This window comes from Carassius carassius, chromosome 30 (genome assembly GCF_963082965.1).
Source record: "Carassius carassius chromosome 30, fCarCar2.1, whole genome shotgun sequence".
In the NCBI taxonomy this organism is placed as follows: domain Eukaryota; kingdom Metazoa; phylum Chordata; class Actinopteri; order Cypriniformes; family Cyprinidae; genus Carassius; species Carassius carassius.
In genome coordinates this window covers 2,744,017-2,795,496 of record NC_081784.1, presented here as the reverse complement: position 1 = coordinate 2,795,496, position 51,480 = coordinate 2,744,017, and the positions used below count along the sequence as shown (strand labels likewise).

The 51,480-nt window shown below is 34.5% G+C and overlaps 1 protein-coding gene across 1 annotated transcript; it reads left to right on the top strand.

Annotated features, from left to right (window-relative positions):
• Positions 1-1,187: 1,187 nt before the first annotated feature.
• On the top strand, positions 1,188-51,022 carry LOC132110280 (anaphase-promoting complex subunit 1-like). The gene is given in 43 exon segments (XM_059516851.1): positions 1,188-1,432; positions 1,582-1,737; positions 1,959-2,001; positions 2,814-2,914; positions 3,588-3,670; positions 3,780-3,832; positions 3,835-3,849; positions 5,125-5,267; positions 6,043-6,281; positions 7,011-7,071; positions 7,074-7,222; positions 7,301-7,344; positions 7,347-7,371; positions 7,500-7,590; positions 8,790-8,855; positions 10,413-10,550; positions 13,147-13,258; positions 20,217-20,340; positions 21,849-21,940; positions 23,118-23,188; positions 28,083-28,155; positions 28,653-28,831; positions 29,350-29,429; positions 30,213-30,331; positions 33,711-33,982; positions 36,954-37,188; positions 37,335-37,426; positions 38,430-38,564; positions 38,931-39,013; positions 39,458-39,536; positions 40,897-40,971; positions 42,076-42,146; positions 42,301-42,391; positions 42,473-42,526; positions 42,606-42,799; positions 44,484-44,570; positions 45,202-45,319; positions 46,779-46,856; positions 46,936-47,003; positions 48,521-48,659; positions 48,956-49,042; positions 49,806-49,901; positions 50,978-51,022. Coding segments are annotated over 43 exon segments (4,569 nt in total). The 5' UTR covers positions 1,188-1,219.
• Positions 51,023-51,480: the final 458 nt, after the last annotated feature.

Below are 51,480 nucleotides of genomic sequence, written 5' to 3'. Positions count from 1 at the left end.
CCCACTGATTGCAACCAGAGTCTTTGTTGCAACATAAAAACTTTAGTGTTTTTCCTCAAACAGTGTAAATATTGTAATTCGTTACAAGCTAGAACAAAATTTAAAAGGCTCTCTTTTGTCTGAAAGAGAATTGAATACGAGAGATATTATTTCGTAGGTGGAAAAAAGCTGTCTAATGTAATCATTAATGAAAGGGTGAAATCAATGAGAACACCCAAGATTTCGAACTGGAGGGCATTATCTGAATGTCATCAGCGTAATAGTGGAAATTAAACCCATAGAAAAGAAGAGGGTCCAAGACAGAACCTTGAGGTACATCAGAACTGATGGATTTGGTGGATGATTTGTGCTTCTGGTATATAACAAATTGGGTAATGTATGGATTGTCATATAGTTAATTATAAATAAATAAATAAAATTAATTACTTGAAATAAAGTAACATTAAAAAAAAAAACACAAACAAATAAAAAAAGAGAGTAAACTTATTATATTTCTGCTAGTTGCCAAAGTAACATTTCAATTTTTTTTTAGTTTAGTTTTAAGTAGTGAAAGAACCAAAACTACATACACTAAAGCTAATAAATAATAATGAATAAATGCCATATATATATACATATTTAAATGAAACAAAATCTAATCAAAATTTCTAAATTTCTAAATTTCAAATACAAATTCACCCAACAAAATTACTAAAACTTTTAACTAAAATTACAATGAAAACATATATATTAATATGTAATGTAATGTGAAATATAAACAAAAACTGTACTAGTATAACTATAATCTTAGGTGTATATCGTTTATCAAACTTTCTGAGGCATATTTTGTGATATAAAAAACAGTAAAGTCAAAACTATGCTGATAAAAAGCGACTTATTAAAAACGCAGCATAATTTGCTGCCATACTGAAGGTGTCATAGATATCAGTGCAAAACACAACATTTTGTCTGTAAACATGTCTGGGGGGATTGAATATATGTGTTTAGACATAGGTCGGATGTCCAGATATCTGATATGTATCTGATTTAAAAGCACATTTGGAAACGGTTCGGATTGGATGTGAAAAAATCAGATCTCTTGTGGATTTTTGTGTTTAGACACGTGCATCAAATTCCAACCTGTGTTAGATCTGGGAATAAAATCAGATTTTTTCTGCCAGTGTAAACGCAGGCTAATTGTCTTTGTGTTTCACAGAAATAATGCTGATATTGGGAACTCATGTCGCACGTCTATTTAGAGAAGGCCACAATGATAGCCGCAGGCGAATTGCATTCGTTTGTTCCGTTCGGTCGTGAGCAGTGCAAAAATCACCTGAAAGCCGCGAATCTCCAGCTGCGGCAGCTCCAGCCAGCCTCCGAGCTCTGGTCCTCTGACGGGGCGGCTGGACTCACAGGATCCCTTCAGGAGGTCACTCTACAGGAGCTTGAGAAGGTAGTTTGTTTTTTACTTTGTTTCTTCTGTGAAGCACAAAAGGAGATGTTTAGCAGTGTGTTTGCACTGCTCTTCTCCTTTAAGCGAAATCAAGCTGTTCTTAATTAAAATACTTCATGTTTTAACTATGATTATGATGTGATTGACAGGAGCACTGGCAGCTGAGGAAGGGAGCTGCTCCTGATGAGGTTGAATATGAGGAGGAGCTGTATGTGGCTGGAAACATGGTCATATGGAGTCGTGGCAGTAAGAATCAAGCCTCATATGTGTATAAGGCCTTCACGGTGGACACCCCAGTTCAGCAGGTGCTGTCTGCAAACAAAACAAACCTCACTTTTTTAGCCATTTTAGGTTATAATGGGAAATAAAGTAATTAACATTTAGTTTGGTAGTTTTATATGGAATACAATTGACATTTTTAAGTGCCTAAATACTTTTTGGGGCTACTGTATTAAGAACCAATTTTCATACTTACAATTATAGTGTAATACATCAGTATAACATCATTTCACTTATTATTGTATAGGCTCTATAGTGTACTTTCACTGTCCCTCAGTCTAAAAAGGATGGTAAGAATTTTATACAAATAAGTGTTGTTATATTCTTGTTTCCACATATTAAGTAATAAAGTACGGTAACACTTTAGATAGTGGAACACTTATTCACTATTAACTAAGAATTTTCCCTAAAAATAAAATAAAAACCTCTTAATTTGATTCATATTGAAAGTTAAATGTTGTAGTAGTAATTGTTTAGGTATTGAGGAGGGTTAAGGGATCTAGAATATGGTCATGCAGATTTAAGACTTAATGTTTTAATCATGAGTACTAATAAACGGCCAATATGCTAGAAATATGCATGTTAATAAGCAGGTAGTTAATAGTGAATAGTGTTACCTAGTCTAAAGTGTTAACCAAAGTACTTATATTTGCCATTAAAAAGGTCTCTCTCTCTCTCTCTCTCTCTCTCTCTCTCTCTCTATATATATATATATATATATATATATATATATATATAATTTTTTTTTTTTTTCTTGATTTTTATTTGTTTACTAATTGTTTATTTTAAGTTTTTACATTTATTTTTACATTATTAATTATTTTACATTTATTTCTTAAGTTTTTGTTGTTTTACTACTTTGTAATTTGTATTTATTTTTTATTTATTATTTCTTTTATTTGTATATAATTTATATATTTTAATTTATTATTTAATGTTTACTTATTTGTGTCTTTTCATTATATAATTGTTTTTATTTATTTATTTTTGTATTCTTTGCATTTTAATTGCTTCGTCTGTTTTCAGTAGCAAGTATAACGCTAAATGTTGTTCTTAGAATGTGTTTGACGCTGAGTGATTGTTTTTCCCCCATGATCTTCAGTTGAGGATGTTGTGGAGCAGACGGTGTGTATTGTTCAGAGCACCTGTGTGAATGTCCACAGCATGAGTGGGAAAGACTTCATATCTCACCTGCCATTTCAGGTCAGAACGCTGTTGAATTTCTCTACAGTACATCTCTGTTTTATAATGGACTTCTCTCTCTCAAATCCGCTTTAAATGTCTCAATCAGCCTTACATGTTTGGAGGAGATCTTCAAGCAGAGCCATTGTCACTAGCAGGCGTTTGTTAGTGCCATCAGGGATTTATCCTGTTTTTAGCTCAGTGACTGCTGATGTGTGGTAGTTGTGCATTCCATGAGGCATAATGGGTTATTTGGCACGTGGACAGGAAAGGGGGGCGTTTTGGTTTTAGTAACAGTATTTAGACAGAATAATTTACAGATCTGGCTAATGCTGGCTTTATTTTTTTTTACGTGAGCATATTCTGGCATGTTGCTCCAGAGGCTTTTCCTAAACATTTCAGACATTTGCATTTATAATGGGGATAAGGGAAAACAGGGGACTGGAATTGAGAGCCTAAAACTTTCTCATGCAATGCAATGCACGTTTTTTCCCCATTTATAGAATATACGTTTGTTTGTTTGTTCGTAAAAATGTCAGTTGAAAAAAAGCAATAAGGCATTAAAGATTGGGCCATAGAGTATATGAAACATAGTATGTTTCATGCCTAACAATGCCTTTAGCTGTAAAATACTATTTTTCCATCAGTCTTCTTCCTCTGTCTTTTGATTGACTTTAATCTGTTTCATTTGTAGGTCTCCACTCTCTGGTCAACAAAGTTTGGCCTGCTTTTAGAGCATAAAAATATTACAGTTGATTGCCACATGAGCCCCATCAGGTATGCTTGATTATTTATAATGCTGTCACGTTTTGCATTTGACTGTTGTTAACAAATGCTTGTCTAGTGTGAATATGATGGTCGATAATGATTTGAATCTTATTATCAGGGAACCTCTCCCGACTTTGTTCAGCATGCTGCATCCGCTAGATGAAATCGCTCCTGTTGTAAGTCCACTGGTAAGACGTGATAATTATGCACATTATCAGTGTAATTTTGTAATATTTATATACTGTTAGAATATTTATTAAAGGGTTAGTTCAGCCAAAAAGTATAATTAAGCCATAAATTACTTACTCTGAAGTCATCATAGGTGTATATGATTTTCTTCTTTCAGACGAATTCTGTTGGAGTTATAAAAAAAATTCTTTGATCTTTCGAGCCATTTGATGCAACTTAGCGAGTGTTGCACTGCATCAGTCCTTGAGAAGTTTAATTTGGCTGAACTAACCCTTTAATATTTAAATTGGCTTTTATTGTTTTAATATTAATTCTAGATCGTGCTTTTTGATTTTTATTATTATTATTTATTTATTTTTTTTCTGTTTAGCTTTAATTATTTATTTAGGTTTTAGTAAATTTAGGATTTATTATTTATAATTAATTTTTTTAATTTAACAGCTCTTTACCTTAGAAATTGTAGTTTAAGATTATCAGCATTGTTTAGCAATCATTTGTATTTTTGAGGTAAATTATGGAAGTGCAATCAGTAATTATTTTTAATTATGACACACAGTATATAAAAAAAATTGGTCAAGTGCATACGTTCTCCATCGTCTTTTGTCCTGGAACTCTGACTCATTTAAAACAAGTTTTTGTAAGTAAATATTTATTGAATAAATGTTGATCCCCTGGGTCTAAAATGGAGAGACAATGGTTAAAATTTGCCACCCAGAAATATTTGTTTATAGTCCCCATGAAACTATATTTGTTTTTGTGCATTGTAGTGACTGAGCAGGTCATTGATTCGTTTGCAGCATCACATTCAAGATGAGTCCGTCTCCGTGAAACTGCTTCACTAACAAAAACATGACCATTGTGATTTTTATTCCTCATTTTTTGTTTTGGTGGCTTAATGGGAGAAATATTTCATTATCTGTCACCGCTTGCAAAACTTCCTAAATCAACTTAGGATGGTCCCAAATAAACAGATGTTTTCTTTATTAGAAGGTCTGTATGTTTTTGATTTGATTCGCTCATGTTGCTTACATCAGTAAAAGTCAGAATGACGTTCATATAATTCAATTTAAACCATGTATTATTTCCTAATAAAGCTACTGGCCAGCTGGACATTAAGTTGTCTTATTTACTCACCGAAACCATACATTTGGAACTTGGGAAAACCATTGAATTAACTCTATAATAATGACTTCGATGTGTTGTGGATCTCTGGTCTTTTGACCTCAGAATATGTCATATGTTAATGCTCTTGTTGTTCCCTCGTATTGGTTCAGGTCTCTTTGAGTGCCTTCTCCAGTATGTTTCAGACAGCGCTCTGAGAGTGGTGTTCACCTGCCACGGGCCCTCCATTATCATGACGTACGACACACAGCAGTGCACACACACCGTCTGGACCCTGTGCAGAGTCACACCTGAGGTACGGTTGCTTCACTCAGTCATTATGAAATACATACCTTATGTTTCCACGGTTTTGTTTTAATGGTTAAAGGATGACGTCATTATTTGAACTGTAAGGGCCCTATTTTAACGATCTAAATGCAAAGTGTAAAGCGCAGGTGCACTCAGGGCGTATCCAAATCCCCTTTTGCTATTTTAAGGATGGAAAAACAGTTGGCGCGCCCGGCTGCATGGTCTAAACGGGTTGTCCCTATTTTCTTAATAAATAATGGGTGTTTTTTGGGCGTAACGTGCAATAAACCAATCAGAGTCTCATCTTCCATTCCCTTTAAGAGCCAGATGCGCTCGTGCCATAAAGGATTTGCTATTTATACGGCGGAATTTGGCAACCGCAAAGACAGAACGCCAGACTTTAGACCAGGTTTGAGCTGGTCAATGGTGCAGTCTATTTTCAGCTCCTTAAAATAGCATTGCGCCAGCACTGCGCCTGAACACACCTCTTTTTTAGACCAGCACGCCCATGGGTGCAAAAATAGGCGCAAATGCATTTGCTAATTAAACGACATGGCGCTGGACGGGAAATGTGAAAGGCGCTGGATGGAACACACTTGTGCTGCGCCTTGCATTCGCATTGCTCGGGTGTATTATAGGACCCTCTATGTTCTAATGTTTGATTCTTAGATTTATTGTTGAGTGTCAAATGTCATTAACCCAGTTAAACCATCAAGTCTAAAGACTCGTTCCAAATAAGATCACTGGCACAGGTTTTTTGATGTTCCTGTGCATTTTTTCAGGAGCAGGTCACTGTATTAAAGTGTCCAGACCAGGCCGGGCCAGTTCACACTCCCAATGCAGCCCCCAGCTTCCTTAGCACCCACCTGAGAAACGTGACCCGGCTGGACTCGCCCGCCTTACCCCTTCACTGCCACGCCCTACACAACCAGAGCCGTATGTATTCCACTGTATGGAAATTTGCTGTAGGCAGTAGAAGTTTTATATGAAAAGTTGATTTAAATACACTATCATTCAAAAGGTTGAGGTCAGTAAGAGTATTTTTTTTTATATGTATATATATTTATAGATTTATAGATTTTCCCCAGCAAAGACTAATTGAATTCATTAAAGGTGACAGTAAAGCTATTTAAAATGTTGCAAGAATAAATGCTGTTATTTTGAAATATATTATCAAAAGAACAAAATATAAGTTTTCAACATTGATAAAAAAAAGAAAAGAATTAAATGTTTCTTGAGCAGTAAATCAACATATGTGACCCTGCACCACAAAACCAGTCATAAGGGTCATCTGAATGCTGAATATATAAGCTTTCAGTTGATGTATGGCTTATTAGGAGGACAATATTTGGTCGAGATGCAACTTTTTTGAAAATCTGGAATTTGAGGGTGCAAAAAAAATTAAAATATTGAAAACATCACCTTTAAAGTTGTCCAGATGAAGTCCGTAGCAATGCATTTTACTAATCAAAAATTACGTTTTGATATATTTCTGATAGAAAATTTACAAAATATCTTCATAGAACATGATCTTTACTTAATATCCAAATTATTTTTGGCATAAAAGAAAAATCGATAATTTTAACCCATGCAATGTATGTTTGGCTATTGGCTATAAATTCATATATATATATATATATATATATATATATAAAGTACATTTAAGAAAAATGTAATAAAAAAAGGAGAAATATAGACGTTTTTGTTTAAATGTGCTCTTTTGGTTTCTCTTTAATTTGCATGAATAAAGTCGGGCTCGTTCACTTGGCATCGCCGTGCCCTCCTTCTCTGGAGCTCAGTGCTTCAACATGTGCCATGCCACACGCCGTCCCCACGAGGCCACAGCTTCCTGGCCTCACCCAACAGCACCCTGAATGATACAGCCCTGCTTCCAGAAATGGAGCCAATTCTTCCCGACCTCTGCATTGAGCAGCTGTGGACAGAAACCAGCGCTATCTCCAGGTGCCCTGAGTTTATGAGCCGAGAGCATGAAGTTACTGTTGATGTATGTCCTGAATCAGTGCTGTGTCTGTTGTTCAGGGAGAAAGGCGGCCAGTCCTCTAAAGTCTTCATCACCTCTGACCTGTGGTCGAGTCTCACCAGCAGCTCAGGTCAATGTGTGGCTTATTTGTTTTACTTTTACTTCTATATTTATCGGATAGATCACTTTGTTTTCTTAGTATTTAACTACTTTAAAGCACTAGTGATTAGTCACATCTCTTTCGTGTGCTGGTTTCAGGTGTGTCAAATTTCTGGAGAGCAATGAAACTTCTCAACTGATAGTTGCATCAGTGACCGTCATCAAAGCAAAAGATGCTGCCCCTCTTGAGGTGAGCTTTTGAATTAGTCAAAATATATCAGATATCTTTTTGAGAGGAAACATGTTAAACATTTTGTCATTGTCATGCGTCTTAAATATTGATAATGTTCTTCTGTTTTATCTTAACTTGTTAAAGTTGAGATGAAACTGAAGTAGTGACAGATCTGTTCTTCCTTATTGTGACGAACATCTTAAATTAAATTTAAACTGCACAGTTATTGCGGTATCTCAAATAATTGTGATTAGATTGAATAATCATTATCGGATGATAAATCAATGATCGTGACAGACCTAGGTATTGCACTCGAAAATGGCGTTGGATTGAAATGCAATCTTGCAGTTTATTGAAAGAAAGGGACAGGGTTTAACAGACTAAACGATTGGTGAAGTCTGGTATTCGTCACTGGTGAGGCCTTGTTTTACCAAAAGATCATCCATTTTTATTACAAGGTCAAAAAAAGTAACCGTAAAACAAATAGGGATGCAATGTTTCTATAAACTCACGATGCAATATGATTTCACGATACAGATTTGTATAATTTTCTTACGATTTTGTTTTTTTACAAAATGAGATTTAAAAGGTGTCCTTTTATTATTTCTCAGACAAAATGCTGCAAATTTCTTTCAGTTGAAATGTCAAACAACAAAACTAAACTCAAATTTTAAAACAAATCCCAAATCAAATAAATAAATACAAATAAAATGAATCTATTAATATAAACAAACTAAGGCTTTGCCCTTAAAATTAATTTAAAATTAGAGGAAACCAGTGCATTTTAATCAAACAAAGATTCTGCATATATCTGAAGAAAAATTTTGAGAAATAGAATTGGCTTTGGGTACATCGTTACATCCCTAAAAACAAACACATAGATTTAACATAACCCTATAGCTTCGTAATAAACTTTTCTGCTATTATTGTGCATCTGTACTATTTAGTAGTTAAATTATTGAAAATTATTATTTGAATTTATTAGCCAAACACCCTCTTTTAACCATTCAATAAATTGTACAATTATTAAATATATGACAAATGGGTTGCAAATCCATTGTGATCAGATCTTGCTGCTTTTATCATGATGAGCAATTAACACCATTTAAATAATCGTGACATTTGTAAATCTTGAACATAAGCTGTAAGTGTCATCCTCTTTTTCTTCACTGTCATCATCAGGACTTAAATTTCACACTCTCTTCATTTCTTGAAAGGACATTCATATCATGCTGGTGCTTGAGGCCAATGGAAGTCTGGTCTTGTACACAGGGGTCACACGGGTGAGGCTTGATTTCATCTGCGGGTTTCACCTCTGAAGTGACATTATTAGTGGCCTAAATCATTTTTCCTCTTTCAGCTCAGTCTGACTGTGTTGTAATATGCAGCATGTCTGCCATGCATAGTTCTCTTTTATTAAAAAAGCCAATGGCATCTGTGCATTACAGTTTGATCTCAAAGCCTTTTGTGGAGTCTAATACATCATCTCTTTCCATCATGTTCTCCACCAATCACTAGAGATTTGAAAATTGGTTCCAGGTGAGTAACTCAAATCTGGATGAGAGACTGTCATTAGTGCTGGAGAGAATGCAGGGATTCTTTACAGACGCGCAGGCATATCTGTTTATACTGTTAGATTTATATAATTTATTAATGTCATAAGATGGTACTTACAGATGAATGCATGATTGATATATAAAAAGCCTTTTTCTCTGCAGTACTGATGACACTGTGTGTTTCAGATGTGGATGACTCACCTCAAACCAATTTTCTAGTTCTGGTTTTCTAGGGATTGGTTGAAGGTGACCTATCCAACATTATACAAAGGCTCCATTCAAATGCTATCCAATATTATTTGTCTTATATAGTATGCTGTTTGTCATATATAAAATACAAATAGTGATTTTGTTTTTAATAAAATAGCTTTTTCCAGTTTCCCACTTTAGATGTTATTCTATCTATCTATCTATCTATCTATCTATCTATCTATCTATCTATCTATCTATCTATCTATATGAAGTGTAAAAGACTGAACACATAAACATTCACAGACAAAAATGTTAACTGTCATGGAATATTTCAAGCCTTTGGGTTTTCATTGCAAACATTGCATTCAGGCTAACAATTTTTTCCTAACATGTGTTCCCCCGGATTCGAACCCCCAACTTTGCGCTTGCTAACGCAATGCTCTACCACTTGAGCTACAGGAACACAATTTATACGGTGGACCAAAACCCAATGACAGATCAGTTAGATAAATCCTTAAGTGTGTCCAGATTAATGCAGTGAATACATCTGTACATGGCAGATGACACAGAGGACATTAGCTTCAATAATGTTATCAGAGCATCATTAGATCTGTAATGAAAGCTAAGGACAACAGCGTCATGCCCCCGAGACCACCGTTCCACATGGCCAATTACATTATGATATTATCTATCTATCTATCTATCTATCTATCTATCTATCTATCTATCTATCTATCTATCTATCTATCTATCTATCTATCTATCTATCTATCTATCTATCTATCTATCTTATATTTAATGTGAATACATTTTATGTATATGTGTGTGTGTTATTTATGATTAGTAGTAGTCATAGTAGTAAAATTATTTGTCAATTATTTATATCTGTTAATAATTTATTGATCATATTTTTGTTATATATTAAATGTTTTATGTACTGTATATTGCATAGAAATAGCAACCTTACAAGTTTTTGTTTTTAGTCATTCACACTTGCATAAAAATAAAAAATAGAGTAATTCCGCTTTAAGCCTTTGGTAACATAAAACCATCATGTTTTAAGCTAATAATCATGTTTTGTTTTGCTTTCAGGTCAGCAAAGTATTTATCCCTGGCCTTCTGTGTCCTACCTTCAGTGTGCAAAGCCACCAGCCGCAGTTAAGCACCCCTCTGGAGAACATCAGCACCCCTGCCAGGGCCACAGTTCAGCATATGAGCCGGCTGGAGGAGGTACTATAATGTGCTTATAGCGGGATTGTGTGCATTATATCGTAGCCATTTAGTGAAAGACTAACTGAGTCATATGTATGTAAGACAAGACCGCATTCCTCGAGAGGACTCTTGAAATTGTGTCCTAATGCTAATGTCCATCCGCTAAATTCTTACAGACGGATCGATATCAGTATTAAATCACAGTCATATGGCCAGCTCCATTATTTTTCTTCTTAAACGGCTAAAACGACTTGGATCTCGACTGGTTTGGATAATCTAATTGTGTGAAATAGAGATCAAGTAGCCCATATGATTGATCCTATGCTTAATAAAGTATTAATCGTCCCCCATATGAGTGCATTTATGGATATTGTGTTCGAAGAGAAGTGCTTTTTAGAGCCACCATTTAACATGAAGCATTGCACTACTGATAAAAGCTTCTCTAGGCCCTGCAAATGTCCCATAAACCACAAGCACTATTTTATTCTTTATTCACTTCAAATCCGGAGAACTACATTAAGGCCAGATGATGTACTTGTGCGGACAAACACATTTCCATCACAGTTTATTTTTTTTATGATGGTATTTTACTAGCAGTAATGGTTAAGGGAGCGCCACATATCTTTTTTAGCAATATTTTTAAGCTTTTCATGCCTTTTTTGCTCCGAGGAGAACTGGTCCCCTGACTGAGCCTGTTTTCTCCCAAGTTATTTTTCTCCATTTCTGTCACATGATGGAGTTTGGGTTCCTTTCCACTGTGACCTTTGGCTTGCTTAGCTGGGGATTAAAAGACACATAAAGGTATAGTTAACCCAAAAATGAAAATTTGCTGGAAATGTACTTATTCTCAGGCCAACCAAGATATAGATGAGTTTGTGGAAGTGACAGTTTAATGTTAAAAATGTCTTAGTGATGGATTTGTTCATTACAAACACACAGCTTTTCACTTCACAAGACTTTAACTGATGGACTGGAGTGGTGTGGATTATTGTGATGTTTTTATCAGCTGTTTGGACTCTCATTCTGACGGCACCCATTCACTGCAGAGGATCCATTGCAGAGCAAGTGAAGCAATAACACATTTCTGCAAATATGTTCTGATGAACAAACATCTACGTCTTTTGTATCCTGAGTGTGGTTACATTTTTCAGCAATTTTTTTTTCCATTTTTGGGGGTAATTCCTTAAATATTCAGTAACATCATAGATCTGACCACATGAGAACAAAACTTGTTTAATAATAACACTTTTGTCTTCAGCAGAGCTGCTTTATAGCTGAATCATATTTATTTATAATTGACAAACTCTGCTACATCAACACTGTGATTGAACTGAATTGAATTAATTGTGAACTGGCTCGAGCTGAATATTTACACTGAAACTTTACACAGTAATTGAACTGAGCTGAACTGAATAATCACACTTTTGTCTTGTTGGAGCATCTTTTTGGCAGAATTTGCATCATTAATTTGGTTATTGTTCCTGTTAAGCTGCTTTGAAACTGTCTCTATAGTATCAAGCACTATATAAATAAAGGTGACTTGCTTGACCTTTTTGGTTATAAAGGTTATAGAAGGGATGAGCATTAACTTCCCTGAACCTGAGCATGCAACACCTTGCATTAGTGTTGTCACGGTACCAACATTTTTGGTACATATTCGGTACTGATACCAGTGAAAATCCATGGATCTGGAGTACCAGTTTCGGTACCAAAGCAAAACACAAAAATATGCTAATTAAAAAAACACACACACTTTTTATCACTAAAAATAAAACCAGTGCCATTCTTTATACTTATTTACATTTTGTGTTTAAAGTTTTTCTACAAGTAATATAATTATGAAAAACAGTAAACAAGTTTCACCCAAATTTTATTAGTCTTTTAATTAATGAAATTTAAACACATTTTATTTTTTGGTAAATAAAGGGGATTTGCTATTAAAATTAAACCATGGAAGAAATATTGTGTGATTTATTTCTTTAAAAAATAGTTTTATTAATTTTTTCAACAGTAGTAGCAGTATCACATACATTCTACTAAATAATAGTAATATTTCTAGCAAAACGCCTTTATGTAAAAATGAACTTATTTTGGCAGGCTATCGTGAATACCTTTAAATTGACACTGGTTTTACTCAAACGCGCTTCAGTCTCTGTAGTAAACAATCCATTCATTCATTCACACAGAGACGCGCAGAACATGCAGGATTCAGATTTCAACCAACTTTTGAGGCTTTTACAGATACTGGTCCACATGGAGATTTGATTTGATTAATTTATGCTAACTTTGACAAATTCCGTGACTGTCCATATTAAAATGTAAGTTTCATTTTCATGACTGGATTTTGTTTTGTACTGATTTTGAGATTCCATCCTCATTTTCTGCTTTGCGGAAATCATAGTGCTGTATGCATCAAGAACCGGGTTGACCAGGTACCCAGTACCACCGGTACTTAAAGAAACCCGGTACCATGACATTTTCATTTTTTTAGTACCGACTTGGTACCGAAGTACCGGGTCTTTTGACAACACTACCTTGCATGAGTGTTTAATGGTGTTTAATGGTACTCCTCATCTCCTGCTGTCAGGTTAGCATGTAGTCACCGGTGTTGGAGGTTCGCAGCTCGACACACCACCATGAGTCATCCCGGCTGGAAGACCCTCCCTTCCAGCAGGCCGCACCTCACATCCACAGCTTCAGAGACCCTGTCAGCAACAGTCACGCTGGTTAGTGCAGCGATTTAAAAAAATATATATACATATTTCCCATGAAACTGCTGTTTTAAATATTTAATGCACACTAAATGCACACAGTAAAACCAGACATTTAAAACCTTAATGTCATGATGAATTAAACATTATTAGGTTAAAAAAATGCACAGATAATTCTTCACACTAAGATCTATAACATATAAATTAAAAAAAAAAAAATAGTGTCAATTTTTATTTCATTTTGACAGACTGATACTTCAGTACATTTGATAATTAATGTATACTGGCTGAGACTGATATAATTACCAATGTATTTTGGATCTCTGCTATAAAGTTGTTTAGGAACATTATTTACTGTTTGGTTACAATATGTCCACTGTAAACAGTGAGTTTAATTTTTAAACTGTAAAATACTGTACAAATAAAAACCTTATTATAGTAGTTATCTTACTAGATATGGTAAAAACTGTGAATAAATGAGCCATTTTAAATGCGATTACATTTAATACTAATTTAATATTAATACTTTTATTTGTTGGAGGTGAAAAAGAAATGGTTTCTCTATAATTAAAAGTAAAAAATAAAAAGCTAATTTTACATTCAATGGTTTTTCATTTAAATATCTGTCTTTTACCTAGTTTTTCTTACTGGTTATCATATGGTTTTAAGCTACATCTCGTTTTGCAAAATGTATGTTCGTTTGAGTGCATGACATTCATCGTGTGGTTTTCTCATTAACACCTTTGTTTTAGCAAAAAACAGAGTTTAGTATTTCGGTAAGTTAGTATAACTTATCAGTTGCTGCGGTTTTTTTAATGGTCGATTTATGGTCGCCTTTTTTTTTTTTCTTCATTATTATGGACCGTTTATTCATTCTGATAGCAAATGAGGTGCGCCATTTGTTCATCTAATATCTGTATTTCAAAAGAATTAGTGTTTTGTTAAACAGCCGAGTGGGCTCGGTTTTTCGTCCAGTGCCAGTAATCTCAGAATGCCCGCATGTTTAGATGAATCTACCTGGTTCACTTGATATATCACTGTCTGGACATAAATGTGGCAGGTGCTTTCTAAATGCATTTTCAAAATGTCAAACAGGGTCAAGATGCTTGCGTTTGTGTTTGTACTGACCACTGCTGCTAAAGTCAGGAGCTGGTAATTGCTTTTGTCGTTCAGTGGCCGGCTGTAATTGAGGGCTGCCACAGTAACAGGACTTGACCGAAATGGCATGGCAGCTCAGACATGAGCACCAGGAGCCCGTCACTGTTTTGACAAGACTTAATAAGGTCTGGTCCCCTGCAGTCAGCCCCTCTGCATTGTCATTTCCCACTGAACGGCATGTCCTACCAGAAGAAATCCCCTCGCAGGCCTGTCAAAGCAATCTCACCACGTCCAACTTATGTGGGATGATAAGCTTGACTGAGAAAGGGTTTTTAAAAATAGCCAGCGTCTAAGGATTGTTTTCATCCAGGTCATTGTCGAATGCCTGCTGGAATTTTGCTGCATGCACTTGTTCTTTTACTTTCTATGCATTTCAGCAAAGGGAACAACAACAGCCCGGTTGAATTCGACCAGATATAAATAGCAACGTGACTCTTTTTGGTTTGGACTCTATGATGCAATAGCATTGCTAATTTAGTATCTGGCGCTAATTTCCGCCTCTCACTTTTCTTTTGTTCAGGAATTGAGTTCTGGTTCCATGTTAAGAATCACCATTCCTGAGGTGGCCACTTCAGATCTGGGTAAGAGAAAACACTCGCATAAATACAGTCCAACCGAGTGATGCATTACTTCACAGATACAGCACAGATCTGAGTCACAAGCTGTTTATGAGTTTGCCGGTCAAAACACTCATTTTAAAACACCCCACGTTCTCCTAGTGCCAGTTTTCAGTTTTTGTCTTTTCATGAAAATATCCTCTACATTAAGTCACTATTTGGTAACATTTAAGGATTAACTTGTTAATTACATTGGTTAATGTGAACAATATGTTATGTTATTTTCTTTATTTGAAAGGGGACAGTGTACATTAATAAACATTAAAACAATGTAAATGTACCCGAGTTAGCTCAAAAGTGCTAATTTTCATCGGTAGTCCCCCAGCCAGATTTAAACAAGGCAACCTTTAAAAATAATCACAAGTACAAAATCACGAAAAAAAGAAAAGAAAATTGCATACAACACATTATGGTTTATAAATACAATTCATATAAAAATGATATAATATTTAAATACACACATAAAAGCATTAGTACCCACAAGTTTGGCTCTCTACAAGCCTTTTTGAATGACAAGGACTCTCTAATGGTTGCCGGCACTGTGGTCCATTGCTGAACTGCTCTTACGGAGAAGACGGCCTGACCAAAAGCTGTTTTTCTCCGGGGTATGATGCAGTCTTCCCTCACTGCCCCTCTAGTTACCCTAACCTCACTGGATCTAAAATGTATAAAATCACACAGTTGAGGAGCTGCTAAGCCATATCTAATTTTATAAATTAAACAAATGTTTTTGAATTTAATTAGATTATCCCAGGTAAGTAACTGATATTTCCTTAGAATACTACAGTGGTGGTAGTGGTATGGTTTTTTATCCAGTATTTTTAATGCTTGTTTGTATAATCTTTCTATTGGTTTTATTGTTGTAGACTGAGTATTGGACCAGCTTATTAAACAATATGTTATGTGGGATAAAATCATGGAAAAGAAATATAATTTAGCAGCTTATGTTGAAAGGAAATCTCTAATGAATCTGAAATTTGCTAGACTGAACTTAATCCTATTACTAACTTTTTTGATGTGAGTTTTGAAATTGAGATTTGAATCTATATATAATCCTAAATATTTATATTCTGTGACGACCTGTAACCTTTCTCCAGATATAAAATTTGAAGTTCTATATTTATATTGTTTTTAGAAAAAAAACATGGTAACTGTTTTAGATATATTCAATTGCAGGATTGTTCAAGCCAGATTGAAATCGATGAATATGTATTTACTAATATATTTAAAACCAAGAAATATCCAAAAGTATCATGTCAGCAGTCAGTTAATTTTAGTTAATGCACTGTGAGCTAACATGATGAACAATTAATACATAATTGTATTTATTTTAAGTAGCATTTAACAATGTTGCATTGAAAAGATATTGCTCAATGTCAGGTTATGTAAGCTATATGCAATATCTAATGTTAACAAATTATTTTTAAAAAAGACCTTTTTATGTAGTGTTATTGAATATTTTATAATGTCATATTTCTTAATTTTAAGTAATTTTAAAATTTAATGGAATAGTTCACCCCATGATAAATATTTGCCTCACTCTCAGGCCATCCATGATATAGATAGAGAGAGAGTTTTTTTGTTTATCAGAAAACATTTGGAGAAATTCAGTATTGCATCACTTGTTCACCAAAAGATCCTCTGCAGTGAATGGGTGCCGTCAGAATGAGAGCCCAAAAAGCTGATAAAAACATCACAATAATCCACAGCACTCCATTCCATCAGTTAAAAGTGAAATTCTGTGTGTTTGTAAGAAACAAATCCATCATTTAGAAGTTTTAACTTTAAAACATAATTTCTGGCAAAAAAAGGAGTTTGTATTTCTTGTCACTTCACTTGATGTTAGTTGATGGACTGGAGTGGTGTGGATGTTTTTATCATCTGTTGGATGGCACCCATTCACTGCAGAGCATCCATTGCAGAGCAAGTGATGCAATGCTACATTTCTCCAAATCTGATGAAGAAACAAACTCCTCTACGTCTTGGCTGGCATGAGGGTGGCACATTTTCAGTAAATTAAAAATTTTGGGTGATCTATTTATTTAATCATTGTCTTTTTCGTCTTGTCTTTGTTATTTTACAAAATCTTTGGCCATATCGGTGCTGTTTTGTAGTTATTTTGTAAAACTCGAATCCTGATTTTTTTTTGGCCATAAATGTTGTGCCCATGGATCTGTCTCTAATGAATGCAGTTACACTTTACTGCAAAGTAAAACTGTGAGTCATTCCAGACACTTTCTACATTTAGACATTTGACCTTTTCTAATGTGTTTGGCAGTAATATTCCAGGAAGTGTAAATGATGCATGCTTTGTTCATGTCATTAGAGCTGTTTGCTGTTGGTTTATACGGTTTCATTTTGAACCACCTAGCAACCACCCAAAGCATGCTGGCATCATGGCAATGACTTTGAATGGACGAACACTCACTGCATCCCAACTGTGGGTGCAGATTTTCCTGTGATGGATGTATTTAGTTTTTCTTGGCCTTTTGTTTTGAATTTATTGGATGCGACATCTACCCATTCAGCATTCTTGACAATTTTCTCAATTAATGCCAGCTTCCTGTTAATAACAAGTGCTTTAGTTTGAAAGTGGTGGGCTTTGTGCCGCTAATAAAGTGGCATTTTATTCAGCTCCATCCTGACCTTTCTCTGTTTGTTTGCTCATTAAGCTTCAGACGGAGTCATTGAGAGTGTGGTGGTGTGCTGCTGAACGATAACAAATCAGATAAAAGAAGATAATAGATATTCCTAATTCTTGTTTAGTTGTGAACAAATGCTAATTTCACTGGTATTCTATCCTGGTGTTCACAACTGTCGCTGTACTGCAGATTTATGAAACCGCAAAGTATCTCTGAGATGCATCACTGACCTCCAAGATGTGACTTGTGTCTGTCTTCAACAATCTGTGCGATCTTAGCATGTGGGACAAATCATGTGCCAAATTGTAATACTTTGGAATAGGTGTTTCTTTAAATTGCTCACCCAAAGTATGTCTTGGCAAAAGACCACAACATTTGTTTTTTCCTGGGAAACCCGCACACTTAAATATGGAAACCCACTTATAAAAAGACTGACTTCTTGCATCTGAGTTTAGTTTTCTCTCTCAATTTTTTATCTCACATTTCATACTTTTTTAATTCAGAGTTGATAACACAATTCCTGTTTTATCTCTAGCCATTCCCAGTATGCATCTCACAATTCTGACTTTTTTCTTTCTTTTTTTTACCAGAATATTCATATTGTGAATGTAATGTTTGATTTTATTCATCTAAAGGAATACAAAATGGAATGTACCAAAGCATTTCTTGAAATAAACATAAACATAAACATTCAAATATTGGAATTATAAATATGATGATTGTAAAATGCTCTACTGGATTATGAGGCAGCAACAACTTGTGAGCACAAGGTGCAGAAATCCAAACAAACGAGACCAAATCAAACCCCATGCAACTCCATCCTCAGATCTCAACATCCTCTTCCTCTGTATCAGGTCACGCAGTCAACACTTTGGCAAACAATCATCTGTTAACCCTCTCAAGTGTAGTGTCTCGCTCAGATGTGCGTTCCAGCTCCGACTGTGTTCTTTGAAGTGGCGGCCCCCTCCGTGTGCACTCTTCTATAGGATCTCCTCCGCGTGCAACCTTCATCTCCATTCTCTTCACCTACACTTTTATTTCTGACCTACACACGTGGGGTTCAATGTTAATCTAATAACATGGTATTAATTCATCAGAGGTCGGTGGTGACAGCTGACTAAATAACATGTTTTAGTGATGTTTGCTAAGGGAATTATTACAATTGCTTATGCATGGGTTTAGCAATTTGAACAATTACTAAACTTCTATGTTTTTGTTAATTTAGTTTTAGCACAAGTATGAATATGAAAAGAACATTGCTTGACTGAAACATGCATTTCGTGATGCAAACAGATCCTTTCTTCCAAAAAAATTAGGCACCCCTTAAAAGAGATACAGTATTATAAAGCAAGAATTGTGAGAAATAAAATTAGAATTGTGTGTTATAAAATCTGTGTGTTTAAACGCAATTCTGAGAAAAAAAAGTTGGAATTACAAGATTTAAATATTTGTGACCCTGGAGCACAAAACCAGTCTTCAGTCTCTGGGGTATATTTGTAACAATAGCCAAAAAAAAAAAAAAAAAACACTGTATGGGTCAAAATTATTGTTTTTTTCTTTTATGCCAAAAAAAATCTATATTAGGATATAAAGAAAAGATCATGTTTCATGAAGATAATTTGTAAATTTCCTACTGTAAATATATCAAAACTTAATTTTTGATTAGTAATATGCCTTGCTAAGAACTTAATTTGGACAACTTTAAAAGTTATTTTCCCAATATTTACATTTCTTTGCACCCTCAGATTCCAGATTTTCAAATAGTTGTATCTCAGCCAAATATTGTCCGATCCTAACAAACCATACATGTATTGAAAGCTTATTTATTTATTTAGCTTTCATATGATGTATAAATCTCAATTTTGAAAAAATTACCCTTATGACTGGTTTTGTGGTCCAGGGTCACATTTGTGCTCCAGACATCAGTGATTCAGAAATTGTGAGAATTGTGTGTTTAAAAACTAATTATTCCAGGGAAAATAGTGTGAATTGTGATGTCTTATCAAAATTGTGAGATATAAATTTGGAATAATGAGAAAAAAAAAATCAGAATTGTGTATTATAAACTAGCAATTTTGAGGGGAAAAAAATCTGAAATCTGAGATGTTAGCTCAAAACTGTTAGATTGTCAGAAATAAAGTCAGAATTGTCTTAGAAACTTTGTGAGAGAACTCAGAATTGTGGATTTTAAACTCAACATTATGAGGAAAAATTTAATTGAATTGAATTTTAAATGGAATTAAAGAGAAAAAAAGTCAATTCTAAAAAGAATTCTATATTATAAACTTGCAATTTTGAAAAAAAAATATCTGTATTACAAGATATAATTGTACTCTTGACATGAATGATTCCTCCTATTTGTTTAGCTCTTTAAAGAGAGGTGTGTTGTTAAATGCTAGGTGATTTTTGCCCAGTGAGTGATCAAATGAGTTGAACAGTCACATAAGGACTCAAAAGGAGGCACTTAAGACCGGAATGTTCCAGAAAGCACCCGCTCCTTAATATTGTGTCAGTGACATTTGTTATTAACACCTCATCTTTCTTTTACTTCCACAGTCAAGCGTTGCCTGCAGGCCATCAGGTTTATTTTACCCAAGGACACTGCCATGAAAGTGCTGGTCAAGTGGTACAACAGTTACAACGCCCCTAGAGGTCCCAGCATGCACCTGGAGTGGAACCTGTTTGTTACATGCCTAATGGCAATGATGGGTTACAACACGGAACGACTGACATGAACACGCAATGTAAGTGTGTCTTTAGTTTGACCTCGCTGTCAGTCTTCGAGGATCGATCAAGCATTTAACAGAATTAAAATTGTACATTTACATGAAATATGTTTTTTTTTAATCAGATGTCAGGTAAGCACAGAAAACAATTTACTACACATTAAAACATCCACAACTGTAGCATAGCATATCCTAATTTTGGAATAGTAGATAGCTGTAATGTATTTCATTGTTTAATAAAATGTCAAGTGTATGTTGTCATGTGGAAATGAACAAAACAGCAGCGAGAGTTTAATTGGTTGCTGTTTGATGAACCTGTGTGGGTTTGAAATTTAAAAGTATTGTATTATAATACACAAGACTAGATGAGGCTGTTATGATAATCCTCTATTGACTCTTCGCTTGTGTGTATTGTTTGGGCCTCTTGTTTGTAGGTCAGCTTTAGGGCTAGGTAATATTTATCTCAATATTTTTTTAGTCTTTTAATGATATTGAATACATATCTCTATATATTTATTTGCTCTAAAATGGTCTCCGAAACCATGATTTCAACCAAATAATTCTTGAGACATGGCGCAGAATAAGTCTCACAATTTTACCTGCTTGTTTTAGAACTGGATACATTGTCACTTTCATGTCATTTATTCTTTATTCTATCAATAATATTATATTATATTTATATAGAATATTTAATATTCAGATATTATATTTATATTGTAATATATACAAATATAAAATACATTTAATATATTCCTTTACTTTATAAGCTACTTTATTTTCTATAACTTCTAGATGCTATGTTTTTAGACATGTTTATATTAACACATATTCAGAAGAGGTAAGAAAACATTATTTGGTGGAGTAACCCTGATTTTCAATCACAACAAATGAAAACATTTGTTATTTTGACCAATTGTCATTTTCTGCAAACAACAAAAAAAAGCTTGTCTAACAACACCAAACAGGCTCTATTTTTTTTAGCTATTTTCATTAACAAATCACGCTTATTTTTTGTTCCACTCCCGTCAGATTTTCTTCAGTAGATGACAATCAGTCTGAAACCATCCTGCATTCTCGATCCATTCTTAACCAAAGATATTTATCATTTTATTAATTTATTAATATTTGCAATGACAGTGCACCTTTTGATATATCTGATGGTATTGACACATATTGACTGAGGTAAAACCCATATTTTGTGAGAAACTGCCAGAAGCAGGAGGTCGTACCCAAAGAAAGATCATGTTTAGAACCTGTAGCTAACTTTTTACTATTTACAAAATAAAAAGCATTGTCAAATCATTGTGTTTTTCACAATATTGGCGAATACCACTCTACTGTAGTGTGTTAACTGTGCAGCATGAGTCACGCTCTGGTTTGGCTCTTATATTAGTTTTAGTATATATATTGACCGCCTGATGACTCTTTTACCCACTAATCATTTTTTCTCTCATTTCATTAGGGACCTTCAACTGGAGGATTTCATTGATCTGTACTGGCGCGATTACCCCTCATTCATCAAAACCTTCAAGGAGGCCTGCGTGATTGATCAAGGTACGAGGCCGATCAATGTGGTCGGGGCCCTTCATTAGCAGCTAAAGGCTTTTCTATTCATTTACCAGACAGTGCTGACTTGCTAGGAGTCCGGCCAGATTTAGGGTTTGAGTGACAGGCCTTGTTGCCATGGGCATTCTGTTGGTTGTGGGATTTTGACACACAAAATAGACATTGTTTTATTTTTCAACTTCAAGACTTGAGGTTAAACAGCCGTGAAAAGGTGTTGATGCATTTTCTATTGAAACACTAAGTTAGGGCAGGATTTAAAGTCTTGTCTTGAATATTTTTGTGTATATGCAGCTGAATCAGTGTTATTTAGGTATTATTCATATACTGTTCATTTTAATTACATTTATTTTAATTAAATGTTTTGTAGTTTTATGCACTTTATTAGTTTTGCCTTATTTTAAATATTACTATTTAGGCTTTTTATTTTTCAGTTCTAGTTTTTTATTATTTCCAGATAGTGAGTACTTCAACTTAAACTAAATGAAAATTAGAAATGAGAAAGTTAGAAAAAAATTATTTTTAATATTTTCATTTTCAAATTTTAATTTATAATATTTTAATAATTATTGCATCTTTTTTAAAATAATTTTGTCAGCTTTTTATAAATGCATGATGGAAAGTGCTTATTTTTAGATGCATTAACTGGTCATAAGTTTGTTTGTTTTTTCACCATGTACGATACCATTCAAATATTTAGGGCCATTAAGATTTTTTTTTTTTTTTTTGAAAGAAATAAAATGTTTAAATTGATTACATATTTTAACATAAATTCTGTTATGAAAAGGAATTAATTAGCAAGGAATAATAATTTAATGAATAATTAATATAAAATTAATAAAATTTAATTCTTCAGTGAATTTAATTCATCCTTGCTAAATAAAAGTATTACAATTCTCTACAAATTAATAAGAAAAAAATTCTAATCAATTTAAAGCATCTTTGCTGAATAAATTGTATAGTTTTATTTTTAAATAATTGCTGTTCTTTTTATCTTTTTTTATTCCTCAAAGAATCCTGAAAAAATGCAACATTGTTTCCACAAAATTATTAAGCAGCACAACTGTTTTAATAATAATCTTACTGATCCCATAATCATTTTTTCTGCTCTTGCACACTCTTACACTGCTGCCAAGTCTTTACATGTCATGTCTTTCATGATGCGCAGCTCAGATGGCCCGTGCTCCTGGACGGGGAAGCCCCGTGTGTGTTCAGCTGGCTCAGTCGCTGTCTGAGAGGGCAAGATGTGGTGCCTTTTCCTTATCTGCCTGGCATCTGTGAGAAAACCCAACTACTGGTGCTGGTAAGGACCCAAATCCTCCCTGTGCCACTAAATATGCTCTTCATGCCTGGTTTTACAGGTGCAATCCAGCTGTATTCTACAACCCAGTTGACTCCTGAAAAAAACAGGTGGTCACATCCTTCTCTGTTCTACCAGTTTACTCCAATTCACAAGCGCATGACTGTTATGAGAAGTTCCTTTAGTGAATCATTTATAAAGCCTTCCAAACTCATTTTGAACTCGACAAACTCACTGAATCAGTCAGAGCGGTTCTCTGACTCAATGATGTCCATCTCCAAATGAAGTTAATGGTTTGTTAAAATTAGTGTTATTACCGACTGCTAACTGTTATACGTCACGTTATAGTAATTTAGAGGATAGACTGCGTTTAAATCTGATTGTCAATCCCAAAACTCGCACAGGCTGAATTTATATAATCAAAAATATTACATTTTAATATAACCGTTTTTTAAATATTGTAAAACAAATTCATCCCTGAGATGCAAAGCTGAATTTTCAGCATCATTATTCCAGTCTACATGATCTTTCAGAGATTATTCTAATGCTCTGTTGTACTGCTCAATAAATATATTTTTAGGATACATTTTTTAAAACAGTTGTGCTGCTTAATATTTTTGTGGAAACCGTGATTAATTTCATTTTTCAGGATTCTTTGAAGAAAAGAAAGAAATCTTTTGTGACATTATAAATGTATTTGCTGTCACTTTTGATCACGTTAATGCATCTATTCTGAACAAAAGAATTGATTTCTTTTTTAAAAATCAGACTGACCCCAAACTTCTGAACGAGGGTTGGATGATGCCCAACAGGGGGCGCTAACAGTCAGCAGAGGAGCTGGGTGTCATGCCCTTAACTCACACACAGTCTATGGAAATGTCAAGCAGTTAGATGGCAAAGTCCTGCAAGCTAATCATAATGACATTTCATGAGCGCGGAGTCATACCTGGGCGTCCTCCGCGTCTGTGAGGGTGTACGTGACAGCACAGATGCCCCAACTTAATCAGTCCATGGAAGTGGTGGTCTGAATCACTCGATAGGGCAGTATTAGGGGTCACGGGTGTCATGGTGAGTGTGTTTGTTTCTGTACTTCCTTCCATCAGGCAAAGTGAAGTGACGCACAACCCCACTGAGGTGCTGACAAACCGTTACGCAATTATGGGCCGTGTTTACCCTCCCGTTCCCGTCCCTTAGATTAGAGTCCAGAACATTAGAGCATCCATTTTATCCCTTCATACTTACACTCTCTCTCTCTCTCTCTCTCGTTTCCAGCCCCTTTCTTTCTCCCAATTATATTAGTGGTAATTGCTAAGGAAAGCATCAGCATTTCGAAGGCTCACGCAAAAGATTGTGGTTTTGCTTAGTGGGTTTCTGAGGAGAGGTGAGTTGTTCTTTTTCTAAGTTATCAGACTTAATATTTTTACCTGTCTGGACACTTAAACAGGTCAAATAGTCCCTTAGGCATTGAAGAAAGGACCCAAGCCCAATCTTTACTGGCAAAAATTTGGTGTAGGATTTATATTAAAACAATTTTCCGTCAAGAATTGCTGGTACATTTCCCAAAGCATTACAAAGAATTAAAAATGATATTTTGAAGTAGAAGATAAGTATAAGTGTTGTTTAAGTATATTTATATACTCTTTATATACCATTTTGAATTAGCTTTTTTTTTTTTTTTAGTTTTCATGACAATTAAATTTTCTTTTTAATATAATTTAATGTGCTTTTGACAAAAAAAATATTTCTAAATAGGTTTTAGCTTTTTTTGTTAATTTTAGAAGTTTCAGGTAATTTTAGTACCTCAGCATAAACTTATTAAATGTATTTTTATGTTGCTTTATTTAACAGTTTTACTCACTTAAGTACTTCAGCTTCAACTTTTTTTAAGGTCATGCTTTTCATCTAATATTTCATTTTATCCAAAAATTATATCTTTATTTCAATTACCGAAAATGATTTTTTAATAATGTTCCACATAGTTTTAGTTTACAGTAGCAACACGGTTTATTACTAGATAAAATGTGAAATATGTTGTATTAAGACAATAGTAAAATAGTTTATCATAAGACAAAAACATTTTACAAAAAGGTGTCTGACTATTTTAATTGTTGACGTTACTTTTAATTTTTATCGTGCTTCTAATTAAAAATGTATACGTTTAAAGTTTCAGGTAATTTTAGTACTTCAACATAAACTTATATTCATTAGTTGACGAGGCAAAAGTTTAGAATTTTGATCTTATATTTATATTGTATTTTGCTTTTTCAGTTAGCAAAATGTATATTTATTTATTTATTTTTTTTGTTTTAATAGTTTTAGTTTAAGTTAACAGTAACCATGTTGGGGCGATGTTGTGACTAAATCTAAACCGTTTTGCTGCTTTATTTCTAGCTTTATTTCACTCAATAAAATCAGTTTTAAAAGTATCAGTTAACAACAAAAACATTGGAACAGATTTCGGGCCAATAAAATTACACTTCCTGCTTTATTTCTCAAGTACATTTCTATGATTTTTTAGATGCATTATAATTTTTTATTCATTTTTTTCTTCCTCCAAATAATTTCAATTTCTCAGCTGCGTTTGAAGTTGATGTTCTGATTGAGCCGTATTACCTGTGAGCTGTGAGTGTGATGCATGTAGTCATGTATGTGGTTGATGACAGTGCTTCTGCGTAGCGTCATGATGAAACATGTTCATTCTCCCCTCACACGACCAGACGGAGTGACTGTCATGACAGCAGCAAACCAAAACCACACAGGTGCTGTCCCACTGCTAATATTAACTCTCTTTTTACTCCCTGTCCTCTTCCTCTTCCCTTCTGTCTGTCTCTCAGAGTTATGCCCTGTATAGGGTTGGAGATGAAGATGCGATCTCGACAAACATGTTGAAATACGTCTCCAGGCTGTCCACAGGCCACTTGGATATGTGGTCCTGAATCCGATACGTATCCGATCTTTTGAAAAGCGACCTCCGTCTGAACGGCCAGGCCACATGTATCCGACCCGTATGTCATTGATACGCTACAAACATCATAATTCTGCGTTGAAGTAGGCGGGAACGAGAATATAAACTGATGAATTCTGTATTAGTGAAGCCACTCACATCAGTATCCCACCACTCCTGGCTGCGACTCCGCACCCACACGTTTCTCTGTAGCGACGTTGCTAACACTACTCCACAAAACACCATGGCCAAAAACCTTGCTCTCCTCCTCCTTTTTAATTTTCTTCTTAAAATGAGAAGATTGTAATTGTGCTGGCTCTGTTGGGAAAATAACTTTAATATTGCAAAAAGAGCTCCGCTGTTGACTACACTGTTGTTGACATCCATGTTTAACGTTAGCTACTTCCGCAAACAACGAGTGACGTCGTTGAGCGTTGAGTACTCTTCTGCGCATGCGGGTCACTTCTGGGTCATTTCACGTTCACACAGGAGATCACATAAGGTCGCATTTAATTGGAAATGTGAACGACCTTGCAAAAAAATCGAATTTTTTCAAAAAAATCGGAATTGAGCATTAAGCCTTGCAGTGTGAACGTAGCCTTATAGTCTGAAAAATACAGTACGTAAAATTGGTTTTAGACAGAGTCTAAAAAACAAAAACTTTTATTATCTGTTTCTTTTTATATGTTTCTATATCTTTCTATTTTCTATAATAATAATTATCAATAATGGGACAAAAAATGGGACACATTTTTTGTGTTTAATCATTTAGCAGACTCTTATCCAAAGTGAGTTACAAATGAGAAGAATAGAAGCAGTCAGAACAATAGAAGCGATACAGATTTATGTGCATCCTAAGTAGTACTATTGTTTTATATACTGATAGTTTTCATGAGCGCTTATCAAATGACCAGTGTATCTTGCTGTTTATTTTATTTTTTCGAACCTGCGCTACAATTCAAAATCATACTAATATGCTGATTTGCTTCTCAAGAAACATTTCTTGTTATCAACATTGAAAATAGTTGTGCATTATATTTTTGTGGAAACCATACTTTTTTATTTATTTAGAGTGAACTGAAAAGTTTGAAAGAACAGTATTACTATCATGACAACTCTCTGAGGATTTTAGCATGGTAATGGTTATATGACAATGTTAATGTGTTTAATCTTGGCGGAATAGATCCGTTGTTGTAGATTATTGCTGCTGTAAAGCAAAGAACTTGCTACTGCCAATACACAGACCAATACGCTGCTGTGAGTATTTAAGACATACTGCTGCTGCACAAATAGCGGGTGGAGCTGGGGAAGGTGGAGGGTTTCACTGCTAAATGCTTTAGTGAATGCTAACCAGCCATTTAAATGTAAAGCACCAAGCTCTTTGGCTGTGTATCCAACATTGTTGTATGCAACAACGCTGTGAATATTATCAATTTGCGTTAAGGATTTGGTTTTTGGGATTTATTTGAAATTAAAATCGTTTGTAATATTAAAATGTCTTTATTGTCACTTTTGATCAATTTAATGCATCCTTGCTGAATAAAAGTATTAACTTCCTTACAAAAAAAAAAAAAAATTACTGGCTCTAATCTATTGAATGGTAGTGTATATTTTATTTTATTGTTACATTTTATTTTTTCATATTTCTAGCTAATCAAATGCATTGGATAATGTTAAAATGAATAAATATCCTTACTGTTTTAACACATTTGGTCCATGTTTTCACAGGGCAAAAGAAAAACACGTTTGATCCTTTTCTTAGAAGGTACCTATGGTTTATGATTATTGTCATGTGCCGTATGTTTGTTTTCCTAAATAAGTCTCCGCTCTTAAACACTAGTCAGCTGATTCATTTTCTCCAGTGCATTTGATTGTTGGGTGTTTCACAGGCAGAGCAGCGTGAAGCCGCTCCTTCATCTGGATGCCTGGCTGAGAAGCTGGTGCTGTGGTTGACCTCTGCAGGTCAGGGACAAAATCAACACAAGTACACACCTGAAAATATAAATGCTTGGCCAATGCATTGCAAGTCCCAAACTTAACATGCAGTACCACAGTACTCAAGGGGACAATAAAGTTTCCTTCCCATATCATTAATTAAAATCGTTATTTCAGATAAGCTAGGTATAAACATGTAAACAGTTCAACTTTTACTTGCTTAGCCTGATTGTGTTGCTATGCCATGCCATTAGTTTCCCTGAAAAATTCAGTGCATACTTCCATTTGGAAATTTCGAAAAGCAACAAGTAAAACTGAATTTGCATTCACATACATGAAGTATGTTTTATGCCTTATATCAGACTCGCTATCCTTCTTAAATTTCTATTAAATTTAGCTCTGAGTGTAGATCAGAGTCCTGCACGCCTTTGTTGGTTTACCTTAGTTTACATACGATTAGATATATTAGATCTTTATATCCTGTCACGAGGGGTGTGTGACTACACAGTATTTTTTTACTTCAGGATTTACATTGAAGGATCTGGAGTCGGTTCCGTTTGGTGTGGCTCTGCCGATCAGAGACGCCATCTACCCATGCAGAGAGCATCCCTGCTCTGATTGGTCTGAGGAGGTCTGCCCTCTGATTGGGCGACAGGACCTGACAAAACAAGCTCACAAAGTGACCCTTGCCAATCGTAAATCGGTAAGAAAGTGAATTGGTTGTAAAGGAACAAGTTCTTTCTTTGACTTTTGAATTGTATTATTATTACTGTTTTGGAAAGTGAAAATATATTAATATTTATAAATACTGTAATGAGTACTAATACTTGAATTAGCTTAGTTTAATTTAATTTTGTAATCTTTAGTGATGTGATTTTGTAATTTTCATTGAATTGGATTTTTTTTTTTTGCATTTGTATTTATTTTTCAGTTTTAAATTTTACATTTAAATAATTTTAGTACTTTTTTGTAAGGACTAGTTTTTCATCACATATTTTATTTAATTTAAGCTTCATTCAGCTTATTTTTTTAATAATGTTCAACATAGTTTTAGTTAACAGTAGTTTATTACTAGATGAATGTCTGTCTGAATAGGGCTGAAATCTTGAATATGGTATTTAAGACCGGTATTCTCTAGTTTTGAATGTGTAATTACTTTAATTATGATATGAAGTGAATGATGCATTATAAAGTAAGTATAAAAGAACTGAATTGTTCCAGAGCTCCAGACCTGTCCGGGTCAATGTGCCCCACTTGCCTGAAATCAGTGATCTTGAGTGCATAGAGGAGAAAGAGAACAAGTGAGCATACTCTGATACTTCTGCACACTCTTCAAACTAAATCTTCTTTTTTGGCATCTGTGGTTCCATTACGAACCTTTAACATCCACAGAAACGTTCAATTACACAGAGGGTTCTTTACAGTGGGAAGAGGTTATTTAGATTAGAAAATGGTTTGGTTCACAGAAAGGTTCTTTGGGGAACAAAGCGGATCTTTTATAGCATTCACTCTTCTTAAAATAAAGGTTCATATTGGCTTCTATGGTTTCATGAAGAACATTTAACATCAATGGAACCTATCCATTGCATAAAATATTTATTTATCTTTCTGCGATGCCATAAAAGAACCAGTTTTGGTTCCCTAAAGAACATTGCATAAAAGAACCAGTTTTCCTTAGTGTTAAATACATTTTACAGAACGTTTTTTTTTTCACTATGAAGAACCTTTTTTGCAATGGAATGATTACATTGATGCCCATAAACAATTTTTTTTTTTAAGAATGTATTGTGGAAAAGGGTTCTTCATATTGAACAAAAAAAAAAAAAATGGTTCTGTTGGAACCGTTCACAGAAACCCAAAATTATTCTTTTGTGGCTTCACTGCCAAAACCTGCCCTTTATTTTTAAGATTGTTGCTGTGAAAATGTGCTTTTTGAACGTTTATTTTTAAGAGCGTAGGTTTCTGTAAGAACTAAGTTAAGAAAGTAAACACGAATGTGCTGAAATGCACCCTGGATGTGTTCTCCAAATCTGCACCCTTCTCTACATTTAAATTCAGCATTGCTTTTTGTATTTTTGTTGCAGGCTGCTGCAGTTGTGCCAGCGCACCATGGCTCTTCCGGTGGGACAGGGACTCTTTACTATTTTCTCTTACCATCCTGTGCCAACTGAACCACTTCCTATGCCCAAACTCAACCTGACTGGTACTCTCATAAACCACGGCCCATGCTTTTGAAGTGTCCTAATGAATAGCTTTACAGGGCTAGCAAACAGTTTTTAAGAGCCCTGTTGAATTTAGTTTGGCTGTAACTGCCCAGACGTTGAAAACCTCCCACCATTCCCACCACAACGTTTTATCTTTCACTCTATCTTCAACATTTTCATGTCAGTTAAAGAGAAAATGTTTGCCCAGGTCCCTTAGTGGTCTTTGCTGTCTTCTAAGGCAAGCATCATCATTGCCTAAACGGTGCCTGAACCGATACTTCTATAAAATTAAATAAATAAAATTAAAAAAGCCTAAAAAGGATAACATTAAAGAACATTAAAAAGATTGAAAATAAATCCATAGCATTCACACGCTCCTTGGATACTCTCATCCCAAGCTTCCCTTACTCTAAGGCTAATAAATGTATTTCATGATCTGAGTCATCGTTTCATAGAAAACCACACGTAATGTTTCTACTGTATCTCTATCAATCACTCTGATATTTAGTTAAAATGAGTGCTGTCTCCCTGTCTTTAATCAGTCCTGTGAATTACTTTATGCTCATTCTTTATAAAGTAGCAACAATGTCGTTTGTAAAGTACAGTGTTAGGCACATTAGTATTTTCACCCCAAAAAAGGGTTTTAAGCCAGTTATTAATATCTTTTGCTGTATTGTGTCAGTAGGAAATATCAGTTTACATTTCCAACCATTCATTTTGCCATTAATTTTAATAATAATCTAGTGAGATTATTGAATGCACATGCAGTCTGACAACAGACTGCCTAAGACTAATACTTTTGCACAGTAGTGTATGTATAAAGTACGTATAATTAAATTAAGTATATTTAAATAAGTGCAATGCGTTCATTATGTGTTAAGGGCTAGATTTTCGCTGGAGGAAACAGCTGCGGTATGAAGAGCGGTGAACAGAGAAAACTTTACAGTAGATGAGAAACCGATTTCTCCCTCGTGACCTTTTGTAAACTGTATTTATGACAAAGAACTGCACAGATAAAGATATTCTATCAATCTATCGATAAACACACACCTCGTGTCCTTTGTTTCTGTTCAAGTCTGCTCGTGCTGCTCCGGTCTGCTGAAAAACGGAGAGGAGACAGGTCTGCTGGCGTTTTCATATGACATTTAAGCGGACTGTATAATAATAATAATACAATAATAATAAAGTAAAGGGTTTTCTTTACTCAAAAAGAAAAAAATAGAGATCTAACGCTTAGTCACAGCCAATACAGCATCATCTTCTCTAGATTTTGGCCAAATGTAAGATACTTAAAAAATAAAAAAATCTATCAACACTTTAAAGACATCAAACTATTTTTAAGATATTTAAAAATGTTTGCTGCATTGTAAAAAAAAATAGACACGCATAAGATTGCGTTTTGAGAGTGAAAAAAAAAAACTTGCGTCACGGCTCACATTGCATTTTATTAGCCCTATTACTTCCGAGATAATGAAGGCTAAAATGCCTGTAACTAGTCTAATCTAAAATGTTTAAAACATTATAAAAACAGTTATTAGTTTATCTCCAAAGCAAATCCTCTAAAGGCTATAAAAACCTCAATCCAAAAACAAATTAAAGGTGAAGCTGATGCCTACCTCTCTCATTGGGCAGGAATCCAAATGTTTCCATGTTCCCTACATATCTGGATGCTAAAATGTTATTTATTATATAGCGTTTGTACTTTCAGTTATTATTATTTAAAATAATCTTGTCGGTTAACGGTTGTTGGTTAGGAAAAATAACGAAATTAACATCCCTAGTCAGTAATGTCACAGTGCAAAGAATATAGAATAATAGTTAGTAATAAGTAACGCTGTATTTGCGTCCGAAAGTCGGACTCCAAATTTCATTCTAAGAATTACTTTAAGGTTAATACAGCAAATGAAAATTGTTCAGCTTACGGTAAATTTGAGAAGCTCCGCTAGGCTATTTTCCCCTCACTCCACAACAAATCATTTCAATTAACAGTATTTAGAAAAGAACAGGAATTAAAAATATAAGAAGCTATAGCATATTAACGACAAACCAAAACTAATTAATTTATGCCAAAACGAAACTCAAACCAACGTTGTCTCATTCAACACAAAATCAAATGTTTCAGTATTCGCAATGTATTTGAATGCCAAATGATTATAAAAAATAGCCTATAACAGTGTTTATTATAGTTTGTGTATATATATATATATATATAAGTATATGTATGTGTATATATATATATATATATATATATATATATATATATATATATATATATATATATATATATACTTTTTCATTAAAAAAATTATACTTTTTTTATTAAACTTATACTTTTAAAGTATGTTTATATATATATATAAACGTATACTTTTTTTAGAGAGAAAAAAAGATTATTTCATTCAGAAATAGACATGATGATGTCCAATGCCATCGGCGAGCAGAGCCGTTTTTGCGCTGCTTCATCAGGCCTAATTTGGTCTTAATCCGGCCCTGAAGGCGGTGCATTGCCATTGCGATTTACCTATGATGAGTTCACAGCTGAGCGGACATTTCACTCATTGGCTTCAGAACATTTGCGTATGCTGTACTGCTGGAATTGGTGAATTGGTTGACAGCTAATTTTAAATGTTAAATGGAACGATAAAATAACGTTATTTACCGGTTAATGGCCATTTCAATTTTTCGATTCTGTTCGGAACTATAAAATTTGATTTCGTTTCTGTTTCTGTTCCTGTCAAAATTTCATTCGTTTCCGGTTTTCGTTTTCGTTCCTTGAACTGGTTCAGAGCCCTGTTTCAAAATGCATTTATTCAAACAGCTTACAATCCTAATAAATCCGGTCATTGTGAAAACAATTCAATGTATTTGGTTAGAATGTATGAACATTGTGAAAATATAGCTTGCTGTGGTATAAGCAATATCCATTTATTTAATGTGAGATTGAAATTGCATTGATTTCCTGATGATAAATGTATAAACATGGTTATTTTGCATTTAAAACAGTTTTTTAGTCCTATTGCAGAAATCTGACCTTACCTGTTACATTAATATATGACTTAATTTATTATTAGTTTAAAACTCTGTATTCCAAATGGACGGAGATTTTATTTGCAATTACATGGATAAGTACATAAATCTTAAATTTAATCCTAATTTTTTTTAAATGCACCCACAAGTGCAAAATAGCAAGTTTTGCATTGAAAACGGATATTTTAGTTAATGCTTTCTAGTATAATTTTTATTGGAAAAACCTCTTCCTCTGTGATTTAGTAGCTTAAGGGCACTAAAATGCTGCCTTTTTATGTCTTTCCTCACTTTCCCACAATTGTTTTTATTTTGTATGAATAACGTCCCTTCTCTTTTGTCTTCTCCTCCCAGGCCGCGCTCCTCCCAGGAACACTGTGGTGGACCTGAAAAGCGGTGACATCGATGTGCCGCCCAACATGACCAGCTGGCCCATCTTTCATAACGGAGTGGCGGCTGGTCTTAAGATCGCCCCTGCCTCTCAGGTGGAATCTGCCTGGATTGCATACAACAAACCCAAAAGTGCTGACCTGGCCAATGAATACGCCGGTTTCCTCATGGCCCTGGGCCTCAATGGCCACCTCACTAAACTAGCAACCTTTAATATCCATGACTACCTCACCAAGGTCAGTTACAGCCTCAGTTGGGGGCTTATGTTGATTGTAGTCTTTATGAACTTCAATAATGAGTTTTAGGTATAGAAAATGACCCTGCAGGGAACATGGGCAACAGGATATGATGGTCCAAGGATATTTTATTATTATTTATAAAATATAATTAGAAGTTTTAGTATTTTTTTTTATTAATATTTTTTAATTAATATTTTTAATTAATATTTTTTTTGATAATAATTGTTATTATATTTCCACTTTTCATAATAAAGAATAATTTTTATTAGTATTTTAGTATTTTTATTGTCATTTTTATTTGTAATATCAAAAAGAGGTTTAATTTTTTGTTTTAGTTTTCATTTATCAATTAGTAATTTTAGTGCTTCAACTCAAACTTAGTATTAGTTTTTAGTTTCAGTTAATGATCATATTAATGTATAGCGCACTCAAACATATGATCCGCAGCTGTTTGCCACAGATGCAAAATTTATCCATTTCTGATTTCAAATCCAAACGTTGGTCCCGAAAATGCTTTTTTAGGAATTCTGATACTGTTTTCACGCAGAACAGTAATACAATCTTTCATAGACGTTTTAAATGCAATAAATATAAGCAAGAGTATGTGTGAACCTGGCGTTATGTGTGTGCTCTTTGGGTGTGCATGAGCGCACCGTCTCTAGTAGAGCAAGGTTACTGGCAAGAATTTAAAAGATATTCAAATTATGATCTTTAGTGATGATGCAACACTGCCTTGATTGTGCAAATGACAATTCCTGTGTAAACTGTGCAGCTTGCTTTTAGTGCAGACACGATGTGCTGATTTGAAGCAAATTTGCGCATTTAGAGAGGGAAAGAGAGAGAGAGCCGTGGTGATTCACTCACGCTCACTCACAGTCCCGTGCCGGACTGAGATGTCATGTCCGGTTGTGTCATCAACTTGAGATGGGTTTATGAGATCGGCCTTTATAGAGACCTTCCAATTAAACTTCATCAAGCCATTATCGGCCGATTGGAAGCCCAATCAATCGGAGCACCCTTACTACTCACGCTGACGACTTTTCACAAATACTAGGTAAACGTCTCGGAATTTAATATAGATACATTAATTGACACTTTCGGATTGGTCATATGACCCTTTTTTTATTTTTTTTTTTATAAACACTGGTTTTGCAAGCGTATCAATGCAAGTGAAACACAAAATCTAGTGTGACCACCATCGGCAGATGTTTACTAAAGATGGCCCAGATAACCAATTCCTTACAGCATGTGACGAATCCAGACATTCAGATGTAGCTAACCGGATGATTCACCTGCGCTTATCTACAATACAGATCTAGGTGGAAATCAGAAGTTTGTGGGCGATGTTAATTCTAGAGAAATGAAACCAATCTGGCATAATGACTTTTATTGGAACTGAAGAAGTTATTAAGAAAGGTTAGGTTTTGTTTAATTAGAATTGGACACTCGGTGATGAAGTGAACTGCAGAAGTAGGTTTAAAGTCGCCAAGATGGCATCTTTGCTCCTAATGGACCATCAGTTCATAGAGGCTCTTCCTGAAGGCCAGACTACTTTTCCTCTTCCTCCTCCTCCTCCTCCTCCTCCTCCTCGTAATTGTCTTATCTCACCATTTTTAGCATCGGAGCTGTCAGGTTTGCATGTTTTCTGGGGGTTTTGCTCTCATCCTGTTGTTTTTCTCACATGAAAGGCAAACGTAGAGCCGAGTTTCATTCTGACAGTTCACAGGGCAGTAACGTGTGCTGCTCTCTCATTTCCAGTCAGGCCAGGCTTTGTTGATACTTTCTGTGCTCGCTGAGCGTATCTGTAATCTATAAGATATATCGAGCCTTTAGCTAGTTTGGTGTTTACACTGTCCGCTCTCACACGGAGATCTGCGGCCGGGCTTTCTAGTCTCTGGTAGTACTCCTGACGATTTTACAAGAATCTGGTAGAAAAACATCCTGTTTTACTTCATGCACATGTGAAAGTGAATGAATGAGTGAGTTTAATGAATGAATAAAGTGTTAATGTGAGTACCAAGGTTGCACAGCTCACTGTAAATTCATTCTGTGCTTGAATGGAGAGAGATTGCTATTTTAACTTTTAGTCAGATCGTGAAGTATGGTCACACTGATTCTGCCCAACTCTCTATCATATAAATCTTCATGCAAAACGCACAGGAGACTCTACCATGTTGCTAATCTAACTTTTGCATTGTTTGGGAAGATGCGGGTCATTGCTACCAGTATAATAACTGTGATCTGTGGCATTCGATTAGGATTCCATGATGTGGTGATAATTGCGTTTATGCGTAGTACATAGCACAAATATGGGGCAAACATATTTTATATCATGAATGATATAATTATATTTATTCATTTTTATTTATTTTATATTTTAAAGATTTATATATTTATTTGAATATTTAAGAATAATTATAATCAACATTTTGTTATTAGTCTATATATTTTTAATTAAGTATAATGTAAATATTTATGATTATTTTTATTGTATTAAAATATTATGCAATAATATAAAAAATAAATGAAAAATATTATTAAACCTATGAACAAAAACATAATGAAAAATATCACGATAAAATAAAAAATTATATGATACAACTTAATTTTTTAAAAATATTTGAATAGTACAAATAAATAGAAATATTTACATAATACTTAGACATGTTGACTAATGACAGTTTTTTTTATTATAATTATAAATATATATAAATCTTTAAAATATAAAATAAATATTAATATAAATATAATTATATAATTCATGATATAAATTAAAATGTTTGCCCCATATTTGTGCTATGTACTATGCATTAACGTGGTTATCACCACATCATGGAATTCTAATCCAATGCCACAGCTCACAGTTATTATACTGGCAGCAACGACCCGCATTAATTACTTTAATTACTATTATTATTATATATATGTTTTGTCTTAATGTTTTTTTTCCTTGTCTCCTCTGACTCAGGGTCATGAGATGACGAGTATTGGGCTGCTGTTGGGTGTTTCTGCTGCCAGACTGGGCACCATGGACATGTCCATCACCCGTCTGCTAAGCATCCACATTCCCGCGCTGCTGCCGCCCCCCTCCACCAAGCTGGACGTGCCTCACAGCGTGCAAGTGGCTGGTGTGGTTGGCATTGGCCTGATTTACCAGGGCACCGGCCACCACCACAGTGCAGAGGTGTTGTTGGCAGAGATCGGTTAGTGTGTGTGTGTGTGTGCGTGTGTGTGTGTTGGCATGAAATCAAATGAGCTGTTGTTTTCATTTGTGCTCATTCATGATTGAATAATTATTTAAGTGTCATATCAGAGTCTGTAACAGCTGTGTGCTGTGTTGTTTCCCAAGGACGTCCACCTGGTCCTGAGATGGAGTACTGTATGGACAGGGAGTCCTACTCCCTAGCAGCAGGACTCGCACTTGGCATGGTCTGCTTGGGAGTGAGTGTGTTTCCAAAGCATTTTGTGAATTCTATCCTGTTCCATGCACAGTCAGCAGCCAGCTTGGAGGAGCACAAAAATCCCTAAATTAACCACTTTTCCCACAGAACTAAAAGTGGACACACACCATCATTAATGTCTTTAGTCATGTGCAGTGTGCAACTTCTCAAAAATGTGTTTCGTCTTTCTGAAGTAGTATAAGGTTCCATTAGTTAACATGAACAAACAATGAACAATACATGTATTAAGCTTTGTTAATGTTCGTTAAAGAAAAAAAAGTTATTCATTGTTTGTTCATGCTAAATCACTGTGCATTAACTAATGTTAACAAGCACGACTTTTGATTTGAATAATGCATTAGTAAATGTTGAAATTAACATTAACTAAATGCTGTAGAAGGATTGTTCTTGCTTAGTTCATGTTAACTAAAGTAGTTACCTAACATCAATAACTAATGGAACCTTATTCTAAAGTGTTACCTTTTTTTTTTTTTTTTTTTTTTTGTAAAAGCATTATAATGTTATGTTATATATTTAATTAAATGTATTTTATTAAAAATATGTAAATATAAAAAAGTAATATAGTACTTAAAAATATGATATATATATATATATATTTCTTTTGTAATATGATACTGTAAAATTTATCTTTGAAAGGACTGAATTGAGCAAAAATACATGCAGAATAATCATTTTATGGAAGTAGAATTAAAATATAATAAGATTTAAATTTATAAAATGTAGTTTCTTTTATATATTTTTCATAATTTTGGTGTGAATTACCCATAAACACATTTTAATGCACACAAATTATGGGCTTTACACAAAGAAAACATACACAAAATGTGTAATATTTGAAATGGCATCTGCAGTAATTTGTTTTTATTTGTATTTTGCAGTAGCAGTGTTTATTATGAATAGCATGCATTGTGTGCATCTGTGAGAGATGGGAACCAGAATTATTCCCACGCTGACCCAGCTGATTGCTCTCTGCTTCTCTTCAGCATGGCAGTAACCTGATCGGGATGACCGACCTGAACGTGCCCGAGCAGCTCTATCAGTATATGGTGGGAGGTCATCGACACATGCATGCTGGCATCAACAGAGAGAAACACAAGTCTCCCAGCTATCAGATCAAGGTGGAGTCATGGCATAACCAGCAAAGAGCTTTTATTCATCTGGAGATTTCTATATGCTGAGAATGATACCACACCTCTCATGTGGTTGTGTTTGACAGTTTAAATAATCGTATGAGAAAGCAAGGGTTGTTTAGAACAAAGTGCTTATACTACTGACTGAGATAGTCTGCTGCAAATTCTTTAATTTAAATTGAATAGTAATTTTAAGAAAGTGGAATTAGATGGTATGCATAAGATTTCAAATGACATATACAGAAATTTGTATTTATATTTTAATAAATTAGTATGATAGTATCTTACACTTACACTGGATTATCTAACAAGGTTCAGAAAGCAACACAGATTAAATGTAGCTGTTTTCATTAGGAGGGTGACACTATCAATGTGGACGTGACCTGTCCTGGTGCAACACTTGCCCTAGCCATGATTTACCTGAAAACAAACAATAGGTGAGTTGTAATGGAAAAACATTAATATAGGATTAAAGTAAAATTCCTGTACCACTGGCATAGTGATATTTTAGCATTATCTATATACTATTCTGGCTTTACAATAAGTCCGCTTTTATTTTTTTCGCAACTTTGATTGATGTAGAAATAGACAGTCTCCTCAAACAAACAGAGCGTTGTTTTGAAAGAGTCCGTGTTGCGATCTCCGGAAAGACAACTAACAAATTGGTAATAGTTGCCTGTGTGCAATAAACCGAATTAAGAGTATTTTAAAATCCCAGTAATCACACACTTCCCCTTTAAAGTAAAATCCATTGTGAGTGCTGAAAGTCTCTTTCTGTTTGAATAGTGCTGACATCTTCCTCATCTTCAGATCGTATGTTCAGTGCAAGGCCTCTTTTGCTCCTGTCTCACATTCACACCTGTTTCTCTGGACCCCTCTAGGTCTATAGCTGATTGGCTGAAAGCCCCGGACACCATGTTTCTGCTGGACTTCATCAAGCCTGAGTTTTGGCTGCTGAGGGTGAGAGAAAACATTACAGGGACGGCAGCCATCAGAAGTTCATTCTGGCCTCTGGGCTCGCAGGAACTTACACAAATAACATCTCACAATAGGTTCAATCGCACTTTTTTTTACCAAGTGTTCTCATGTTTTACAATGGCTTTTCAGGCTAAATGTAGGGTCATTTTAGCCTGTTGTGCTTGTTTACCAACAGGAAGTTCACTTTTTTCTCAGATTCTTCTGAAATGTTTCAAAACCCAGATTGCTGCCTTTGTAGACTACAAGTTAAGACTATTCTGTAAGGTGGTATTTTTTTGCTACCTTTTTAGATATATTAATTTGACCAAATTTAATAGGGGTACTGCATATTCACCTGATTTTGAAATGTGGAAATAAGCTATTTTCTTTGAATTTGAATTTTACCACACTCGTAAATGTTTTTTGTTTTATTTTTCACTGAAATGTAGATAATAGAAATAGATTTTTTTTTTTGATGTCAATTTTAATATCATATATTTGAACAAAATGTCTTTTTGTCGACCCATGTGGATTTTTGAAAGGCCAAATATAAATACAACTGATATAAAGCTGATATAGGCCTTTCCTATTGAAATGAGATCGTATAACAGAAGATGTATATCAATAAAAATCTATATATTTTTTTTTTTACATATCATCAATCAATCATTTGAAAATGAATCTACTTGAAAAAATACGTTGAACTAGATAAGTAAATCTTTAAATTAAACAGATTTATGCTTTAGAAACAACTTATTGATTCTGTAATCCTATTATAATATTTTTCACAAATCGAAGTGAGGAGAAACACAAATAAAGCAAACACTAACCATCAGTACACTCTACTAAGCCACTGTGAATTATTTTCTCAAATAAAGACCAAGTGATGCTAATTTAATATACAAAAAATTTCAAAATATCGGCAAAACAGAAGCGACATTGGTTCAGAATTGCCAAATAATGGCCTTTTTTGACCAGTAGTAAAACGTTGAGTTGTCTCTGCCCTAGATGGACGGGTTTAACCATTGCATTTGCATCTTGTGTTTCGCAGCATCTAGTGAACGAGTGCTATGTTTTTAGAACGGTCAAGTTAAAATTAGTTTAACTTCTAAAGTAAAACATTATTTTTTTCCTCACTGCTCTGCATTTCATGTTTCTAAAAAATGTGTTTAGAGGGCAACTGCCAAGTAGACAAGCCAGCTCACTAGGTTTTGGAACTTTGTCATACAGGATTTAAACAGTAACTACAATGGCTTACAAAGAAAGGGATATGCAAATATTTCCTCTTTTACAATTCAGCCTAAAACGTTTATTCATAGCAAGCTCTTTGTGTTTAGTAGTTGTGTCTTTGTTCTCGCTACAGACGCTGGCCAGATGTCTTATCATGTGGGACGAGATCTTTCCCAATGCCGAATGGGTGACCAGTAATGTGCCTCAGGTATGTCTGAGCTGTACTGCAGGGACTCATCCAGCATTACGTTCTGTTTCGAACTAGTTTCACAAGAGGAAGCTTATTTTGGCCTCAGGTCATGTTTTTGTTTCCTGTTCCCCTGTAAGTTCATAGGTTGGTGAAATATTTAGCAATGATTGTGTTGCAAAACGCAGAGCCTGTTTGGTCACTTCAGCTGTAGAGGAGGTGTGCAGGTCATTGAGCAAGAGAGGAGGCAGAGGAAGCTCATTATGAACTGTGTCTTTTAATTGTGAAGTAATTTCACCATGCTGCAGTTGTTGCAGATCCAATTTATATAGATTTTATTCTATGTGCTGTAGAAAATCACACAGAAATTGTTCAAAACCAACTGTTCCTGTTCATTTGCTGAGATGAAAGACCAATCACAATTCAGTATTCAAATACTGATGACATCACTGATGGTACCTTTTTGGAATGTTTGAATGCTGAACATTCTATCTATATGGGTCAGTGGAAAATGCCTTCCTTCCGTGGGTGTTTACAAAAACCACAAATAGATCACATTTTAAATAAAGAGGGACACAAAAATTCTTCCATTTTACTGACTTAAGATGATAGATTTACCAAGACGGTGTACTTTTATTACTATGAATGGAAGTAACTGCTATGTGCAATATGGCTACACCCAGCCTTCTAAAAAAAAAAGAGCCAATCAGCTGTTGGTAAAATCGTTGCATCGCAAATCTGAGACGCATTGGCTTGATAGACCTGAAATAAACAAATTTTTAATGTCATTTGAGCATAAGAAACAACATGTACGAGTTAAAGTCATATTTCATTTCAAATACGTTATATAATAATGAGTTTGTCAAGCAGCTTTTGATATTTCAGTATTTCCTCATTCAAATAGTTAGACTACAGGTCTTGTATGCATAAAATTGCTGCCTGGACGCATTGCAAATATGGCCACCAGGTGAAAAGACGTTCCTTGAAAAGGACTTTGCTTCTCGAGTTGAGCTAACACTAACTTGGCTCATTGTTAGTGAACAAAGAGGATGCAACTTGTCACGTAGATATAGTGCCAGGCTCTCCTCACACGATTAATGCCAACAATAAGCTTTGCATTTTCAGATCATCCAAGAAAACATTGGAAACCAGGAGCAGACATCCATCTCTGAGGATCTTAACATGGAGACCTTAGTGTGAGTAGAAGCAGATTCTCAATGATGTTTTGATCGACTTGTGTGAAAAACAGTCTGTTGGTATAAGGATCTCCTAGAAATCACACATGTAGAGGTGTTTTCTATTATGACTGGATGAATGAAATAAAGCTGACATTTGTCACTGTTTCCACAGTCAAGCTCATGACTATATAATTGCCAGAGGCTGCCTGGCTCTGGGATTCCGGTTTGCTGGATCTGCAAATTCAGATGCTTTTGACTGCTTAGTAAGTGGACATTTACTCCCCACTCACAGATATGTGATCTTTCTTAAAGCTCCTTGAATATTCTTAATATTTCTCCTTCAGTACAAATTTGCCAGAAACTTCATGCAGTATCTGACGACCTCTACGGCTACTGTGGTAAGCATTTGTTTCATTAAAGGCAAGCATCATCATGTAATCATAAATATTCATTCACGTAATGTCCGCTATCTTCCAGACAGGGCAGTATAACCTGCAGACGTGTTTAAGCATGGTCCTCCTGGCGGTTTCAATGGTGATGGCCGGTTCAGGGAACTTGAAAGTCTTGCAGCTGTACCGCTTCCTCCACAAACGCACCTGTGGCGAGATGAACTATGGCTTTCACATGACCCATCACATGACTCTAGGCCTGCTCTTCCTGGGTGGAGGGAGGTTAGTTGAGTTTGAGTCTCATATGGATTTGGAAATATTTGAGAGTCAGTTTTTACCCATACTTCCCAGCACTACAGTTCACTTCCATATGGCATTATTTTGCGTTTAATAAGTAGAGTTTGCATCACAATTACTTTTTCCCATTCTTCGAGGTAAAGTATTAAACAAATCCCTGTTCCATAGTATAAAGTGCAGCAGGGATGACATATTTTTGTCTTTTTTTTTGGCTTTTACATTATTGCATAAAAAAAGCAATGTGGCCAACAAAAGTTTAGGATTTGTAGACATTTTGTTCATAATTCTGAAGCATAAATAATATTATATCCTTTGACCCCAAATTTTATTCCATCATCATTTACTTATTCTCATGTCGTTCACGCTTCTGCATATTCAGAGTAACATTCGGTCATGCATTGATTGAGAATCAGCCTTCATGTCAAATTTACAATTATGCTTCTTCATACACCAAATTGTGCTGAATGTGGAAGAAAATCATATGGGTTGGAAAAGTGATGCACAGAATAAAAAATGAATGCTAAAAAATTTATTCAGAAGGCACTTAGGCAAAAACTGAAACGGAAAATAAATTTGATGTAATAACTAATCTATTGATCAAATAAAAACTGAGCTGTACAAACATTTATGTGCAACTTTTTAATAACATACCTATGTGTCCATTCCGTTTAAGACAACACATTAAGTAAAAAAATAATGAATATGTAATATAGTGCATATATTCACCAAAATGCTCCTCTCCAGAGCTATTTTTCTTGCTAGCTATGTCTTTAATGAGATTAATGTAACAATAAATGACCTATTGTTTACAGGCTGCTTTATTGACAAATTTCCGTGGTTGCAACTTTTCTTCTTTTGATTTAGCGGTTAAATGAGATATTATGCATTTCAGTAAACTGTGTTTCTTTCTACACCTTTTGATGTTCATTCATGCTTGTTTTGTGCTATAACTAGTAATAAAGTTGAAGAAATGATCGGTTCATGTGCCACTTGAAAAGAGGCAGTTACAGCGGTCATGCATTAAGAGAAAACAACATAGACTAAAATATTAACCTTGAGGTTCAAGAATCCATATCAGTTTTGATATTTTTTAATTCATCACTAGCATTCACACAGCTGACATGTTTGTACTTTTATCCATGATGTGTGCATGAAATTGACTGAAAGTGCCACACTGCCGATGTTGCTGCTGTAGATATGAGATATGAAAGATATGCTGAAGATATGAAAATTGCATATAAAAAAATGGATCTGCTTGTGTGAAGCAGCAAGCTACAGGTGTTGTGGTGGGCTGGTACACAAGCTCTTGAATGTTTTTAAAGAGAAATAAGGTGACCTCTAACCAGGTCAGTGAAAGACACAGTAAGAGCCTCTCATCCTGTCAGAGCCTGTTTGAGTGCACTCTTCAACTCGCCCATTATTTTTAAGTGAGGCCTTTTGAAAGAGCACAAATAGTACTAGTGAACAATGCATGACCAATTTTACCCCTCGCTACACAAACACTGCACATGACAGTGAATATGTGCGTCCATTGTTTATTTTGAGCAAATTTTTCCAAAAATGTTAACATGCTTTGTTCATTTATGTTTTTCCTCACTCTACTGGTAATATGCTGTCAGAAAAAAGTCCAAAACCAAATTTTTATGACATGCTTTTGCTTTTCCCACAGGTACACACTCAGCACCTCCAACTCCGCTATCACTGTCCTCCTTTGTGCACTTTATCCTCATTTTCCTGCACACAGCACAGACAACAGGTTGACAACAGCTGCTAACACACACAAACACACACACACACACACACACACACACACACATATCTCACAATGAGCAAATATGGCTGTATTGTCTTCACTTCTGACGAAAACCAGTTTCATTTTTACTGTAAATGAGACTTGTTACCCAGAATCGTGAACGTGTGTGTATTAGATGCTCGTATCTACATGGTGTCAAAGTGTCATGTAAAACACTTGGCCCAAAAAGTATTTACATACTGTACTTCAGTCACACTTAAAAACATGAGAATAAAGTTGCATTAAATAAGATATCAAATCAAGTGCCATTTAGTTTTTTCAGAATGAGCACAAACAGTTTGAAGCGAAACATTTCACAACAGTTTGAAATGACAAGACAATACATCCAGACATTTTTAAGTGCTTTTAATGTCAAATAGCTACTTTCTGTGGAGAATGTATTTCATCTTTACTACTGCTACTAAGAAAGGATAGAGATGATGATAAACACTTGACAGTAATAGAAAACGTATACTCCAGAGTTTCTAACTACAACTGATTGTGTGTCAGGCTGGTGCATGTGTTTACATTTAAGGTTGGAACTATAAATGATTTTTTGTTCCTTCTAAACATATGTTCTTGTTCTTCTTTGCAGGTATCACCTCCAGGCGTTGTGCCACCTGGCTGTGCTCGCAGCTGAACCTCGTCTGCTGGTGTCTGTGGATGTAGACACTCTCAAACCCTGCTACGCTCTGCTAGATGTCACCTACAGGGTATGTGCTGCACGTGCCTCATGCCTTGATGTGGTTTCCAAAAATACACTTACTCACATTCAATGAAAGCCAGTGTTATTTGTGTATTATTATACTGTATATTACTTTTTTTTTAATTAGCTTTTATTTTTATATTTTCATTTCTCATGTTAACTTCAGCTTAAGTTGTGCTTTTGTAATTTAAAAAAAAAAAACATTTATCTTTAGCTTTATTTATTTTAGTTTTAATAATTGTAATACTTCAGCTTATTTTATTTCATTTACTGTAGTAGTCAAGGTAATATTTACATTTTTTTTTAGCTATTTTTAAGTTTAGGTTTTTAATCTGATATTTACTTTTTATTTTATTTCAGTTAATGATAATCATTTTAAATAGCTTTAGTTTTCATTTTAGTTAACAATAACAACACTGGCTACCCACATTAATTCAAAATAGACCATTTTCACTTTTTTAATTCACATTTGTTCCAAAGAAAAGGCATGTTGTTGTAATCGTTAACTTGCTGTGTCTCTGAAACAGTATTATTTTAGTGTTAATTATATGCTATAATATAAATTTTTTTGAATATTTAAAATTTGCTTTTATTTTTTGTCATTTCAATTTTCATAATTTATTTTTTTGCGCTTCTGTCATTTTATTAGTTTTTATTTAGGTATTTATTTATTTTTATTTCATGTTGCCTTGACACTTAACTGAAACAAGTTCAACTTTTTCACTATTTCATGTTTTAGTTTAAGCTAACAATAATAAGCCTGCTCTGAAATGACTTTCCCTCTCATAAAAAGTCACCTAGATGGTGTGTGTAACAGAAAATATTATTAACCAAAAGCCAGATGCATGTTTTAGACTGTAGGTAATTTAACTTTTATTTAGCTTTTATTTATTGTGAAATGCACTGATATAATAGTCGTTAAAGCTAAATATTGTGTCAATATTAGCAAATTGGGTTAAGTAGAGATGCTCTTAAGGATGAATTTGACCTCCATGTCTGGGTCAAAAAGCTTCCTCAAAAGTGCGCTGCAAATTGATTTCATATTGGTCTCTGACACTTTCATGATCGTCTATCAGTTCTTGATTCAAATCCCTTTTTTTTTTTTCTCACCTCACTTACTAAAAAGACTTTGAATTCCTCTTGTTGTTGTAATTAGCTCCACATCCCAACCTCTAGCCGTCCCGTTGCGTGTGAGGACATTAGTTCACATCAAAGAGATTCTTAGGTGATAAACACACTGAAGGACTGTTGAAGGTTGACCGTGGCGCCTGACCATGTTTCCCCTGCTGCTTTGAGAGGACTCGTCTTTTCAATTAAAGGATGCCAGCCAAAGGAAGGCAACCAGCTGTTCAAAGCAATTACAAACACTTCCTTGCTCACGCAGACTTTACAGTGAATTTATAGATTGTGATGCATGCGTTAGGTTTCTAATCTGTTTGTGCATGCTTGTGGTATGTGTTTAATAGGAGACACAGTGGTATGAAGAGACGACCATGGAGTTGATGGCTCCCACCATGCTGCTTGAACTTCACCTTCTGAAACGGGTAATAAATTAAACCACTTCCAAGTACAGCTCATACAGACTCCCTAAATCTGATGTTATATGCTTTTCTTTGCATTCAGATTAAGGTAAAAGGTCCAAGATATTGGGAGCTGAACATCGACATCAGTAAAGGAACCCAACATCTGCAGTAAGTCTGCTTGTAGATTAAGCGAGATGGACTCGAACTAAACCGCTTTAAGCCAAGTGAGCTGATTATCTGTTTGAAGGCATTGGAGCCACGGTCCAGATGTGAATGCTTTTTCAAAAAGGCAGGCAGCGATATTGTTAACTACTTTTTGCAATCTTAGGGAGCATCACATGCGTTCTTCAAGATAAGGCAATCCCAGAATGCACTGCGGCAAGCTCAGTGAAAAGAATACAGATAAATCATCCATGATGCTGAAATTCATGATGTTTTTTTGTTCAGTACTGAAGTATAAATGTACAGAGAATTTTTGCATACTATACTATTCAAAAATATGGAGCCAGTAAGAATTTTTTTTTTTTTTTTTTTTTATAAAAATTTAATCAAAATTGTATTAGAATTTAAAACTTGTATTCAGCAAGGATGTAGAATAAGTCACACAAAACTTACCTATATATATTTTTGAAGGGAAATAATTGCCTTTGAGAGTTTTTGACTGTTTTATTAGTGTCCTGCACTAGGAAATGTTTTGTTTTTTGTTTTTTACTCCAAAAGCACATTTATGGATATTTCTTTAGAAAAGCTTCATTTTTTTTTTAATCAAATATCAGTTTAAAGGTTTTATATACTGTTATTGTTTATGTATTTATTTATTTTACTACTTTTTTATTTTGTTTCTTTGAAAATAATTATGTTGTTAATTTATTACATAGAATTCCTTGAAGTGTTGTTATTAATACTATTTGAAATCTTATTCTTGAGTTTTCCATGAATTTTGCTTTTGATACTGATATGGTACAATGATAAATAAATGATAAATAAACAAACAGTGATAAATAATTAATTCAGCAAGCATGCATTCAATTGATCAAAAATGTTTTAATAGTTTTTAATTTCAAATAAATGTTCTTTCAAGCTTTCTATTAATCAAAGAAACCTGAAAATAATTATAAACATTAAGCATATTTATATTAAAAAAGTAAGCAGCACAATCATTTTCAACAATGATAATTATTAGAAATGTTTCTTGAGCAGCAAATTAGAATGATTTCTGAAGATCATGTGACACTGGAGGAATGATGCTGAAAATACAACTTTATATCACAGGAATACATTACATTTAAAAATATTTAATAGAAAATAGTGATTTTAAATTGTAAAATTATTATAATTAATTTATAAAAATATTTATTTTATTACAATTTTTACTATTTCTGCTCAAATATATGCAGCCTCGATCAGCAAAATATTCTTTTGAAAAAAAAAAACACCATCCATAAACTTTTGAACAGTAGTGTATTTTATGCTTAATGACAAGTTGACGTCTCAAATAGCACTCATACTGATTATTTTATGAAGCAGACAGAGTTGCTGCCCATAGAGTGTTACAAATCACTCACTTATAAGGTTTCATTTTTTGTTATGTTAGTGTGCTGCTTTAGAAAACCGCTCACTGGTTTTTGGAACGGAGCTCTGGTTATTTGTGATCAAGAACCTGCTTTAAGTTTACTGCTTTCTAGATCCATCCTATCCAAAGACGGCGTTCTGTATGTGAAGTTGCGCGCCGGACAGCTGCCCAACAAGGACGACCCTCAAGGCTGTAAGAGCTTACTGGCCCCCAACCTCAAAAACAGAAGCGCTGAAGTGCGCACTTTTAAGGTCGGTCTGTGTGCACAATAAATATTACCAACAGTCTACTGTCCACAAACCGGCTTGGCCGACATCTGTCAATATTTACTGTGTCATATGTCTGTTTGTATGTAATTCAAGCAGTAATCCACACATGCAAATCCAGAGGATAAAGGTGTAAAGATATTTCCGGATGTTTGCAGAGGTCTTGTGTTCCTGATTGGATTAAAGCAGCATAACGTGTTCTTTCAAACTGCTGCAAAGAATGTTTTTCATGTCAATTAGCTGTTTTTCCCTTCCCTCCCACTTGTTCGTCTCCTACACAGCCCGAGGCCATGTCAACCTTCACCTCAGACGCAGCTCTGGTCTCCTTCGCCGAGTACTTCTGCAGAGCCTCGGAAAACATGAAGCATGTGAGACCATAAACATGTTGTTTTCAGGAAAGCGCTTGGTTTGTGTAATAGGAAAAAAGCATTCATGTCCCAACAGAGGCGAAGTCTTGTTCATGTGCATTCATAAGGAAAGAGTCTTGGATACTAAATAGCTTTCATAGACAAAATTTTGCTCTGGTGAGACAACTTGATCTTTTAAAAACTGTTTGCAAAAATTGGTAGAGAGATAGACAAAATAAACTGATTTGAAAGAATGATTTAGATATCTTGCATATTTAATAAAACACGTTTTTTTGAACGAAAGGATTAATGCATGTCAGAAATGCTTAAACCCATGAACATTTCTTGAAGACGTTTAGTATGTTGCCAAATACGGTAATGCAAATTGCCTCCTTTTGCGTATAAACAAACGGGAAACATGTTTATAGTAAATACTCAGGAGAGCGGACGTACCACGAATAAAAACTTTCAGTTTCTAAAGTTTAACCTTAACACATCAAAGCAGGTTTATTGTCGGTGCAAAACGTTTAACCAGAAAATGTGTGTCACAGTAGCTATAAATGCAAAATGAATACAGGAAACATATGAGTAAATATGACCCACTTTCCTGCCTTGCTCCCCATATGTGCGTTACTATAAACATTTATTAACATTTCAAACTGAGGGGTGAATCAGCAGTATTTTTGTAATAATAGACTTCTTAGTTCTTAGACATCAAGTTGTAAATAACTCAAAGGATGATGGTGTTGCTGTAGCTTTCAGTTTTTCTGTCTTGTTTCTACAGAAGCAGGAGACCGTGGCGTTACTGTCAGCAATTCTGTATGAATGTGTGACTCAGGAATAGCCTGAAATGCTGCCAACACACATCTCTACTGACCAGGTCAGTTACGGTAAAGCACAAACACATGCAAATATTGGATAAAATAGTGCATTTGAATTGAATTGAGGTGGAATTGATCTGTTTATACAATTTCCATTGCATGTGTTTCTAAATGTACACTACTGTTTTCAAATGTTTTTTAAAAGGAGCCTCTTTCTTTCCAAGGCTGCATTTTTAAAATAAAAAATACAGTAAAAACAGTAATATTTTGAAATAGTTACAATTTAAAATAACTACTTTCTGTATAAATATATTGTAAAATGTAATTTATTCAAAGCTGTATTTTCAGCATCATTAATCCAGTCTTCAGTGTCACATAATCCCAAGAAACATTTGAAAACAGTTAAAAAAAAAAAAAAATGTTTTTGTGGAACCAGTGATCTTTTTTTTTTCAAAATGAAAGAAAAAAAATCTTAATGGTCATAAAAACACTTTATTTTTTTTGTACATAACATAATTTAGTAATATTAATAAAATAATTATTTATTATTATAATTCTAAAATAATTATTAATATAAATGTATACATTTATTTTATTTAAATACAAAATAATTATTTAAATGGATTGTTTATTATGAAATATTTTTTTAGTTTTTTTTTTTTTATAACAGCCTAGATATTTCTGTGTCTGGAGCAGATTTCCAGCCCAAAACCAAAACTTAATCATAAAATTAAGAAAGTTAATAATAATTATTATAATAAAAAGGTGTGTATATGTTTATGTATGTGTAGATGGATCTGATCAATTTAATGCATTATTGGTGAATATAACTTAAATTAATTAAAAAACCTTACTGACCCCAAACTTTTTAACAGTACTGTATATATTTATCTTGACTCAGTCCATTATCTTCGATAAACCTTCCCTGACCTTAATAATTCTGACATATCTTTAATGATTGCATCTATTTGCTATGGCAAAAGGAGTCAATTATACACCGTGTTTAATTGCGAGGTCCCAGAACAAAGCGGGGTGCATCCAGCATGTGATTAGAGGAGAGATAACAGAGCATTCGCTCAATCACATTAGTGGACCAGCTTCAGTGATTTAACAGCATGCATCATTGCTTTATCAGGCTTCGTATGGTAATGAAAAACCTGGAAAAGTCCTGAAATGTTAAAACGGCAATTTCCAGGCCTGAAAAAGTCATGGAAATTTCACAAATCTCTGTATAATAGAATGATGTTTAATCAGGTGCTGAATTACTGTGCGTATATCGCATAGTTTAACTCATTCCTGCAACTTTCAAGTTTATAATCAGGGAAATTCCTGCAAACATTTATTCAATGTAGCATGGAGGTAAGATGAGTAAATTAATCCACACAAACTGTCAGATTAAATCAGTCTTTTGAAAACCGCATGAGTGATTCAGCTGTACCGCGTCTTCTCTCTTTCAATGTCTCAAAGTGGCTTCACATCAATGCATTTCGTCTGCACAATAAGAGCTGCTGCATGCTGCAATACAAGACTTTTGCTCACGTTTTGGGACAGTTGACAACTGTCACTTGCCTATTCGGGTCATTTTTGCATCGTCACAAAAAATGTATGCCCTTTAAATCTTTTTAAGCCATTTGATAC